Source organism: Hibiscus syriacus, unplaced genomic scaffold (genome assembly GCF_006381635.1).
Source record: "Hibiscus syriacus cultivar Baekdansim isolate YM2019G1 unplaced genomic scaffold, ASM638163v2 tig00110328_pilon, whole genome shotgun sequence".
NCBI classification, from domain to species: Eukaryota; Viridiplantae; Streptophyta; class Magnoliopsida; order Malvales; family Malvaceae; genus Hibiscus; species Hibiscus syriacus.
The window spans coordinates 3,878,185-3,950,273 of NW_024062685.1; the positions used below are offsets into that span (position 1 = coordinate 3,878,185).

The 72,089-nt window shown below is 34.7% G+C and overlaps 4 protein-coding genes across 6 annotated transcripts; 3 read left to right on the forward strand and 1 right to left on the reverse strand.

Annotated features, from left to right (window-relative positions):
• Positions 1-13,211: 13,211 nt before the first annotated feature.
• On the forward strand, positions 13,212-15,550 carry LOC120118292. The gene is made up of 2 exons (XM_039138372.1): positions 13,212-14,219; positions 15,155-15,550. Exons 1-2 carry the CDS (start codon positions 13,212-13,214, stop codon positions 15,548-15,550), a joined length of 1,404 nt encoding a protein of 467 aa, XP_038994303.1.
• Positions 15,551-45,127: 29,577 nt separating this feature from the next.
• Positions 45,128-46,352, forward strand: LOC120118500. Its single transcript, XM_039138529.1, has one exon. It carries the CDS (start codon positions 45,134-45,136, stop codon positions 46,034-46,036), a length of 903 nt encoding a protein of 300 aa, XP_038994460.1. The 5' UTR covers positions 45,128-45,133; the 3' UTR covers positions 46,037-46,352.
• A 7,631-nt stretch (positions 46,353-53,983) lies between these two features.
• Positions 53,984-57,120, reverse strand: LOC120118499 (phosphatidylinositol 4-phosphate 5-kinase 1-like). Of its 3 annotated transcripts, none has more exons than XM_039138528.1 (8): positions 56,133-57,120; positions 55,864-56,096; positions 55,596-55,763; positions 55,291-55,451; positions 54,998-55,108; positions 54,708-54,900; positions 54,469-54,599; positions 53,984-54,326 (listed from the first exon to the last, which is right to left on the reverse strand). In XM_039138528.1, exons 1-4 carry the CDS (start codon positions 56,967-56,969, stop codon positions 55,298-55,300), a joined length of 1,392 nt encoding a protein of 463 aa, XP_038994459.1. In that variant the 5' UTR covers positions 56,970-57,120; the 3' UTR covers positions 53,984-54,326; positions 54,469-54,599; positions 54,708-54,900; positions 54,998-55,108; positions 55,291-55,297. The 3 variants fall into 3 exon arrangements, with proteins under 3 accessions (XP_038994459.1, XP_038994457.1, XP_038994458.1); XM_039138526.1 differs by having other exon boundaries at positions 53,984-54,372; XM_039138527.1 differs by having other exon boundaries at positions 53,984-54,372; positions 54,465-54,599.
• Positions 57,121-69,716: 12,596 nt separating this feature from the next.
• Positions 69,717-71,435, forward strand: LOC120118293 (probable serine incorporator). Its single transcript, XM_039138373.1, has 4 exons — positions 69,717-69,732; positions 70,351-70,590; positions 70,806-70,917; positions 71,000-71,435. The coding sequence occupies exons 1-4, from the start codon at positions 69,717-69,719 to the stop codon at positions 71,433-71,435; spliced, it is 804 nt and encodes a 267-aa protein (XP_038994304.1).
• The last annotated feature ends 654 nt before the right edge of the window (positions 71,436-72,089 follow it).

The following is a 72,089-nucleotide window of genomic DNA, read 5'->3' on the forward strand; positions in this document are numbered from 1 at the left end:
AAGAAAGAAAACTCTGGATAATTCTATCCTTTCCCACGTGGTTCCTTTACTTATAAAAGGAATATAAAAATCTTACTTGTCAATTTACCATTTTACCCATTAATTCATTTAATAATTACTAAATAACCTTCATCATATTTCCAATAAATCATTGAACTATTCAATTATCCTCCTTTAATCACCAATTTCTGGAACTTTACAATTTGGTCACTAACTCGGTTACCTCGAATTTTCACTGAACAAATCAATAAGAACATATCTTCTATTGTTCTCATGTTACCTCATTTCTTAATCTTTCCTTCCTTTATTTCTTCAACAACCTTTTTCTTTCTTTCTTTTATACATTTATCTACTGTCACTGATCATATAAACAGTAACTAGTAACTTTAATCCCTTTCTGTCTTTTCTCTAATTCCATTATACATTTTCCTTTGACCATTTCTACGACTTCATATAACATCACTAATCATGTAGACAGTAACATCCATTTTCATCACTTAACCTCGTAAATCCCTCTTTAATTGTCTTATAACAATAACCAACTCATTTTCCAACATCATTTGACCGAGAACACAATATTAGATCTTCATTAAATATAATTAACATACACTTTTAAAGAATCTTTTCACATCACCTTGCACACTTTTCTTACTTCTATATCAAAATTATCATATACACTTCCATATAACCTTTATCGTATATGATCCTTTAACTCATCCCTTTTATTTCTTTATTCCATTATTCCTTTATTTATTCCTTATACCCAAATCATATCTTTCCTTTCATGTTCACATACTCTTGTCTTATCACCTATACTCATCTCTATGTACCAATCTTCATGGCATCCTCATAACTTTGATAACCCATTTACTTATACAAAACTTCATTCTTTATCATTTCTTATACTTGTATTTTCCTTCCTTAAGGTTCCATGCAAATACTTATCTTATTTTCTACATCATAGCTATCTGATCAGAATACACAACTATATTCAGTTTCACATCATAATTGATTAACTCAACTCTATCTTTTCCTCCAATTTTATAACTCTATCACCTTTACTCTGACAGCTAGTCAATAACATCTGTCCAATCTAGGGCTCAAGCCCTAGTCAACCAATCATATACATTCTTTCCAATCGAAATTATCTCAAAATTAGTTTATTTAACTTATCAATTTCACCTCTATTCTCATACATCCTGTAATTTCTGTTGCTCAAACTCAATATTCTGACTTCCTTTGTCTTATAATCTGATCATCGATATACTCATTCTTAAACTCTTCTTATCAATACTCAACTTTACTCAAATATGCAAATCCTTACTTCCTTTTCCTTTACTATACCACATTACTATGATCCAAATATACAACTGTATCCAAATCCATTTTATATTTGGTTATCATATCCTGACAATATCTTATAATCTTATAATTTCAGTACATTTTTATCACATACTCTGGTTAGCCAACGCTAACTCTTTCCATTTTAACAGCAAACCCTTATCGTAAACATACTTTTATTTATGCTCAATACTATCACTTCATTTCAAACTCATCAGCTCTGACTTTATACATCTTATACGCTTATCACTGATGCACTTATCCTTGAGTTCTTCTATAAGTACTCACCACGTCATTCGGTCTTTTTAACGTTCTTATGGTGACACTTGTTCACCATATTCTATCTTATCCACATACTAAAAAAACTAATCCATATTGCTTTTACGATTCAAAACAATAAAGATCTTCTTTCATTATTCTAATATGATTTCAACTTTCTGAAATCAACCTTTAATCTTATAAGACATTTTCTGAGGTTTCCGCTCTTCATCCTGTCTTGCCAGGGCAGGTGAATTGCTATCACCATCAGATTTTTCAACTATCTATTTACTTTACTTTGACAATTTCTATAATCAATTCCTACTACATCATATAAATCTTATTCTATTAGCAAGACAACATACTCCTTACACTATCATATCAGAAATTTTCACTTTTAGTTGGCATGTCCACTTTTTTCAAAACCTCATTGGACTTTGGTTTAAGCCTAGAATCGGCTAAACCTTAGCTCTAATACCATTAAATATAACACCCCTAACCCGTATCCGACCCGGATCCGAGTACGAAGTGTCACATTGACTTTTCAAAACCTTTACTTGTATAAAATAGTGAGTAATTTAAAATTTATTATTACATATAACTTATTCAAAACAATTACCGAACTATTCAGAGCTTATACAATGTATTATTTTGAATACATGCCAACTAGAACTTTATATATTATAATACATATTATTCACCTTTCTTCTTATCTGACCTTTGGTAAGGAGAACTGACTTGTCTTGCTCCACCTTGCTCTTTACTCTTCTCACTTCGGTAACCTATGTTTGAAACAATCACACGCTAAGTCTATGACTTAGTGAGGCATTAAACACATTAAAATAATTCTAACTACTTAATCATGCATGAACATATCATATCATGTCATGCTATTACATAAAATAATATATCATTTCAATTAATAGAATGTACACATCATTCATCATATCAATCATATAATACAATTCATATCACAAAAGCATATACTTTACATGTAATATATTTTTATTGTTATCACTTTGTTAGCCCATGTACATCTGTGAGAACTATAGATATGTGAGTCTATTGAGGTTATGCACTATGCTGTCACCACAGCTCGTATGGGGTCCCACTAAGGGCTACGAATTTTGTCCCGAATGACCTATGTATTGTATTTGTCCCGAATGACCACTCCTTAAGAACCATATACATATTTCAATGGATCACATAAGTGTCTCACAAGACCCTGTAAATGTTCAAAAGAATACATATATATCCCGAAAGACCACGTAGAACCCTCAACTCTTAACATGCCAACTATAGTTCTATCTCTCTTAACACATAACATGGGCATTTTCACTTATATCATTTCACATATACATTTTCATATCACATGTTCATATAAGCTCATAGCTTCTTTCACATATACATGTAGACATATAGCTTCTTTTCATATAATTCACATGTTCACATATAACACCTATGACTATATTCATGCATAAATAATAATCATATCACTCATATTAATATTCATAAAATCATGTAATCAAATGTTGGAAGTAGACTCATCGCGAGTCTTTTCCACACACATCATATACTAAAGCATATGCACTTACCTTGGCCTCACTAAGTTTTAATCCATTTTTATGCTTTCATCTCTTTCAATCGAATCTTAACTTGATAATCATTCTGGAATTTGTTCGTGCTCAATATCTATATGATCATACATTGATACATATAAGTATTCAATTGATATACGGTAATCTATAATTTCTTAGATCAAAAGAAAGGTTTATTTCTATTTCCCCTTGAAGTGCATCGATGCATCCTACCGTGTATCGATACATCCATTAACGTGTGCATCGATGCACTCCTTATGTATCGATGCATTAATTGCATTCGATGTTTCCATTTTTAAGAGGTGCATCGATGCACTTCCTGTGCATCGATAAACACTGAACAATTTCTGGAGATTTACCCTTGATACATCGATGCACATTATTGAATGTGCATCGATGCACATAGCCCATAATTCATTTTTAAGCTCGAAAATCTACGCAAATCAACTCAAATGCTTCATCTTTCATCCCCTTTCATGTTCTCAACTCATATACACATACTTAAACCAATTTATATCCATATAAACCATCTTTAACTTCAAAATGCTATTCTTCATATTTAACTCAAGAATTAAACCAAATTTTCAATATGTTTTAATTCTAATTCTATGGCTTCTAACTTCTTAATTAGACCCTTGACAAGTAAAATTTAACTTTCAACTCTAGTTATGAACTCTATTTAAGATAACTTAAGCTTTACTTAAGCTTAGTTATCATATAATAATCAAAACACAACCTTAAAATCAACAATTAATCCATAAACAAAGAAACTCACCTTTGAGCTTGGAGATACGGGATGAGGAAGAAGAAGAAAAAAAACTCTGGATAATTCTCTCCTTTCTCACGTGGTTCCTTTTCTTATAAAATGAATATAAAAATCTTACTTGTAATTTACCATTTTACCCTTTAATTCATTCAATAATTACTAAATAACCTTCATCATATTTCCAATAAATCATTGAACTATTCAATTATCCTACTTTAATCACCAATTTCTGAAACTTTACAATTTGGTCACTAACCCGGTATTGAGAATGTTACAAATCTCCCCTCCTTTAAAGAAAATTTGTCCTCGAATTTTCACTGAACAAATCAATAAGAATATATCTTCTATTGTTCTCATGTTACCTCATTTCTTAATCTTTCCTTCCTTTATTTCTTCAACTACCTTTTTTTCCTTTATACATTTATCTATTGTCACTGATCATATAAACAGTAACTAGTAACTTTAATCCCTTTGTCTTTTCTCTCCTTCCATTATACATATTCCTTTGACCATTTCTACGACTTCATATAACATCACTAATCATGTAGACAGTAACATCCATTTTCATCACTTAACCTCGTAAATCCCTCTTTAATTATCTTATAACAATAACCAACTCGTTTTCCAACATCATTTGACCGAGAACACAACATTAGATCTTCTTTAAATATAATTAACATACACTTTTAAAGAATCTTTTCACATCACCTTGCACACTTTTCTTACATCTATATCAAAATTGTCATCTACACTTCCATATAACCTTTATCGTATTTGATCATTTAACTCATCCCTTTTATTTATTTATTCCATTATTCCTTTATTTATTCCTTATACCCAAATCATATCTTTCCTTTCATGTTCACATACTCTTATCTTATCACCTATACTCATCTCTATGTACCAATCTTCATGGCATCCTCATAACTTTGATAACCCATTTACTTATACAAAACTTCATTCTTTATCTTTTCTTATACTTGTATTTTCCTTCCTTAAGGTTCCATGCAAATACTTATCTTCTTTTCTAAATCATAGCTATCTGATCAGAATACACAACTATATTCAGTTTCACATCATAATTGATTAACTCAACTCTATCTTTTCCTCTAATTTTATAACTCTATCATCTTTACTCTGACAGCTAGTCAATAACATCTGTCCAATCTAGGGCTCAAGCCCTAGTCAACCAATCATATACATTCTTTCCAATCGAAATTATCTCAAAATTAGTTTATTTAACTTATCAATTTCACCTCTATTCTCATACATCCTGTAATTTCCGTTACTCAAACTCAACATTCTGACCTTTGTCTTATAATCTGATCATGATATACTCATTTTTAAACTTTTCTTATCAATCCTCAACTTTACTCAAATATGCAAATCCTTACTTCCTTTTCCTATACTATACCACATTACTATGATCCAAATATACAACTGTATCCAGATCCATTTCATATTTGGTTATCATATCCTGACAATATCTTATAATCTTATAATTCCAGTACATTTTATCACATACTCCGGTTAGCCAACGCTAACTCTTTCTATCTTAACTGCAAACCCTTATCATAAACATACTTTTATTTATGCTCAATACTATCACTTCGTTTCAAACTCATAAGCTCTAACTTTATACATCTTATACGCTTGTCACTAATGCACTTATCCTTGAGTTCTTCTATAAGTACTCACCACGTCATTCGTCTTTTTAACGTTCTTATGGTGACAGTTGTTCACCATATTCTATCTTATCCACATACTAACAAAACTAATCCATATCGCTTTTCCGATTCTAAACAATAAAGATATTTTTTCACTATTCTAATATGATTTCAACTTTCTGAAATCAACCTTTAATCTTATAAGAAATTTTCTGAGGTTTTCGCTCTTCATCCTGCCTGGCCAGGGCAGGTGAATTGCTATCACCATCAATTTATCAGCTATCGATTTACTTTACTTTGACAATTTCTATAATCAATTCCTACTACATCATACAAATCTTATTCTATTAGCAAGACATCATACTCTTACATTATTAGATCAGAAATTTTCACTTTTAGTTGGCATGTACACTTTTTTAAACCTCATTGGACTTTGGTTTAAGCCTAGAATCGGCTAAACCTTAGCTCTGATACCATTAAATGTAACACCCCCAACCCGTATCTGACTCGGATCTGAGTCCGAAGTGTCACATTGACTTTTCAAAACCTTTACTTGTATAAAATAGTGAGTAATTTAAAATTTATTATTACATATAACTTATTCAAAACCTTTACCGAACTATTCAGAGCTTATACAATGTATTATTTTGAATACATGTCAACTAGAACTTTATATATTCAAATACATATTATTCACCTTTCTTCTGATCTGACCTTTGGTAAGGAGAACTGACATGTCTTGCTCCACATTGCTCTTTACTCTTCTCACTTCGGTAACCTACGTGTGAAACAATCACACGCTAAGTCTATGACTTACTGAGGCATTAAACACATTAAAATAATTCTAACTACTTAATCATGCATGAACATATCATATCATATCATATCATGTCATGCTATTACACAAAATAATATATCATTTCATTTAATCGAATGTACACATCATTCATCATATCAATCATATAATATAATTCATATCACAAAAGCATATACTTTACATGTAATATATTTATTGTTATCTCTTTATTAGCTCATGTACATCTATGAGAACTGTAGATATGTGAGTCTATTGAGGTTGTGCACTATGCTGTCACCACAGCTCATATGGGGTCCAACTAAGGGATATGAATTTTGTCCCGAAGGACCTATGTATTGTATTTGTCCCGAATGACCACTCCTTAAGAACCATATACATATTTCAATGGATCATATATGTGTCTCACAAGACCCTGTAAATGTTCCAAAGAATACATATATGTCCTGAAGGACCACGTAGAACCCTCGATTCTTAGCATGTCAATTATACCTCTAGCTCTCTTTACACATAACATGGGCATTTTCACTTATATCATTTCACATATACATTTTCATATCACCTGTTCATATAAGCTCATAGCTTCTTTCACATATACATGTAGACATATAGATTCTTTTCATCTAATTCATATCAATTTTCATATAATTCGCATCTTCACATAAAACACCTATGACTATATTCATGCATAAATAATAATCATATCACCCATATTAATATCCATAAAATCATATAATCAAATGTTGGAAGTAGACTCATCGCGAGTCTTTTCCACACACATCATATACTAATGCATATGCACTCACCTTGGCCTCACTAAGTTTTAATCCACTTTTATGCTTTCATCTCTTTCGATCGAATCTTAACTTGATAATCGTTCTGGAACTTGGTCGATCTCGATATCTATATGGTCATACATTGATACATATCAGTATTCAATTGATATACGCTAATCTATCAATTCTTAGACCAAAAGAAAGGTTTATTTCTATTTTTCCCTTGAAGTGCATCGATGCATCCCTTAACGTGTGCATCGATGCACTCCTTATGCATCGATGCATTAATTGCATTCGATGTTTCCATTTTTAAGAGGTGCATCGATGCACTTCCTGTGCATCGATACACACTGAACAATTTCTGGAGATTTACCCTTGATGCATCGGTGCACATTATTGAATGTGCATCGATGCACATAGCCCAAATTCATTTTTAAGCTAAAAAATCTACGCAAATCAACTCAAATACTTCATCTTTCATCCTTTTTCATGTTCTCAACTCATATACACATGCTTAAACCAATTTATATCCATATAAACCATCTTTAACTTTAAAATTCTATTCCTCATATGTAACTCAAGAATTAAACCAACTTTGCAATTTGTTTTAATTCCAATTCTATGGCTTCTAACTTCTTAATTAGACCCTTGACAAGTCAAATTTAACTTCCAACTCTAGTTATGAACTATATTTCAAAATTTCACCCAAGAACCTCAAATCTTTAATCCCTCCTAACTCCATCATACTTTGATTTTAAGATAACTTAAGCTTTACTTAAGCTTAGTTATCATCTAATAATCAAAACACAACCTTAAAATCAACAATTAATCCATAAATAAAGAAACTCACCTTTGAGCTTGGAGATACGGGATGAGGAATAAGAAGAAAGAAAACTCCGGATAATTCTCTCCTTTCCCACGCGGTTCCTTTTCTTATAAAATGAATATAAAAATCTTACTTGTCAATTTACCTTTTTACCCTTTAATTCATTCAATAATTACTAAATAACTTCATCATATTTCCAATAAATCATTGAACTATTCAATTATCCTACTTTAATCACCAATTTCTGAAAGTTTACAATTTGGTCACTACCTGGTATTGAGAATGTTACAAATCTCCCCTCCTTTAAAGAAAATTTGTCCTTGAATTTTCACTGAACAAATCAATAAGAATATATCTTCTATTGTTCTCATGTTACCTCATTTCTTAATCTTTCCTTCCTTAATTTCTTCAACTACCTTTTTTTTCCTTTATACATTTATCTATTGTCACTGATCATATAAACAATAACTAGTAACTTTAATCCCTTTGTCTTTTCTCTCCTTCCATTATACATTTTGCTTTGACCATTTCTACGACTTCATATAACATCACTAATCATATAGACAGTAACATCCATTTTCATCACTTAACCTCGTAAATCCCTCTTTAATTATCTTATAACAATAACCAACTCATTTTCCAACATTATTTGACCGAGAACACAACATTAGATATTCTTTAAATATAATTAACATACACTTTTAAAGAATCTTTTCACATCACCTTGCACATTTTCCTTACTTCTATATCAAAATGCCATCTACACTTCCATATAACCTTTATCGTATTTGATCCTTTAACTCATCCCTTTTATTTATTTATTCCATTATTCCTTTATTTATTCCTTATACCCAAATCATATATTTCCTTTCATGTTCACATACTCTTATCTTATCACCTATACTCATCTCTATGTACCAATCTTCATGGCATCCTCATAACTTTGATAACCCATTTACTTATACAAAACTTCATTCTTTATCTTTTTTTTATACTTGTATTTTCCTTCCTTAAAGTTCCATGCAAATACTTATCTTCTTTTCTACATCATAGCTATCTGATCAGAATACATAACTATATTCAGTTTCACATCATAATTGATACACTCAACTCTATCTTTTCCTCTAATTTTATAACTCTATCACCTTTACTCTGACAGCTAGTCAATAACATCTGTCCATTCTAGGGCACAAGCCCTAGTCAACCAATCATATACATTCTTTCCAATCGAAATTATCTCAAAATTAGTTTATTTAACTTATCAATTTCACCTCTATTCTCATACATCCTGTAATTTCCGTTGCTCAAACTCAACATTCTGACTTCCTTTGTCTTATAATATGATCATCGATATACTCATTTTTAAACTCTTCTTATCAATCCTCAACTTTACTCAAATATGCAAATCCTTACTTCCTTTTCCTTTACTATACCACATTACTATGATCCAAATATACAACTGTATCCAGATCCATTTCATATTTGGTTATCATATCCTGACAATATCTTATAATCTTATAATTCCAGTACATTTTTATCACATACTCCGGTTAGCCAACGCTAACTCTTTCCATCTTAACTGCAAACCCTTATCATAAACATACTCTTGTTTATGCTCAATACTATCACTTCATTTCAAACTCATAAGCTCTAACTTTATACATCTTATACGCTTGTCACTAATGCACTTATCCTTGAGTTCTTCTATAAGTACTCACCACGTCATTCGATCTTTTTAACGTTTTTATGGTGACATTTATTCACCATATTCTATTTTATCCACATACTAACAAAACTAATCCATATCGCTTAACCGATTCAAAACAATAAAGATCTTCTTTCACTATTCTAATATGATTTTAACTTTCTGAAATCAACCTTTAATCTTATAAGACATTTTCTGAGGTTTTCACTTTCATCCTGCCTGGCCAGGGCAGGTGAATTGCTATCACTATCAGATTTGTCAGCTATCGATTTACTTTACTTTGACAATTTTTATAATCAAATCCAACTGCATCATACAAATCTTATTCTATTAGTAAGACAACATACTCCTTACACTATCAGATCAGAAATTTTCACTTTTAGTTGGCATGTACACTTTTTTTAAACCTCATTGGACTTTGGTTTAAGCCTAGAATCGGCTAAACCTTAGCTCTGATACCATTAAATGTAACACCCCCAACCCGTATCCGACCTAGATCCGAGTCCGAAGTGTCACATTGACTTTTCAAACCTTTACTTGTATAAAATAGTGAGTAATTTAAAATTTATTATTACATATAACTTATTCAAAACCTTTACCGAACTATTCAGAGCTTATACAATGTATTATTTTGAATACATGTCAACTAGAACTTTATATATTCAAATACATATTATTCACCTTTCTTCTGATCTGACCTTTGGTAAGGAGAACTGACATGTCTTGCTCCACATTGCTCTTTACTCTTCTCACTTCGGTAACCTACGTGTGAAACAATCACACGCTAAGTTTATGACTTACTGAGGCATTAAACACATTAAAATAATTCTAACTACTTAATCATGGATCAACATATCATATCATATCATGTCATGCTATTACACAAAATAATATATCATTTCATTTAATCGAATGTACACATCATTCATCATATCAATCATATAATACAATTCATATCACAAAAGCATATACTTTACATGTAATATATTTTTATTGTTATCTCTTTGTTAGCCCATGTACATCTGTGAGAACTGTAGATATGTGAGTCTATTGAGGTTGTGCACTATGCTGTCACCACATCTCGTATGGGGTCCCACTAGGGGCTATGAATTTTGTCCCGAAGGACCTATGTACTATATTTGTCCCTAATGACCACTCCTTAATAACCATATACATATTTCAATGGATAACATATGTGTCTCACAAGACCCTGTAAATATTCCAAAGAATACATATATGTCCCGAAGGACCACGTAGAACCCTCGACTCTTAGCATGCCAACTATACCTCTAGCTCTCTTTACACATAACATGGGCATTTTCACTTATATCATTTCGCATATACATTTTCATATCACCTGTTCATATAAGCTCATAGCTTCTTTCACATATACATGTAGACATATAGCTTCTTTTCATATAATTCATATCACTTTTCATATAATTCACATGTTCACATATAACACCTATGATTATATTTATGCATCAATAATAATCATATCACCCATATTAATATCCATAAAATCATGTAATCAAATGTTGTAAGTAGACTCATCGCGAGTCTTTTCCACACACATCATATACTAATGCATATACACTCACCTTGGCCTCACTAAGTTTTGATCCACTTTTATGCTTTCATCTCTTTCGATCGAATCTTAACTTGATAATCGTTCTGGAACTTGTTCGTGCTCGATATCTATATGATCATACATTGATACATATCAATATTCAATTGATATACGCTAATCTATCATTTCTTAGACCAAAAGAAAGGTTTATTTCTATTTCCCCTTGAAGTGCATCGATGCATCCTAACGTGTATCGATACATCCCTTAACGTGTGCATCGATGCACTCCTTATGCATCGATGTATTAATTACATTCAATGTTTCCATTTTTAAGAGGTGTATCGATGCACTTCCTGTGCATCGATACACACTGAACAATTTCTGGAGATTTACCCTTGATGCATCGGTGCACATTGAATGTGCATCGATGCACATAGCCCAGAATTCATTTTTAAGCCCGAAAATCTACTCAAATCAACTCAAATGCTTCATCTTTCAACCCCTTTCATGTTCTCAACTCATATACACATGCTTAAACCAATTTATATCCATATAAACCATCTTTAACTTCAAAATTTTATTCCTCATATGTAACTCAAGAATTAAACCAACTTTGCAATATGTTTTAATTCTAATTTTATGGTTTCTAACTTCTTATTTAGACCCTTGACAAGTCAAATTTAACTTCCAACTCTAGTTATGAACTCTATTTCAAAATTTCACCCAAGAACCTCAAATCTTTAATCCCTCATAATTCTATCATACTTTGATTTTAAGATAACTTAAGCTTTCCTTAAGCTTAGTTATCATCTAATAATCAAAACCCAGCCTTAAAATCAACAATTAATCCATAAACAAAGAAACTCACCTTTAAGCTTGGAGATATGGGAGGAGAAAGAAGAAGAAAGAAAACTCTGGATAATTCTCTCATTTCCCATGTGGTTCATTTTCTTATAAAATGAATATAAAAATTTTACCTATCAATTTACCATTTTACCCTTTACTTCATTCAATAATTACTAAATAACCTTCATCATATTTCCAATAAATCATTGAACTATTTAATTATCAAACTTTAATCACCAATTTCTGAAACTTTACAATTTGGTCACTAACCCGATATTGAGGAAAAACTATTGGAAAATCAAGCTCAAACAAAGTAAACACCAGGCCAATATTCTTGCTAAAGAAAATGAGGCATTAGAGCAAAGACTATTGGAAAATCAAGCTATAAACCAGAGACAAAAAAGCAAGATAGAAAGATTGGAAATTGCATTGCGAAGTCAAGAAAGTAACTCGGAAGCTAAGAATCTAAGGAAGCAAGTGAATGAGCTGGAAACCAAAGTCTAAGATATTCAGAGAAAGGCGAATCAACTCCCTATTGTCTCGTACGAAGAAATTTTGCAATGACGTTATCGTTGGGAACGTGCTTAATGGAAAGTCAAATAAAGAGACGACCTCATTGCAAAATATCTGGAGCAAGTTCAGGGAGTGGCACAATATTTAGTGGACTTGGCATATGAAGCTACCACTTTGAGTGAAGAATTAGAACCAGGAACCGAAGAAGCTCATAAAGTCATTGAGTTACTTGAACATATACAGCAGTTAGGAGAAGTTGTTCAGATGTATTTGTAATTTATACTATGTTTTAAAGCTTTGTAATAAACTTTGTTTTAATATAAAAGCTATTCTGAAGAAATCATCTTGATATCAACACCTTGCATTTACATATTGAGCATGAACATTTTGACATTATATTTTTCATCCATATTCATTAAAAAAGTTTTCTTTTCTTTTTTGAAGAAAACTGGACCCCCCTAAGCATCCATATAATACCAGAAAAAGGGCAATGGACGATAAGATCGCTCAAATTGAAAGGAATCAACTGAGATGCAAGAGAGTTTCAAGAAAATTCATGAAGAAATGCATGAACAGTTGATGAAATCCCAGAGTGAGATGATGGAAACATTTGTAAGTATGTTACAAATGAGAAGCATGGATCAAATAAATGCCCCAGCTGTTGGTACTTTCACTGAAGAGCCTTTATATCCTCTAGGCTTTACACCAAAAGCATATCATCTAAAATCTAAAATAATTGAGCCTTTATACCCTCCGGATCATACATCCTCTCATGTTAAGGCCCAGTCCGGAGCATTTACTCAACCAGGAAGGGTAAACATAAATTTACCTAGTGTTTCTATAAACCAACAACAAGTCAAGAATGTTCCAAATTTTGATCAAGAAGAGAATAAAGAGTCAAACAAACAATTGGAACAACTAATGGAAGAAGTTAGGGTAATAAAGGAATGCTCTAATTTATATGAAATCGAAACCAAGGAATTGAGTTTGGTACCTGATTTAGTATTACCACCCAAGTTCAAAATGCCAAACTTTGAAAAATTTGATGGTATGAAATGTCCTTCTACCCATATCACGATGTTTTGCAGGAAAATGGCGGGTTATATAGGGAATGATCAACTACTGATCCATTTTTTCCAAGAAAGCTTAACTGGTTTGGTCATCCAATGGTGTAACCAATTAAGTAGAACTCATATTAAATCCTGGAAAGATTTGGCTAAATCCTTTTTAGAACAATATAAGCATGTGAATGATATAAGGCCTAATCGAATGGTACTGCAGAACATGGAAAAGAAACTCAATGAAAGGTTTAGGTACATAGTTATGCAGGTACATCCACCCATGGAAGAAGAAGAAACAAATGTGCTCTTTGTGAACACTTTAAAAGTTCCTTTCTTTACTCACCTCATAGGGAATTCTTTTAAAAGCTTTGCTGACATAGTTACAACGGGTGAAATGATTGAAATGGCGATTAAGAGATGTAAGCTTGAAAGTGGTGAATCTAGTAAGAAGCCATTTATGAAAAAGAAAGAAAATGAGGTAAATAATGCAAGAAATATGAGTCCAATAATATCATAGTGTCTCGACCTTAGGATATTGGATCTTCAACACAAAACTTCACCAAACAAGGAACAAGGGAACCAAGGGTGGAAAGTGAGAAACTTCAGTTTGACCCAATTTCGATGACCTACAAAGAGTTATACCAGATGTTATATGACAAGCATATAATATCACCTTATCATGTATCTCCCATACAACCCGCATATCCTAAGTGGTACAATGATAATTTGCAATGTGAATATCATGTAGGAGCTCGTGGACATTCTATCAAAAACTACATCGCATTCAAAAAAATTGTTCAAAGCTTGAGAACCAAGAATATCATAAATTTTGGTGATAAAGAGCAACTAAATGTGGCTCAAAATTTGTTTCCAAATCATGCAGGAACAGAGATCAAATTAGGTATAGAGGAAAAAGGAAAGCAGTTGATAAAGCAAGTCAGTGAAGTAAAATCACCTATGTCTGGGTAGGGACTCAAATGATCAAAGTCGGTTTGCTAAAATTTGATCTGTCAGTAGAACAATTAAATTATGGAAATATATTTCATTATCATGGTTATGAAGGACATGTTATACAACAATGCTTAGATTTTTGGGTTTTGGTACCAAAAATGATGGATGAAAATGAAATGAAATTTTTCAAAGAAATATCAGAAGAATAAATTGATATTTGTGCCTCTGAGGGACCATCTGGAGAGGTTTATAACTCTAATCATCCTTTAATTATCATACCAAGAACTCTGGTACCAGATAAGAAAGCTCTAAAGGTGGTTATCACTTCACCATCCCTGTTTGCTTATAAAGATGACAAAAAGTTCCATGGAATTATGAATGCCAAATAAAGAAACAATGGGAGGAAATGAAGAAGTAGATGAAGTTGGACATTTTACCAGAAGTGGGAGATGTTATTCTAAGGAATCTGAGAAACAAGGTCCAGTTGATAAAGGGAAAAAGGTTGAGCTACAGTTTAAAGAGGATGAAAATGTCATCAATGAACCTATAATTGAAAATGAAGCTGTAGAATTTTTTAAGTTTCTCAAGCACAGTGAATACAATATTGTTGAACAGTTGCACAAATTGCTAGTTTGTATATCAGATTTAGCACTTTTATTAAGCTCTGAAGCACATCGTAATGATTTGCTAAAAGTGTTAAATCAAACTTTTGTACCAAAGGAATTGCCAGTAAACAAATTGGTTAGGCTGATTGCAAATATACAGGCTGATAATTTCCTTTCTTTTTTCGAAGATGAAATTCTTTCTGAGATGAATGGTAGCTCTAAAGCTCCGCATATTACAGTTAAATGCAAATGACAGTTAAATGAAAATGACATATTTTTATCTCGAGTGTTAGTAGATAATGGATCGTCTTTAAATGTAATGCCAATAGTGACTCTGAAGAAATTACCAATTGATAGCACACTCATGAGAAGTAGTCAGAGTATTGTCCGAGCTTTTGATGGAACCAAGAATGAGGTATTAGGAAAAATCGATAGTCCCTTAACTATCGGTTCGGCTACATATGAGATAGAATTCCTTGTAATGGATATTATACCCACTTACAATTGTTTGTTGGGAAGACCCTAGATTCATCAAGCAGTGGCAGTTCCATCTACATTACACCAAAAGGTAAAATTTATAATTGATGGTAGGCTGATATGTCTTAATGCTGAAGAAGACATCATCGCTTCAGTCTCTACCACTGCTCCATATATTGAATTGGATGAAGAAGCTATTGAATGCTCTTTCAGATCCTTGGAATTTGTCAATGCAACATTTGTGGCTGAGGGGAAAAGGATGCCTAAACCCAAAATTTCCAATTGCACAAAAATGGGACTCATATTGACCTTAGGAAAAGGGGTAAAAATTGGAAAAGGATTAGGAAACTATTTGCAAGGGCCATTTAATCCATTTTTACCTATCTTCAAGAAGGATCGATTTGGTTTGGGATATCGACCGACAATAAAATATAGAGACAGAAGGGCATTAAAAAGAATCAAGAACTAAGAAAATCAAAGTTAGCTGGAGAAGATCTTACATGGGAACCGATGACCTTTCCACTATTGACTAATACTTTTATGTCTTGGGGACATACTTTTCAAAGGAATCAGCAGAGCGAAGGGATGGTTGTTGAAAATGCTTTGAAAGAAATGAGTATCAATGTCATATCAGATGATGAATCTGCAGAAAAAGAAGCTATGGGCATTTATCTTGCATCATTAGATTTTGAGTTAAATAATTGGATTGCGGAAGAATTACATGTAGTTTTCAAATCTTTTTCAGAGTAATACACTAAAACTTTGATTATTGCCTATACCCTAGGCAATAGTTTGATTTTGTGTAAAGGATTAAACTACGTGTTTTTCTTTTTCAATAAAAGATGCATTAGTTCTAAATGGCAATCATTTTTAAAATGTATTTTCATGATTATATGTATATACTCTTGTTTATTTTTCTTTCAGGAACTCAAAAATCAATGACATAGATGTTAATGATTTTGGCCCATAAATTGATTTTGAGCAACCTATGTGTCCTGAGGAAGTTGAGGGTTATGGTGAATGATATGATTTACCCTCCGAGCTGTTAAAAATGGTAGAAAAAGAGGATAAACAAATTTTTCCTTATAAGGAATCTATTGAGATATTAAATTTAGGGTCTAATGTGGAAAAGAATGAGGTGAAAATTAGAACACTTTATCTAATAAAGGGCGACATGATTTGATTAAATTACTGCAAGAGTATAAGGATGTATTTGCTTGGTCATACGAGGACATGCCAGGGTTAGATACAGAATTGGTAGTACATAAGTTACCAATAAAATCATAATGTAAGCCAGTGCAACAAAAGTTGAGAAGAATGAAACCCGAAATTCTACTCAAGATCAAAGAAGAAGTAAAAAGTAATTCGATGCTGGATTTCTTAAAGTAGCCAAGTACCCTGAATGGGTAGCAAATATTGTCCCTATAACAAAAAATGATGGTAAAGTCCGTATGTGTGTTGATTATCGAGATCTTAATAGGGCCAGTCCAAAGGATAATTTTCCTTTACCACACATAGACACATTGGTGGGAAATATTGCTAAGAATTCTTTATTCTCATTTATGGATAGTTTCTTTGGCTATAATCAAATCAGAATGTACCCTGATGATATGAAAAAAACAAAGTTTGTCACCTTATGAGGAACGTTTTGTTACAAAGTGATGCCATTTGGATTAAAGAATGCAGGGGCAACTTATCAAAGGGTTATGGTAACATTATTTCATGACATGATACAAAAAGAAATAGAAGTTTATGTCGATTATATGATTGTTAAAGCCAAGTCCGAACAAGAACATGTTGAGAATTTGAGGAAGCTTTTCCAGAGATTAAGCGAATGTCAGTTAAAGCTCAACCCAAGTAAGTGTACATTTGGGGTGATATCTGGTAAACTTTTGGGATTGTTGTAAGCCAAAAAGGAATTGAAATAGACCCAAATAAATTCAAGGCTATTCAATAATTGTCACCCCCATAAACACAAATAAAGGTTTGAGGATTTTTAGGAAGGCTTAATTATATAGCTCGATTTATTTCGCAGTTAATTAAGAAATATGATCCTATTTTTCGCCTCCTTAGGAAGAATGATTTTGGGACATGGAATAAAGAATGTCAAGAAGCCTTTGAGACAGTTAAGAAATATCTATCAAGTACTCCAATTTTGGTACCACCTATCCAGATAAACCTTTAATCCTTTATTTGTCTGTTTGGGTAAATTCTATTGGATGCGTATTAGGACAGCATGACCAAACTGAGAAGAAAGAAAGAGCTGTTTATTATCTCTCTAAGAAGTTCACTGAATGTGAAACCATATATTCTTTAATTGAGAAATTATGTTGTGCTCTGGTATAGACCACTCGAAAGCTTAGACAATATATGTTATATCATACTACATGGCTTATATCCATATTTGATGCTTTGAAATATCTAATAAATGTTCCTGCATTATCTGGAAGATTAGCTCGTTGGCAAATTTTGTTGTCAGAATTCGACATCCAATATGTCAGTCGAAAAGCAGTAAAACGGAGTGCAATAGGGAGTTCATTGTGAATAGAACTTTTCAAGAATATGAGCCAATAAATTTTGATTTTCCTTATGAGGATTTGATAGAAATTTCTGTAAGATAATCAGTTACATCCAATGAAGAATATTGGGAGTTGACTTTTGATGGTGCTTCAAATGCATTAAGGCATGGAATTGGGGCAATTTTAGTCTCACTAAACGGAAAACATTATTTGTTTACCATCGACTTAATTTTGACTACACAAACAATACAACTGAGTATGAGTCATGTATTTTGGGTCTTAAACCTGTCATTGAATGTAAAGTAAAAATGCTTAGGGTTTATGGGGATTCAGCTCTAGTAATTTACCAAATCAAAGGAGAATGGAGACAAAAGATTTCAAGCTTGTAAAATATCATAAATTGTTTCTCAAACTCATCAAAGAATTTGAAGAAGTGACTTTTGATTACATCCCCAGAGAAGAAAATCAAATGGAAGATGTCTTGGCAACTTTGGCAGCCGCATATAAGGTAAATAAACATGCAAATATGATGCCTATTGAAATACAGGCTTATGAATATCCAGCTCATTGTCTTAACATTGAAGAAGAAGAAGAAGAAGAGAAACCTTGGTACTATGATATATTGCAATATATCAAATTTCAAAGTTATCCTGAACAAGCAACTGAAAATGATAAGAGAATATCCGAAGAATGGCATCAGGGTATGTACTCGATGGGGAAGTCTTGTACAAAAAGAGCCGGATCAGGTCCTATTAATATGTGTGGATACCAAAGAAGCTAAATCAATTCTTGAAGAAGTACACAAGGGATTATGTGATAATCATGCTAATAGGCATACAATGGTTAGACAAATTATGAGATTTGGATACTATTGGTCAACTATGGAAATTGACTGCATTAATTATGCTCGAAAGTGTCACACGTGTCAAATCTATGGAGACAGAAAGCATATTCCTCCTCATCCATTGCATGTAATGACAGCTCCTTGGCCATTCTCTATGTGGGGTATAGATGTTATTGGACAAATTTTTTCCAAAAGCCTCAAATGGTCATCGCTTTATTTTGGTAGCAATAGACTATTTTACCAAATGGGTAGAAACAGCTTCTTATGCGAACATTACTCTGTCCACAGTCTGTAAATTCTTCAAAAAAGAGATCATTTGTGGATATAGTCTGCCAGAGAGAATTATTACTGACAATGCTTTGAATCTGAACAACAAAATAATGAAATCAGTCTGTGAACAATTCCAGATAAAACATCATAATTCCACCATCTATCGCCCAAAAATGAATGGAGCGGTCGAGGCAGCTAATAAGAATATCAAGAGGCTTATAGAAAAGATGATTTAAACATATAAGGATTGGCACAAGAAACTACCATTTGCTCTGTTAGCCTATCAAACTTCAGTACAAACATCGACTGGGGCAACTCCTTTTTCATTAACCTATAGGATGGAAGCAGTCTTACCAATTGAGGTAGAAATTCCTTCATTGCGGGTTCTATCAGAAGTAAAGCTAGACGAGGTAGACTAGGTACAAACCATATATGACCAATTAAATTTGATCGAAGAAAAAATAATGAAAGCAATTTGTCATGGCCAGATGTACCAAAAGAGGATGATACCAGCGCATGATAAGAAAGTTCGCCTCCGAGAATTTTACGAAGGGGATCTTGCTCAGAAGGATTTACCTTTTCAAAATGATCACCGAGGAAAGTGGATACCAAATTGGGAATGACCTTATATTGTAAAAAAGGTTTTTTCTGGATGAGCTTTAGTCCTTACTGAAATGGATGGACCGGAATTACCATACCTAGTAAATTCGGATGCAGTTAAAAGATATTTTGCATAAAGGGAAGAAGGATTTGAGGAACTCCATACCTTCATCATAATTTCGAGATCCTTTTGAAATAAGCTACACTTAAATCACTTTGCAGTGTGCCAGTTCAAAAGCATTTATGTTGTTTGTGTTTGAAGATACCTACTTTTTCTTTTACAAATAAAAGTTTTCCATGTAAATTCTTTGCATGAATAAAAATATTTTTCTTTTTGCAAAGCATCTTGATTTGGAATTTTAAAACATTTAGTTTAATTTGAAATACATAAAATCATGGTGTATTATTGTACAAAAAGTCTTTGAAGAATACTAATATTCTGAGGCTGGCAATAATTTTAACATATGACATGAAACATTGAAGCATAGGAGGTTTCAGATACTTGATGATGATCTAAAATATTTGTTATCAATTGAATGGTTGTCATTTGTATTGGTAGAATTCAAGAAGAACAAAGACAAGTTTAGTTTCAACCAAAAAGGATCAAGATGGTTGGTTGAGATAAAATGATTATGATTGTTGCACCCATGATAAGCTTGAGTTAAAAATAGACAACAAAAAAGGGGGCCATTGTTCAAAGAAAAGAAGATACTTTTTAAAATTTTGTCATTGCACACATTTTAGGTATAAATAGGGTCATGACATTCATAAATGCATGATAGCAAACACAATGTAACATTTGCAGGTTTTTTGAAAAGAAAGCCAAAAGTTCAAATCCTGAGATTGGAATAATCAACTCAAAATCCCTAAAAAGAGGGATATCTAAAGATTGCATGAGTCTAATATCCACGGAAGAGTAGTGGAAGCATATCAACCTTGAGTCTGCTCTTCACGGAAGAGTAGTGAAACATTTTTTTTCCAAGTCAATCTAATCTCCACGGAAGAGTAGTGGAAGCAGATTATTTCCATGCAAATTCAGCCGTCCCAAAAGAGTAGTGAAGCAAAGCAAATCAAGCCTTCACAAAAGAGTAGTGAAGCAATGCAAATTCAGCCTTCACAAAAAGAGTAGTGAAGCAAGATCAGATAAAAATTTCAATCTCCACGGAAGAGTAGTGGATGAATTTTTATGAAATAAAAAGCCACTCGACGAAAACTTCTTGTCTTTTTATCTTTGCTTTATCCTCGTTAACACAAAAATAAGCAAAGAGGGGCAGCTGTCGACATTAGTTTTCGTTCGAGTGATGTTTATTTTATATATACGTTATAAATATTATAATAAATATTATTATAATTAATTATTACAATTTTACAGGCCCAAATGCATATTAAGACTGGAGGTCCAATTATAATTCAAAGGTCCAAATGCAAAATAAGTTACAACCTGAAGCCCAATTACAACATATCCCAACAGACCCAGACTCGATTCAGGCCCAAATTCGACCCGAATAGCCCAGTAGGCTTAAGGAGCAGACCCAAGTTTGATTTAGGGTTTCACACATATTACAGCACCGCAAGCTTCCTCAATCGTTCAATCCAGATGAAGATGGAAGGCCCAGATCTTTCATCAGTTAGGGTTTTACCCTAGCAATAGCTGTCGTTCCTCCACAGCTGCTCGAACATAGAGAGATCTAACAATCCACAAGGCACCAGCAAAACCCTAGGGTACTCATTGTAACCCTAGGGCTATTCCGGCGCCGCCATAGAGGTGATGATGTCCTCGCCGCCGAACGCTCGAACCAACAGTTGCCATGTCCTCACCGGATTTGCAAGATCTGAGTGCATTAAATGCACTCAGCCTCTTCACCGGATATCTCACCACCACTAGGGTGAGTCATCATCGTATCTCCGATGACTCACCATGGAACAGTCTTTAACCGGTCCAAAGGGAGCATCGAAACCCCTTATAAATAGGGATTCACCTACAAAGGAAACAATAACGAGCAAGCAAGCCAAGGCAGCAACACAAACCATAGAAATAGAGAGAGAGGGAAGCCTTACAGTCGTCGGAAATCTCAAGCGCCACCGGAGAAGCCAAGTTTCGAAGGTATATTTCCTTAGATCTACTGCGATTTAGAGTGTTTTGGGAAAAAAGGATGTTGGATTCGTGTTTAGGAGAAAAGGGGGAGTGATTTGGTGTAATTAGTTGATATCGATCACCGTGGGTGGTGGTCGACGGTGGTGGTTAACGACGACGATCAGTTGCAGGCCGAGGACAAATTCCCTCTGGTGTGGGAATTTTAGAAAGATGTGAGAGATTTTTTCTCTAAAGAGAGAGAAGCAGAGGAAGAAAATGAGGTTTTCAGCCTAATTAGGCCTATTTATATCCCTCCTCGAACGGCATAGTTTTGGGGAGGGACTAGTGCGTAAATACGGGTATGGATAAATAGTTCTTGATGTCCCTGTAATTTTGTAAACATTCAATTCAGACCTTAAAGCATGTTTTTGTATATTTTAATTTAAGTTTTCAGTTTTATTAAGTATTATTTTAGTCATTACCATGTATATAGATATATTTAAGCTAAGTATCACATTTAGTCCCTAAATATTAATAAATTTATAATTATATCATGTATTATTAAATTAGGGTAAATTACATAATTATATTATTATTTAGAATTAGGATTAATAAATTTTACTATTATGTATTTTAATCACTATTTACTATTATATTATAATTATAATATTGATATTTTTTATTAAGATAATTCTATAATATAATTATGATATAATATAATAATATAATCAGTAATATTTATGTTAAATATTATTTAGTAATTAACTAAATTAAATTATTTGTGAATTTAAATTTAAAGAGCAAATTTATAATTTATTGCAAAGACACTAATTAATAAATACGGGTACCAATTTTGGGTGTTTTTGGGTGCTAATCCTTCCCTATATGTAACCGACTCCCGAACTCATTTTTCTGGTAAGCAGACCCGAGTTGTATTATTTTAATATTATTCTTAGGAATATTATTAGAATAATATAACACTTTGGTGACCAATCTCACCAAATCAAAAGATTGGTGGCGACTCTACAATTTGGTGTTTTATCTGATTCAAGGAGGATAAGCACTTACTTTTTCGAGACTAGTTATACCGTTTGGGGTGTACTATTTGCACTCTCCATCGCCGGGCAGAGAAACATCTCGACAGCTTGCTCGCATACCCATCAAGACTATAACCGTTTTGTGGATCCCGTATACCTACTATCATAAGTGTTTAAGGTATACAAATTTGAGTTCCCCCATAGGTAATGACAAAAACCCTAATAGGGTTCAGAATTGGGTTTCGATTGTACCAAATCTGACTTTATTGAGGGAGTGTGGTCGTCCAAAATCCACTCGAATTCATTGTGATATGGATATTCGAGAAACATATATACACGATAAAAAATGTGGGCATTGTAGAAACTCAGGACACACTAGAAGAACATGTCCACTTTTTTTGTCATCAAGTAACCATTGATGAGGAACTGATGTAGTTGTTGTTTATCAAATAATAATTCTTGTAGTTTAATTTACATTTACTTAAAGTTAATGTCATTTGATAACCACTGATGACGATTAAAAAACAATATAAGAAAACGGGATTCGACGTTGGCGTTATATGTGATTATAATAAAAGATATAATAAGTGACAAACTTAAGAAAGTTATCGAACACAATTATTAAATTTATCCAACTAATAGCAATTTGGTATTGAATATAATTTTAAATACAACAAACTTACAATAAGTATTAAAGGGTAAATAATAAAAAAATACAATAATTGATATTAAATAGTAATTAACAAAATTAACAAAAAGTCCAACAAAATTAACAAAATAAATTAAGTATTAAATTATAAATAAAAAAATTACAATAAAGAAAGTCCAATAAACAAGTAAATACAAATATAATAAAATATAAAAATCTATCGATGTCTGCGGTGCGAATGTGTTCCACAGGGCGGTGGTTGTTTGTATCGAGAAGGATTTCTTTGTATAATTGGTTTTGACTTCTCACTGTCATCACCATCATCGTCATCGTTGTCGTTGTCGTCAGGAAGATACATTTTGTTGATGAGGAACTGATGACGATATAGCACCTCCATAGAATAAAGACCCTGGAGGTGTATGACTGACTAACCCATCGCTCATAGAAAACTGGGAAAACTCATAAAACACAGACATCGATGAATGAGAAAACTGTACAGGAAGTGTCTGTGCGGCGGCCATCGGTGATGAGGTTGCACCCGCCAAATAACCAGCATATGAACCCTAAGTCGGATCTGCAAACATAGACCCATAATATCTTCCGATCATATAACTCTGTGACGGTGACGGCGGAGATATTTGGTAAGAGAAAGGCGGTGGCGACATCAGATATGGTTGTGGGGTGTACGTCGCTGCAGACGGTGGTTGCTGTGAAGGTTCCGGTGGTGCAGTTGACGACAAACCGGAAGCACCTGCTCTCTGCCCACGAGTCGTGGGATAATGGGGTTGTGACGGTGCATATCTCTGTCGACGTCGATGAATGCTCTGTCCTCTTACATCCTCGGAAAGCATAAATGGTTTCCCATTGCTGTTGAACCACTCATAATAACCATCTGCAACCGTCCAGTCGTCAACATAAATGGGTTCCCTATGAGGAAAGCACCAATATCAATCCTCCCATATAATGACCCACTCATAATGCTTCACCAGCCAATTTGTATCCGTTTTATCGCGTCGATATGTGTTATGCAACTGGTCCATATTGCGAGGTAGTTCCGGAATTGGTTGTACAAAACCAAATTGTCGGAGCACGTGATCAGTGGGGTGCCACTCGACAATCGCATAACAGATCAGAGGGACCACCGCCGTCCAAACATCTAATGGGCCCCTCAACTCAGGTAGGATTCACATCCTCATATCATCATTATAATAAGGTGCCCATTCAAACTAAAACAAATATATGTAATTCTTATCAAAATAATAATCTAATTATTATACTATAGTACAAAATCAATTTTCAAACATTAAAATACATACCTCTGTGCCAGCCTTCTGATCGATTAGTAGCCTGATTATTTCTAATTCATCAGGTAGATCCCGATGATTTTTTTTGTAAATAGACCACCTATTCAAGGAAATAATTTTTATTATACACTGGATAAAATGATTAATATACGAAATCAGTTTTTTAATTACCTCAATAGTAGCGGAATACGAAGGGGTTCTTCACAATAGGACATAAAAAGGGCAAGCGACCAAGACTGCAGCAGAAGGAGACATCCGTCGATAGCATTTTTCCTGTAGTCAGACGCTCGACATATCTCCCTATACAAGAAAGTCAAAACTGTCGAGCCCCAACTCAGTGATCCGGCCAGATGAAAATCGCCAAGATGTCACAACCACATACAGTGAACTTGGTTGTGTGATTTGTCCGCCATCAGCAACCCTAGTATCAGTTGCAATATGCATGCCCGTGCATACTTTTTAACTTCATCCTCTAAGGCGTCCTCACTCAAATTCTGAAAATTTGCATCTAACCAATTTAACGGTATCTGACTACCGTTAAAATTTTGTGGGACACCTCCTAGATACTCCTGGCACAAAGTATTTCAGTTACCGTATGCCATCCCTGAAATCAAATCTCCATCCACCAAAAGCCCCAGGTGCATGGAAACATCCTCAAGTTTAATCATACACTCTCCGCACGGAAGATGAAATGTGTCAGTCTCTGGCCTCCACCGCTCCACTAATGCAGAAATCAGGTTTGGTTCTATCCTACAATGGCCTTCATATCTAGCTATATGACCGAATCCAGCCTCGACTAAATATAGCCAGACACAGGTAGGTATCGTTAACTTAAGGTTCCTGATAAATGATTTAATATATGGTCGCTCTCTTAAAATATTAATAATTATAAAAATTAATTTATAAACTAATAATCATGCATTAAATAAATAATTTGTTACTAATAATTTAAATTAAATTAAAATGTAAAAATGTTATCGTATCAACAAAATGTCGAGATATATGATTTCTATCCAAACGAAGCAGACCGCCTTCATTTTATAACTACAAAAAAATTAATTAAATAAAATATTAAAAATTAAATAGTTAAATAAAATACTAACAAAATATTAAATATAATAATATATACCTTAAAAACTATGAAATAATTTAAGAGTATTTGAGAGAAGTTGAGAGGATTTGGTGTGATGAAAATGGTTAAGGAATGAGGTATTTATAGGGTGGGATGGGGGTGTGAACGGGCGGGTGGTTGCCGAAATTAAAGCGAAGGTGCGGCCCATGCACCGCGTCTTCTTAACGCGTGTCAGAATTAAAGCAAAGGCATGGCTCATGCACCGCTCCTTACCCAGCTTGTCTCCATGTCAGCATAAGGCGCGGTGCATGAGCCACGTCTTACCCCACGTGATGCCACATCAGCGTAAGGTGCGGTGCATGGGTCGCGCATTCCTGCAAAGGGTGTTAGTTCAAAAAATAAAGATGAAAGGGTGTCTGATAGGAAAATAAAGAGGAAAAGGGTGATTTTTGGGAAAAATTCGCCTGAATTTTGAACTCGACTTTTCTATGACAAATTTTGGCTTATGTACGGTGTCTACGTTTGCTATTTTATGTTGGGTCGGTCCCCACTCAATTTTCATTCTTTTAAAACACTGTTAAACCTTTTTATTATTTTTTAAAATGCTTTGAATTATGCTCCATTTAGAATTTATCTAATTCAAGTTCAATTTAAGTTGAAAAATATTATGATGAATTGAAGTTGATAATTAACCTCTTAATTCTTGAAAGTAGGAGGATGAAACTCGAAATTAGACCAGAAAAGTAGGAGCATGATATGTATGAGATTTTGAAAAGGAGCTATCTGAGAATCATTTTTCTTTCCCTAGCAAATGGAATAAAAGTCATTCCTCCACCTCCTGGTGCTGATACTGCATGTTTTGGGGGTAAAAGTTTATCAGTAACGTACGTACCACATCACTTAACATTAATTTATATGCAAAATTAGTTATAATGTTCACTTCATTAAACATTGATCCATATCTCATGTTTTTGTCACTCGAGATGCTATGCTTATTTCTATGTTACCCAAATTCAGATTTAGACGTAAGTCTCGGTTTGTGTGTGTTTATTTTTAAAGTTATTTTATGTGTTGAAAAATTTTGGATGACCGTATCTTTATATCCACATATAAATTGAATTGAAGTAGATTGTAACATCTTTATCTGACTTGAAAGTTCGATTGAATAAGTGATGTCATAATTCGAAACGAAATGCAGAATCCATCTTTTATTAACTAGGATTTATATTTTAGTGAAAATGTGTCAATTTGATCATAAGACAATTATTGGAAATATTTGAGTAATATTTACAAATAATTATCAAATTAAGAAAAAAATAATATTTGGTTCAAAGTAGTGGATTGGGTTTAAAAACCCGGACATGGGTTCAATACTCTTAGGGCGTGTTTGGTTCGGGGAATGTGGGATTACCGGGGGAATGAAATCTACATTCTCCCGTTTGGTTGGCCGGTAATCTCGTTCCCGGTAATGTTTTATTACCAATAGTGGATTTCTTGGGGTATATTATCGGGAATGTCATTACCCCTTCCCTTGGGTATTGTTGGATTACCGTCGTTTTTTATTAAAATGCCCTTAAATTTTTTTTTTCAAAAATATCATTCTTCAGTCATAAAAATTCTACGAAGGTTAAATTACAAATTTATCCTTAAACTATTTTAAATTTACAAAAAAGTCTATAATTAAAATTTTATATGAAGTTCAAGGGTTAAAATAAAATTTTGCCCTTTCATTAAACCTTTTTATATTTTCAATTTTGTAAAAAAAGTATATGAATTTTATGAATTTAAATTTTTTAAAGAAAATATATAAATATCTTATAGTAATATTATAGTATAATTCAACTTGTTAAAAAACAAATATATAATAAGGACAATTTGGTCAAATATACATTCCAATAATCTTTTATTCCTTTAACCAAACACGATAATCTTACATTCTTGTAAACCAACCAAATACAAAATACAATATTCCCAGTAATCCTATTTCATAGTAATCTTTTATTCCTACTGGTAATCTTACATTCCGTGAACCAAACGCACACTTAAGTTTCTATTGAAATTTAGCTTCGAAAACTATTCTATTGACTTTGAAACCAATATCTGAAAATACCCTAAATACACTTTTTAAAACATTTGAAACTTATCCAAATAATGCCTAAATCATAATAGACAAACCTTTATCTTATTTAAACATGAAAAACAATTAAAATCAGGCTTAAACATATTTTTTTTTATTTAAGCTAAGTTGTTTATAAAGTAGTTTCTGTTCTAAATACTTTTAATTGTTCAACAATGAACACTCAATCACCTTGCTATAGTCGCTTGTGTTCAAACCTATGACCTCTAGGAACAACAATGATTCTTTTAACCACCAAGATAAGTTGATTCGCGCAAGCTGAAACATAAATTTTAAATTGTGATAATTAACTTTATTTAAAATTTCTTTGGAAGCATTTTCAAATTAGCTTCATTCAGAACACTTCTTTTGCATATCAAAATGTATATGCAAAATCTCATACCAAATAACTTTTCAAAATAAAAGGTGATATATTTAGCACTAAATCAAAACATGGCATACATCTAATTTCAATGCTAAAAAATTATAAAATTTTACTTTACAAACTATTTTTACATATAACAAAAAGACCTAAACAAAACATAATCTATGTAAATGCCACTACTTGAAGAGTAAAAAAATATACATGTTTAGTGACTATTTTTATAAAGAGAATCAAAAGTTTAATAATAATTTTATAATTTTTAAAAATTTGAAAATCAAAAAGATTATTTCAACATAGTTTAGTGACTATTTGTGCATTTTAGCCAATCTTAAATGGCGTAGAAGTATCGGCATAGTGGCGTTGAAGTCAACTGATCTGTTACATTTATAAAAAAATATAAAGGACAGGTAAAACAAGATTCCGCTCCTCTCTCCACAGCACCAGTAGCGGCGGCGGCGGAAAGGGAACCGCCTCTTTCCTACTCAAAAGCAGTCTAATTCCTCCTGAGAAGACCAGCTTCATTTCTCTCCCTCCCGCGAAAACCTTTTTTTGTCGAAAGATTTCAAATCGTCGGTAACATATCCAGGTACGCTAGCTTCATGTTTCCCTTTTGATTGTCCCGCATTCATTTCATTTCATTATCGATTTCGTATTTTCAGTTTCGATTTTATTGTTTCCGGGGATGATGCTTAGGCCTTTTTAATATATGCTCTCTGTGCTGCTATCTAAATATATATAATGCGATTCGATTAGCTTTTCTCGTCTCCCCCCCCCCCCCAATTTAATTTTGTCCGGTTAGCAATTAGCCTTACATGTAATATTTCTTTTTGCATTAAGGAGAAAATGGTGATGCTTAATTGGTGTTATATATAAATTATGAATGCTATTGAGTAATGGTTGTTAGAGGAGGGTTATAAACAATATATATCTTTCAAAAAATTTAGAGTTTCACTTTAGCTTTTTAATGGGTAATAATGAGAAATTATCTTTTTGCATATGGGTGCATTATGTACTCTACATTGATTATAGATCTTGCTGTTACTTGAACCTGTATACAGTTCAGTTTTTAGATATCAAGAATCTTACCATTGGAAAGAATAGCATGAGTTCAATTCTTTTACTAGTCAATATTCCTTTTAATACTTTTAAATGTTTATTGGTGTCTGATTTTTCAGCATTGAATACAATTCTTTATTGCCTTTTAAATGAGAAATTTTTGGTATGCTGGCCTTTGTTTGTTTGGACTAGGGTGTGAGAGCCAGATACATGTATGTTTAATTATTTTTATAAAGTTTTTCCATGTATTTGGAGGGTCATATCCCTGTACTCATGAATTATGTCTGAATATGTATCAAAGATATTAGATGCCGGAGATAGGCGCTTCAAAAGAAATGAAGAGTTAAAGCATTGTGGATGTTAAGTGTCTTCTAAGAATATGCACCCATTCCTGATTCTGCCGATAAGCTCTCCTTCCCTTGTGACATATCTACTTGGAGAAAATAACCTCAGTGACCAAAAATCCCATATAATATACGATTTTAACCAACTTTTTCCGGATTTGCCAAAATGACCAACAAAATCGCAATGCGATCGCTAATTCGCAACGCGATCTCCATTATCGCAAATTCGCGTTGCATTTTCGCAATGCGATAGTTGAAAATCGCGTTGCGATGGTCTACAGTATCGTTGCGATTTTCCCAATTCGCAATGCGAATAAGTAAATCGCAACGCGAATTGGGAAATTCGCAATGCGAATAAGTAAATCGCAACGCGAATTGGGAAAATCGCAATGCGATACTGACTATCGCAATGCGATAATAAAAAATCGCAACGAGATACTTACTTTCGCAACGCGATACTGACTTTCGCAACGCGATTTACTTAGCGCCATTCGTATTAACGCGTATTTTTTTTTTTCAAATTCCAAACACGTATTTTTTCTTAATAAATCGGAAAATGAACCGTCCACAGTAATCGCACGCAACTCATAACCTCAAACCCAAAAACACAACACTCAGTCCCATCTCCATCTCTCACTCTCTACGGCGAAATCCGTCCCCATCTCCGAAGATTTCCGTCCCCATCGCCGGCGAAATCCCTCACAACCATTCACAGTCAAAAATCCCTCACAATCATTCAGAAATGGAAAATCAACCTCCGAGGGTTAGTTTTTTTTATTTTTATTTTGAAATTTTTGCATTATTTTAGGTTTTTCATATTGAGATTGATGATAAGTTTACTGGTAATTTCAATAATAGATTAACCATTTCACTTAGATTTCTTATTAAATTCATTCGATTGCTGCCAATACTGCTAAACTGTTTAGCCTGTGAAGTTAGTATTTGTTTTTGTTTTGTCTTTTGGTTGAAGTAATGCAGAAGAATAATAGTTTCGAGAATGAGAATCGCAACGCGGAAATGACTATCGCAACGAGATAATCGCAACGCGAAATAAAAATCGCAACGCGAAACCAAAATCGCATTGCGATTTTCATTTCGCATTGCGATTTTCATTTCGCATTGCGATTTTCATTTCGCGTTGCGATTTTCATTTCGCGTTGCGATTTTAATTTCGCGGTTGCGATTTTCATTTCGCGTTGCGATTGTCTGGTCGCGATAGTCATTTCGCGTTGTGATTCTCTCGTTGCGATAGTCATTTCCGCGTTGCGATTCTCATTATCTCGTTGCGATTTTCATTTCAACCAAAAGACAGAAACAGTGTTGCAAATTTTAGTTTCAAGAATAAACTATATTTATGTTTATTGTTTTGTTTTTGGTATATCTTGACAGTGTAATTTTTGGTATATCTAACTTGGTATGTTTATTGTTTTTTTGTAGAAATTTTTTTCGGCTTCATTGACATTAAGGAATAAAGTTAGCCTAGCCACTACAATTGCTTCGAAGCTTGCACCTGCACAAAGAAAATTGTTTGAAGAAACCTGCTTCGGGCCATGGCTGAGAGTACAGCATCCGGGTGGAGATGCTAGTTTGACCCATTTGTGGCTTCAGACCATGACTAACGATCTATCTGACAGTATACAACGTGGTGAGGAAGAGATATGGTTTCATTTTCCACCGGCGTATACTTGTTTTGGGCGGAAGGAGTTCTGCTTAATCACTGGTCTACGATTCGGACATGATGATGTAGGCCGGTACACTCGTCATATCACACGCCCATCATGGTTATCCAGGGTTTTTCCTGATGAGTCAATAGAGAAGCCGAACTTACACGTCGACGACATGAAGAAATTGTTTAATAAGAAAGATGGTTTTACTCGGATGAATGACGTCGATGTTGTCCGAGTATGCCTTCTACTACTTTTGTATGCCGGCTTTCTAGGCAGAGAGGCCAGACAACCTATTCCTCAGGAGCTAATATTATTGGTAGAGGGCCTAAATGCATGGAATCTGTTTCCGTGGGGTTCGTATATATGGAAAGCTACCTGGACTAAGTTGTCGTCTGCCTTTGATGACCGCAAAAGTTTGCGGGGCGATGGGTCGAAATACACTTTGTCAGGCTTTGTTTGGGCCTTTAAGGTAAGAATTTCTATATAATGTTTTCAAAATTATAATTAATTATTTAACAATTACTAATGTTTGTTATTATATTGTTTGTAGATTTGGATATTCGAGGCTTTCCCCAGCATGCGGACATATGCATTAAAATCTTCAGATGATATTCCTAGGGCTATTTCCTGGAAGAGGAAACGTATGTTGGATTGGGAAGACTTAATATCATATGCGACAATAAATAATGTAAGTTAACACAAATACTATCATATATAAACAAGTTATTAATAGTAGACGTTTAACTTTGTTTTAGTTTTTATATTATTAGAAGGCCAACACTCCATTAATGAGACTGACACCCACGGAGGCTGAGCTTGCCACTGATTGGTGGCAAGCTAGTCAGCGTTTTTTTGATGACACGAATGATGAGCAGCCTCCACTTCCTCCACTTCGAGAGCCATCACCTCACCCAGAGCCATCACCTGATCGACCCGACTATACACCTCTACAACGAGAGCCATCACCTATCCCGTCACATCACGAGTCTCTTCTCCACCATCACCTCATGATAGGCGACCGACAAAGATGCCACGACTTCTATCTCCTGTTCTCCACCTCCACGGGATGAGTCAAGGGAGTTACGTGATGAGGTCAATGCCTTGCGTGATGAGATCGGTACTCTACGCGATAACGATGGTGCATGGCGTGTGAGGTGTCTACTTTACGTGGTGAGGTTGCCGCTCTACGTGAGATGGTAGTATCGTTGCAGAATGAGGTTCATACTCTACGCAACGAGGTAAGTTTAAGATTTTCCATATTTAACTTGATGATAAATTTACTCGTAATTTCACTTAAATTAACCATTTCACTTAGATTGCTTGGTAAATTTATTCGGTTGCTGCCAAAACTGCTAAACTTTTTACTTTAACACTGTGAAGTTAGTATTGTCTTTGTTTTTTTTTGGTTGAAAGTTTGAAATATATTATCTTTGTTTTCACTGTTTAAATATCATGTCTGTTTATTTACTGATATTTGTATTTTTATTTAGCGGACCGATAAGGTGGATGCTTTACGTCAGGTTTTTCTTGCACGACAGAGTTCACGCATCAGACGGCGTGCACGTGCTATTAAGTCTCCGTATACCCCAATAGTGCGAAGACACTGCAAGAAGAAGCTCGACTCGCCTATCATCCCTCAAGAGTCCACTCCTATCGTTGAAGAGGCCCCTATCATTCCTCGAGAGTCCCCTCCCACCGTTCAAGAGGCCACTGTCATCGTTGAAGAGGTCCCTCCCACCATTCAAGAGCCCGATTCACATGGCGTCATATGTAGGATTCTTGAGAAACCCTTGACGTGCCGGACATGATGGATTCAAGTTGGCTCTCGTATGAGTTACCGGCCAGTACCATACCGGTATCTGAAGAGGAGAGGAAACAACTACCGGACACAATTCTGGATAACACCCTTTGGGCTAAGACCACAGTTGATTTTTATCCACACGAGCGAAGCCAGGGGTGTTTCACTGACATATGCAAGCTCAATGATGATATCTATTTGTTGCTTGATCGGTCTTGGTGGGGCGTATTATTAGGGGTCGAAGACAATGGCTATTTCGATGGAGGGGTAAGTCTTATATTTTTCTTATATTTTCATTTGATTAATTTGTTTAAAATTAATGTAATTCACTAATATATGTATTTTTTTGTAAAACAGCATATCGATGCGTGGGTGTCACGTCTACTAATAATTAGGAAACTTAAGGAAAATAAAAGAAATACACGGTATACAATAATGCCGACGGCTTTTAACGCAGTTCACTTGAAGAATCAACGAGATGAATCATTTGCGTTGGGCAATGGACAAGCTAAACTTTATCCTGCATGGTGGGAGGTCGATAAGGTTAGTGTTTATTTTAGATTGAGTTTAAAGTATTCATAAATAAGTGCGCAAATGAATGAATTATTACTTATGATTGCAGGTGTTTATCCCTGTTTTGGAACGTAACCATTGGCTTCTCGTCGAGCTTCAGATCCCATCCCTTAAGGCAATAGTATATGACAGCATGATAAATTACATATCATTGGCTGATTTAAGAGATATTATTAAGGGATGGAGCTCTTATTTGGCTAAATACTTGGATGCGATAAATTATTGGACTCGTTCTGGAAACAAGAAACCAAAGAAGCTCAATATTACAGTTAGCAGAGACGAGACCGCACCACAACAAACGAAAGGACCCAGAGGGGATTGTGGTCCTCTCGTATGCTTGGCGTTGGACCGTTTGATCACAGGAAGTATAAAGTATCTACCTCCCACCGATATAGATAGAGCTGCAGTAGGCTTGTGGTTTCGACATTATATGGCTAGATCGATATACGAGACGCTGCCTACCTGCATCCGCGTTATAAAAATATCCATAAACAATTGGTATGTTTATAGGCTTGTGGTTTGAAAATGTTTGGTTAAGTACCTAGAATTCAATAATTTGCTGTTTGTAGGTTTTAGATGTGTAGAAAGTGTTGTTTGAGCAAATGTTTGGTTTATGCAGGTTAATCTCAGAAGTGAGCTGCGTGAAAATGATGTATGGCTGCAAAAGTTGATTCAATAGTAGAAGTGTTATTTTCTCTAATAATTATTGCTTATTTTTTGATTGTTTAATTGATTTGTAAATGTGATTTGTAAAAGTTGATTTGTTTAATTGATGTTAACATAATTCTTATTTGTGCTTGTTTAATTGATTGAAATGTAATGGTTGATTTTGTTGATTTCAATATGCATTATGTTGAAGGCAAAAAGTACTATCGCAATGCGAAATGAAAATCGCAACGAGAGAATCGCAACGCGAAAATGAAAATCGCAACGCGAAATTAAATTCGCGTTGCGATTTTCATTTCGCATTGCGATTCCCTCGTTGCGATTTTCATTTCGCATTGCGATTCTCTCGTTGCGATTTTCATTTCGCATTGCGATTTTGTCATTTCCGCGTTGCGATGGACATTAAGATGATTGCCTATTAAGTGATAATAACTGGAACAGATCATAGCAATTTTCAAACTCAAGTTACTAATACATGCCTAACTGAAAATGTTAACAGTTCACACAAAATCTACATAATACAACGTTTGCATTTAAAAATCACCTAAGTTAACAGACCCAAAAGGTGAAGCCAGTTGTGATTGGGATTTTAAAGATGATTGCGATTTTGATTGCCTTTTTCTTGACACCATATGAGATTTGGATTTTGATGATGATCCATATTTTGGTAGAGGAAAAGATGATTGTGATGGCACTGGTGATCCACATGTCAACCTTGTATGACCACTTTCCTTGCACCGACTACATGTCGATCTCTCTTCTCTTCACCTTAGACGGTATACGATCGTGACTTTTTGGTCGGCCAGGTAGCCTTCTGTCCATGGTTGGTGGCAAAACTGTTTGTAAGTCATCTGGTATGTCCCACTCAGAAGGATGTGAAATAGGGTAGACAATCTCGGCATAAGTATGTCGATATACTTCTGTAGTGTAGCAATCCATAGCGTATGTGCTTGAATCATCTTGGTTTAGATGAAGAGCAACTTTTAACATGGTCACATGGATAACCAGATGTTTGCCATTTCATACAACTACACGTCCTTGCATTTAGATCGACAAGCCCATTTAAGTTATTATCCAGTACTTCAAACAAAGTGTTTGAACATGGTTCAACTCTCCATGACGTTGACTTCACAACACGTTTCGTTATCTTTTTTCAGTCCATGGTGTAACACGATGTTCCAATGTTCCTGTAAATTTAAATAAATAATACTTAGTAAAATATATCCCAATGTTCCTGTAAATTCAAAGAAATAATACCTGCATGGTTTCTTTTCTTGTAGTACCACTGTTGAATAGAGGCACGAAAAAACTCCATTAACATAGTAATGGGTAATTTCGGGAATGACGACTCAGAGCGTTAATTGATTCTGCACTATTAGACGTCATGAAATATCTTGCTCCAAGTTGATGTACTCTTGACCATCTTTCAAACCCGACATCTTCTAGTGTTTGAGCACACTGAGGCAAAACACGTCTTAAACAGTTTATATGCTTTATTGAAATCCACTTCCCGATAAGCCTTTACAGCCTTCCAGTATGTCCATTTGTGCTTTTTATACCAGCAGACCTTGATTTTAGATTTCTATACAAATGAACACCACAAAGTCCATGAAAAGCATCTGGGAAACACCTTCTAACAGCGTTGTCAATTGAGTTTGCCCTATCGGATATGATTGTCAGATTGCTAATAGGACCTATGCAATCCCTAAGATGCCCCATAAACCATGTCCATGAATCAGAGGTTTCAGATTTGCCAACCCCGTAAGCTATTGGCAATATCCCATGTTTAGCATCCATGGCTACTGCTAATAAGTTTACTCCAAGGTATCGACCTTTCAAATGTGCTCAACTATAATAACTGGGCGCATGCAAGTAATAAACGAACGAATCTACAAAATAATATACACAAGAAATATAATCATTTAAATTTTAAATATGTAACTAACAGAAATGAGTCAACAGAATTATATTTTACTAACCGCAGCACCAATGGCGATAAACAGCAACTCAAAGCGTCCATCTCTATCTGTTTTGATATGAGTTACCGACCCAGGATTTTCAGCTTTAAATTATGACAATAAGCCGGGCAGTTGGCAAATGATGCTTCTGGCGACCCCCTCAACAATTCCAAGGCATACATTGGCTCTCCAAGCTTGAGAATATGATATACTAATCTTGAAACCGAGCATTCATGTCAGTCATAATTCATGTCCCCGATATACCCTACCATTCAAAAACATTAACTCAGCCAGAAAACCACCCACACTTTTTTGTTTGCCTGTCTATGGTGAGGAAAAACTTGGGTTCTTGAACATGTATGTTATCAATAAAGGTCCTAACTTGAAAAATTGCGCAATCTTTTATCCTCTTTGCAATCATACGCCACGTACAGTTTTTGTCAATCGTACACCTTGTTTCGAAACGATCTTTGCTTGATTTGCTAACTTTTAGTTGATAGCCATCTTCCACACATTTCGTACAAAGCTATCTTCAAGTCTTCCTTTGTATCAAAACAATCATCTTTCTTGATACGAATAACTTTTGTGTAATAATCAATGCTTTCTTTGCCAACTCTTCTTCCGGTAACTGAAGTAATTCTGGCATATTCCAGTTATACTCCCGTGGCATTTTCTTTTCTTCGGGACTTTTTCTTCTTCTTTTTCTTCTTCAGGATTATATGAATTACAGAATGGATGTTCAACATGTTCATTCACAGTCGTAACTTCCTCCTCATTATCATCAACAACATCTTCCTCGACAACGGGTGTTTCATCATCAAAATTCGGGTATTGACCAATATCAAAATCATTACACGCAGGGTCTGTTTCTTCTTCTGAAACATCATCAAAATTCGTGTATTGACCAATATCAAAGTCCGGGTATTGACCAAGATCAAATTTGAATACTGATAGTACTCACAATTTTTTCTCTTGGCTTATCATCGTCTAATTGGTCAATACGAAAACCGGAATTTGGTGCTGAAAGTTGATTTGGATTTGGATTAGAGAAAGGCTGTGGGTTTTGAGACCCACTTAGTTGATTACTACCCCGCTACTGACCCAACAACTACTCTTAGGTTCAACAACATACATGTAACATCATCACTTGAAACATTAATGTAAGCAATGAATCGTTCAACATCTTCATTGTCGGTTAACAAATAAACTTTACCATTTCTCTGATAAGATAACCTAAATCCACTTAGGGGCTCTAAATTCAATTTTTTTGAAACACGTAACATTAGGGTTTCATAAGTTAACTTCTTTAATGACAGTTTTAGTTGAAGATTCATGGGTAAAGGCATATATTGTAAAACACCATGAACATCCTCCCATGACCCTCCAAAACACAAATCTATCCAAACATGATCAACATTATGATTTCATGGTTGTAACTAAACAAACGAGATGTGAAACTAAGACCTGTGCCGGATGGGGAAGGATGTCGTTGGATATTGGAACGGATGTCGCCGGAGAGAGTGATAGATGGAGATGGAATGAGTTGCGATTTAGGGATTTAGGTTATGAGTTGTTGCTGCTGCGTATATATACATACACAAAAAATTTGGCTTGCGAAACTAAAACCTGTTGCGAACTTGAAACTCGCATTGCGATTCTATTATCTCGTTGCGAAAGTCAGAATCGCGTTGCGAAAGGCAATCATTTGACCATCGCAATGCGAACTGCAAATCGCAACGATAGAATCGCAATTCGAAATGAAAAGGCAACGAGGATTAACATGCATAAACTTTTAACAATTATTATTGAATTCTAGGTACTTAACCAAACTTTTCAAACAAAAGGAGTATATATGTTAACAAAACTTGCATTATGTGTATTTTATGTGTGCACTTTAACATTTTCAGTTAGGCATGTATTAGTAACTTGAGTTTGAACATTGCTATGATGTTCAGTTGTTCATCACTTATTAGACATTCATTTGACTATCGCAATGCGAAAATGGTTATCGCAACGAGAAAATCGCAATGCGAAATTCATTCGCATTGCGATTTTCTCGTTGCGATAGCCATTTCGCGTTGCGATAGTCTGTTTTGCCTTCAACATAAAGCAGATTGAAAATCAACAAATCAACTATTACATTTCAACACAAATTATGTACACATCAATTAAACAAATCAACATTTACAAATCATCTTTTACAAATCAATTAAACAATCAAAAATAATAATAATTCTTATTTCTTCATCAATTATGAATCAAGAATCAACAACTTTGTGACCCCGTAATCCATTTCACGCAGCTCACTTAAGGTTAACCTGCAGAACCAAACATTTGCTCAAACAAGACTTCCTACACATCTAAAACCTACAAACAGCAAAATTATTGAATTCTAGGTACTTAACCAAACATTTTCAAACCAAAGGAGTATATATGTTAACAAACTTGCATTTGACTTACCAATAACAATTGACACTTTCATAACGCGGATGCAGGTAGGCAGCGTCTCGAATATATTGCTCTAGCCATATAATGCCGAAACCACAAGCCTACTGCAGCTCTATCTCTATCGGTGGGAGGTAAAAACTCTGTGCTTCCGTCGTCAAACCGCCAAGCAAAGGCATACGAGAGGACCACAATCCCCTCTGGCTCCCGGCGATTGTTGTGGCGCGGTCTCGTCTGACAACTGTGACATTGAACTTCTTTGGCTTCTTGTGTCCAGAATGACTCCAATACTTAATCCCATCCAAGAATTTAGCCAAATGAGAGCTCCATCCCTTGAAAATATCTCTCAAATCAGACAGTGATATGTAATTGATCATGCTGTCATACACTATTATTCAGGGATGGGAGCTGAAGTTGGACGAGAAGCCAGTGACGACGTTCCAAAACAGGGATAAACACTTGCGATCATAAGTAATAATTCATTTATTTGCGCACTTATTATTTATTAACACCTTTAAAAAAATTTAAAAAATAAACACTAACCGTATCGACCTCCCACCATGCAGGATAAAGTTTAGCTTGTCCATTGCCCAACAAAAATGATTCATCTCGTTGATTCTTCAAGTGAACTGCATGAAAAGCCGTCGGCATTATTGTATATAGCGAATTTTTTTTATTTTTCCTAAGCTTCCTTATTATTATACGTAACACCCATGCATCGATATGCTGTTTTACAAAAAATACATATATTAGTGAATTACATTAATTTTTAAACAAATTAATCAAAATCATATATAGACAAATATAGTCTTACCTCCCCATCCAAATAGCCACTGTCTTCAACCCCTAATAGCACACCCCACCAAGACCGATCAAGCAACAAAAACATTCAATCGTTGAGTTTGTTGATGTCAGTGTAACCCTTGGCTCCGCTCATGTAGATAAAATCAACTGCGGTCTTAGCCCAAAGGGTATTATCCACATTGTTTCTGGTAGTTGTCTCCTCTCCACTTCAGATACCGGAAGGGTACTAGCCGGTAACTCATACGAGAGCCAACTCATCCATTGTCCGGAACGGTGGGGGTTTCTCAATACTTCGATATATTACCCCATGTGAATCGGTCTGGAATGGGGGAGGGACCTCTTCAACGATGACAGTGGCCTCTTGAACGGTGGGGGGAATCTTGAGGGAGAATAGGGGCCTCTTGAACGATTGGAGGGGACTCTTGAGGGATGACCGGTGAGTCGGGCTTCTTCTTGCGGAGTCTTCGCACCATTGGGTGAACGGAGACGTAATAGCACGTCCACGCCGTCTGATGCGAACTCCGTCGTGCAAGGAAAACCCGACGTAAAGCATCCACCTTATCGGGCCGCTAAAAAAATTAATACATAAATCAGTAAATAACAGACATGATATTAAACAAAGACAATATGTTTCAAACTAGCATTGTATTCACCTAAATCATTATTCTATCATAGTTCACAAAATGCTCAGATAACATTCCAGAAGTAAGCACTTATATAAACATTTAAAATGACAACATATATAAACATTCCAGAAGAAGAATAGTTACTTTCGCAACACGAAACTTAAATCGCAACGCGAAATGACTATCGCAACGCGGAATGGCTATCGCAATGCGAAATGAAAATCGCAACGACAAATCGCAACGCGAAATGAAATCGCAACGACAAAATCGCAACGACAAAATCGCAACGACAAAATCGCAACGCGAAACACAAATCGCATTGCGATTTCATTTCGCGTTGCGATTTCATTTCGCGTTGCGATTTTGTCGTTGCGATTTTCATTTCGCATTGCGATAGCCATTTCCGCGTTGCGATAGTCATTTTCGTGTTGCGAAAGTAACTATTCTTCTTCTGCAAATTGAAACTTGAATGGATTGCATTACTTCAACCAAAGATAAAAACAAAACCAAAAACAATACTAACAAAAACAGATTGGCAGCAACCGAATGAATTACGAGTATGAAAATCTTAAACTTACCTCGTTGCGTAGAGTATGAACCTCATTCTGCAACGATGCTACCATCTCACGTAGAGCGGATACCACCGCGTAATGTAGACACCTCAACACGCCATGCACCATCGTCTTTGCGTAAAGTACCGACCTCCTCACGCAAGGCATTGACCTCATCACGTAACTCCCCTAACTCATCCCGTGAGGTGGAGGTGGAGAACAGGGATATAAACGTCGTGACATCTTGCCGGGTCGCTATCTTGCGGTGATGGTGGAGAGAGAGCTCGATGATGTGAAAGAATAGGTGATGGCTGTCGTTGTGGAGGTGTATAGCCGGGTCGATCAGATGATGGCTCTAGGTGAGGTGATAGCTCTGGGCGAGGTGATGGCTCCCGAAGTGGAGGCTGCTCATCAACCGTTCCATCAAAAAACGCTTACTAGCTTGCCACCAATCAGTGGCAAGCTCAGCTTCCGTGGGTGTCAGCCTCTGTAGAGGAGTGTTGGCCTCCTAACAATATAAAAGCTTAAACAAAGTTAAGTGTACTAGTAATAACTTGTTTATAAACATATGGTAGTATTTATGTTAACTTACATTATTTATTGTCGTATACCGTAGTACAATTTCCATTGCAAGGTTCGTTTCCTCTTCCAGGAAATAGCCCTGGGAATATTATTTGAAGTTTTATTGCATATGTCTTCATGGCGGAAAGGCCTCAAATATCCAAATCTACAAAAATATATAACAAACATTAGTAATTGTTAAATAATTACTTATAATTTGGAAAAATTATATAAAAATTCTTACCTTAAAGGCCCAAATAAAGCCTATCAAAGTGTATTGGAACCATCGCCATGCAAACTTTTCGATCATCCAAGGCAGACGATAACTTTCCATGTAGCTTTCCATAAATACGAGCCCCACGGAAACAGGTTCCACGCATTTAGGTCTTCTACCAATTTGATTAGATCATTTGGAATAGGTTGTCTGGCCTCTCTGCCTAAAAAGCCGGCATGCAAAAGAATTAGAAGGCATACTGGGCAACGTCGACGTCATCCATCCGAGTAAAACCATCTTTATTATTCAAAAATCTGTCAGGTCTTTTACGTAGACTCGGCCTCTCCAGCTCAGGAAAAACCCGGGATAGCCAGATGGGCGGTAATGTGTCTAGTGTACCGACCTACATCATCGTGTCCGAAGCGTAGACCGGTGATTAAGCAAAACTCCTCCCGCCCAAAACACGTATACGCCGGTGGAAAATCAAACCATATCTCTTCATCACGACGTTGTATAGTCTCTGGTAGATCTCTAGTCATGGTTTGAAGAAAACAGGTGTGTCAACATCGCATCTCCACCGGGATGTGTACTTTCAGCCATGGCCGAAGCATGTATCCTCATACATTTTTCTTTGTGCAGTGAAAGCTTCGACGCAATTGTTTTGGCCAGGCTGACTTTATTTCTCAAGGTCAATTGAGCCGATAAAAGTTCTACAAAAACAATATACTAAATTAGATATACCAAAAACTACACTGTGAAGATATACCAAAAACAATAAATAAACATAAATAGTAGTAGTTTATTCTTCAAACTTAAATATGCAACACTGTGAATTTCGTATTTGTCTTTTTTTTGGTTGAAGTAATGCAATTCATTCAAGTTTCAATTTGCAGAAGAAGAATAGTTTCTGAAAATGAAAATCGCAACACGAAAATGACTATCGCAACGAGAGAATCGCAACGCGAAACTAAATCGCGTTGCGATTTGCATTTCGCGTTGCGCGATTCTTGGTTGATTAATAAGCAATCTAAGTGAAATGGTTAATCTATATTGAAATTACCAGTAACCTATCATCAATTTCAATATGAAAACCTAATAATAATGCAAAAATTTCAAAAAGAAAATAATAAAAAAACTAACCCTCGTTGGTTGATTTGATTTTCCATTTCTGATTGTGAGGGTGGCTCTGAGAGATTTAGATAGATGGATTTCGCCGGAGATGGGGACGGATTTCGTCGGAGATGGGTGAGAGAGTGAGAGATGGAGATGGGATGAGTTGTGATTTTAGGTTTTAGGTTATGAGTTGCGATCGGGATATACTGTGGACAGTTCAGTGTTCCAATATATTTATATTCATGTTTGGAATTTAAAAATAAAATACTTGGCCAGGATCTAATGGCGCTTTGAAAATCGCATTGCGATTATGTATTATCGCGTTGCGAAGTCAGTATCGCGTTGCGAAAGTAGTATCTCGTTGCGAATTTTTTATTATCGCATTGCGATAGTCAGTATCGCATTGCGATTTTCTCAATTCGCGTTGCGATTTACTTATTCGCATTGCGAATTTCCCAATTCGCGTTGCGATTTACTTATTCGCATTGCGAATTGGGAAAATCGCAACGATACTGTAGACCATCGCAACGCGATTTTCAACTATCGCATTGCAAAAATGCAACGCGAATTTGCGATAATGGAGATCGCGTTGCGAATTAGCGATCGCATTGCGATTTTGTTGGTCATTTTGGCAAATCCAGAAAAAGTTGGTTAAAATCGTATATTATATGGGATTTTTGGTCACTGAGGTTATTTTCTCTATCTACTTGTCTTAGGGTTTATCCTTTTTGTACCCAAAACAAAACATAATTAATTTTTATTTAACGCTTTTGAAGCCTATGCATTAAATAGATGCACTGCATTTGGATTAAGCCAGTAATTTCCCATTTGTAATGCATGAAAATTTTAATAGGCTCGCCCATCAGAAATATCAAACGCTGAATTCTTTTTGTCGTTATTGAAAGTGCTAGGCATATGTTAATATTGCTTGTGTTTTATAAAAACTTATATTATTACAACTAAGATATCTCTTTGTCTCTCTCCCCTGCTTTAGGTTTAGATTGCGAATGGCTAAAGTTAACAAAGTCCAAAAGTCTGTTTCTCTTCATAAAAGAGTGAATCCTTATCTATTGCCCTCTTATCCTAAGAAGGCCGGCAAAAATTACCAGTAAACCTATCATCAATTTCAATATGAAAAACCTAATAATAATGCAAAAATTTCAAAAAGAAAATAATTAAAAAAACAACCCTCGTTGGTTGATTTGGTTGATTTTCCATTTCTGATTGTGAGGGTGGCTTGAGAGATTTGATAGATGGATTTCGCCGGAGATGGGGACGGATTTCGTCGGAGATGGGTGAGAGAGTGAGAGATGGAGATGGGACTGAGTTGTGATTTTAGGTTTTAGGTTATGAGTTGCGATTACGGGATATACTGTGGACAGTTCAGTGTTCCAATATTTATATTCATGTTTGGAATTTAAAAATAAAATACTTGCGTTGCGAAAGTCAGTATCGCGTTGCGAAAGTAAGTATCTCGTTGCGATTTTTTATTATCGCATTGCGATAGTCAGTATCGCATTGCGATTTTCTCAATTCGCGTTGCGATTTACTTATTCGCATTGCGAATTTCCCAATTCGCGTTGCGATTTACTTATTCGCATTGCGAATTGGAAAATCGCAACGATACTGTAGACCATCGCAACGCGATTTTCAACTATCGCATTGCAAAATGCAACGCGAATTGCGATAATGGAGATCGCGTTGCGAATTAGCGATCGCATTGCGATTTTGTTGGTCTTTTGGCAAATCCAGAAAAAGTTGGTTAAAATCGTATATTATATGGGATTTTTGGTCACTGAGGTTATTTTCTATCTACTTGTCTTAGGGTTTATCCTTTTTGTACCCAAAACAAAACATAATTAATTTTTATTTAACGCTTTTGAAGCCTATGCATTAAATAGATGCACTGCATTTGGATTAAGCCAGTAATTTCCCATTTGTAATGCATGAAAATTAATGGCTCGCCCATCAGAAATATCAAACGCTGAATTCTTTTTGTCGTTATTGAAAGTGCTAGGCATATGTTAATATTGCTTGTGTTTTATAAAAACTTATATTATTACAACTAAGATATCTCTTTGTCTCTCTCCCCTGCTTTAGGTTTAGATTGCGAATGGCTAAAGTTAACAAAGTCCAAAAGTCTGTTTCTCTTCATAAAAGAGTGAATCCTTATCTATTGCCCTCTTATCCTAAGAAGGCCGGCAAAGGTTCTCTAAAGGAAAAATGTTTGAAAGCTTTGGGGAAGAAAGATTGGGAAGCTGCAAAATGTTCAGTTTGTTTGGAGTTCCCGCACAATGCTGTTCTCCTCCTTTGCTCGTCTTACGATAAGGGTTGCCGCCCTTACATGTGTGCGACTAGCAAGCGCTTTTCCAACTGTCTCAGGCAATACAAGAAAGCCTACACTAAAGTTGCTTCAATTGACTCGATGGATAATTCAAGTATTATTTCAGTTGAGGGGAAGCCCATTGAAAAGATGGAAGTTTCAGAGCTTCTCTGCCCACTCTGTCGGGGACAAGTTAAGGGCTGGACAGTGGTAGAACCTGTAAGGAAATATCTCAACCGGAAAAAAAGGGCATGTATGCAGGACAAGTGCTCTTTTGTTGGAACTTACAAAGAGCTTAAGAAACATGTCAGAGAAATGCACCCGCTAGCGCGACCTCGAGAAGTGGATTCTGTACTTAAAGAAAAATGGAAAAAGCTGGAAAACGAGAGAGAGTGGAATGATGTGATCAGTACAATTATGTCGTCAACACCGGGAGCAATGGTGTTAGGGGATTATGTGATTGATCCGGGGGATCATGGTATCTACAGAGATGAATATGATTCAGATGACTCTTTTGATGACCCTTTTGATGATTTTATTCATCTAGATTCATCTGTTGCCTTACGCGGTAGGTTCATGGACTGTGACCTATTTAACGATGATGGCTTTGGGATGCGACATGCTTTCCGTGTTGTTTCCCCAGTAACCCGCACTTGGCCTACTCGCTTGTTGGGAACAGTGGGAATAAGGTGACCCCTTAGGGTCCGAGGACGTAATAGAAGACGATAATTTATGCGCCTGCCAATCACATGGTGGATTGGTGGAATTTATACCTTCGTATCAGGTAAAATGAACAGATTTAGGAGAGTCCGACATCGGTAATCATACGTTCAGTTGTGTAGGCAAACCAAAGGTATTTTAGCTTTCAGTTCCCTCTGTCATATGTAGCTGGTATCATTTCTTCATTATGCAGAGTTGTCATTTGACAGCATCAGACATTAGAACATTCTTTTGAATTCTTTGCTTTAAACACTGGCTGGCAATATTTGCTCATGCTGCACTTGGTGTCCCCTATATTCTCCATGTTATGGAAAGAGTGGATAATCATTTGATACACTTCAGGTTTGACGTTCAGCTCGATTTTGATGGAATTCCTCTTTTAAACATTGAACTTGATTCCGGATAATGATCAAAGCACTCAAAGTCGTTCGATTAGGCTTGTTCACTCGATAAAAAAAATAAGTCAGTTTTATGTGCAATTTCAAGTCTGACCATTTGTGCTTGAGCCTAAATTTCAGTTTGAATTGAAATGACAATGCTGACTAATAATAAAAACAATAAAATGGGCTCTTTTCGACCCAGGTTTATGAAATAAAATAGGTTAGGTGACTGTAATTTACAGTTGCAAGCAACGATGGTATGCTTGGTATCAGTAATTTGCCCCCAAAAATCAATAAATTCCATTTACGACAGCCCCTAAATGTTCATACATATTGTAATCCGCTTCATAATTGCTTTCAAGATTTACAAGCCATCCAAAGAAAAAAAGAAGAAAAAAACAGTACCAGTCCCTTTCACTTCCCTGTTTTCCCACTTTGCTTACTGTTTGTCCCTTGATGGATACCGATGTCATTCAACCCAACCCGTGTAGTTTGATAATGTATCACAGGAAGTATATATATTAAGAAAAGAGTTGATTTTGATACGAGTAGATGGAAATATAATTGCCGAAATGAAATGTCAAAAATAAACAGGGGGAAGACATGGTCCCTGTCTAGACAACCCTAATGTCTGCTAATGATTAAGCCCTTTTCCCTCGACAAAGACCGACACACCATTTATGGATTTGAAGCATTATGAGGCTCTTTAGTGTTTCACCAATCTCATTCATTTATGATTTTTCAATCAAAACTTCGTATAAAGTTAATTGTGTAGAAAGGTGTTGGCATAACAAAAATAGCCAATAGGATATAGACAAATGTCAGCATATGAATCAATAATAATCTCACCCCAAAAAAGAGGAGAAAATTCCATAAACTATTCCCCATCTCTCTCTATAATCAATTATAAGCTGTACACTTTCTCATTCCTATCCGCTGCATGTCTTCACAGTTCACATTCCTTGGTCACCCAAGAAAACTAAATATATCACCAGAATCCAAATTTATCTACCTCCTTGCAATGTACAATGGCCCTTCCCCTTCATCCTCTTGATCATGGTGGCGGGCCGACCATCCATATTTACCCATCAGCACTTCCAGAAAACACTTTGCCGATCGTCAAACTTCAGCCAGCAGTGAATGGCTTGTTTCAGTGTCTTCCACATCAGGGGCATTGTAATTTCCCAGTAACAGCACTTCTTCAATGGTGCAGTCGAGATCAAAAGTGTCATTTCCTCTGATATAAAGACAGCCCAGATATTTTAAATCCTTTTTGCCTTCTCATGATGCTCCTCTCTACCTGTCTTCGATGAAAATTCTTCCAATAAAATCTTGAAACCTTTTTGAGTAGTGTTTTGGACCAACAACTGATATCGAAGTAGGACCTGGTTGTAGGGATTTGTATGCATGCTTTAATTCTTGTTGATATCGTAATCTTGTAAGATATCGATAATGCCGAAGTATAAGACTACTTCATAAACATCACCACTATGCGAAAAGTGACCAGCTCCACCCTGCGTACTTCTCGCCATTCGCTTCTCTCTTTCCGACATGTTTTTTTTTTTGATAATTTTAATTTTATTACCCAACGTGCATAATTCTACTACATAAAAAACCTCATCAATGGGATAATGAACAACCTACTTGCAACAAAATTTAATGGTCTACACCCCAACTATTACAAAGGTAAGTATTGAGACTATCTAATCTATTTATATTCCTTCCTCTTAATTGAATACATACAATCTCCTTAATTGAACTCAATCTCCTTAATTGAACTCAATATTTCGTTCTCGCTTCTTTTGCTTCCTCGGTATAATCTTCTATTTCTTTCCTCCCATAGGAAATAGATTAAAGGACACCAAGCAAGTTTCAAAATAGTAGTGAGGAGGGACTTACCTTTCCAAGCACCACTGACCCAGTCTATCATGCTCACCCAAGGTAAAGTAGGGGTGCTTAAGCCGGAGAGATTAAGAATAGCCTTCCATAAGGAAACTACCATATAGCATTCACTAAACAGGTGGTCCCTAGTCTCCGTAGCTTCATTGCAGATTATGCATGAACCATCGGTAACGATTCCCATTCTTCGGAGCCTCTCCCTAGTTGGGAGTATATCCAGAAGTGCCATCCATGTTATCATGCTATGCTTGAGGACGTGTAGAGGAAACCATATCAATTTGTGCCATGAGACTTTATCTCCTTTTACCCGTAGTTCTTTCCATAAATCTTTTGTCTTCGTAGCTCCTGTAGATAAAACAGGGATTGCAGCTGCCCTTAGTTTAAGTAAGCATCTGATACACCAGCTAGAATTTGCTATATCATCCACTAACAGAAAGTCTGCACCTTTAAAAACGTAGCTTTTGATCCAAGCTACCCACAATGATCCCTCTCCCGCAAGGATGTTCCTGATGAGTTGAATCATACATGCTTTGTTCCAAGTTTTAATATCTTTTAATTCGAGTCCTCCTTTAGATTTCGCTAGGCAGATTTTATGCCAACTGACTCCTGTGGCAGCTTTATCAGTACATTTCCAGAAAAATCTAGTGCAAAGTTGTTCAATCTTGTTAACGATAGCCTGAGGCAGAATTAACTGCCTGCACCAGAAGTTTGCAATACTGAAGAGAACAACTCTGATAAGTTCTAATCTGCCGACGTAGCTCAAGTGCTTTCCCGACCAGTGATGTAGCTTTGATTTGATCTTTTCAATAAGAACTACACAGTCCTTTTCAGTGAGTTTCCTTGTGGCTAAAGGAACCCCTAAGTATCTCACTGGAAAACAGCCATGTTTGAATCCCGTGGATTGTAAAATATGCTCAAGATTTCTGAAAGTGACTCCAGCAGTATAAAGTTCACATTTAGCAGTATTAAGTTTGAGACCAGACATTTCGTAGAATTGGTCAAGGACACTAATGACTCCAGAAACAGATTCAATATTTCCTTTACAAAAGAAATGTTAGTGAGGCCAATCTTCTTACATTTTGGATGGTATCCGAGCAAGCCTTTACTAGCAGCCATGTTTAGGATTCTAGATAGCACATTCATTGCAAGAACGAATAAGATAGGAGAAAGAGGGTCACCTTGTCTTATTCCCCTTGCACCCTTGAAAAAGCCAATCAAGCTTCCATTGAAAGAGATGAAGTATCTTGCTTCTTTAAAGTAGGTTTCAATCCAACCAATGAAAGTATTAGGAAGTTGTAAAGCCTTAAGCATAGGAGAAATGAAACCCCAGTGTAGAGTGTCAAAAGACTTCTGTAAGTCAACTTTTAAGGCACATCTAGGAGATATAACTTTCCTTCCATAACCTCTCACCAGTTCTTGAGCAATGAGGGTGTTGTCAACAATATTTCTTCCTTCTACAAAAGCCGATTGGTTGAGAGATATTATCCCTAGAAGTAAGGTAGGCAACCTTTTGACTAAGATCTTTGTAATTGTCTTGTAAATAATAGAGCAACAGGAAATTGGCCGAAAATCTCTAACCTTATTGGGATTAGGAACTTTTGGAATCAAAGCAATGGTTGTAGCATTGAATGATGGAAGGATTAAAGTCTCTTGAAAGAAGTATTTAATAGCATTTAAAACGTCTTTTCCAACCACTGACCATGATTTTTTGAAAAAGTATGGCGTGAATCCATCAGGACCAAGTGCTTTGTCATTTCCTTAGTTGAAAATTGCTTCTTGAATATCTTCATTGGTTACTTCCTTTACAAGGTTAGAAGAAACATCTAAAGGCAAATTAAATTGCATCAGATCCTTCAAAAGATTAGGCGTACAATTTTTAACCCCGGAGTCCGCTGTACCTAAAAGGCTGGAGTAAAATTCAATCACTTCGGAAGCTATTTCATCAAAATATTCAAGCCTTTTACCTTGGTCATTAACAAGAATTCGTATGGTGTCTCTTTTGTTTTTACCTGAAATAATATAATGGAAGTATTTTGTGCATTTGTCGCCTTCTTTTAACCATTTCACTTTGGCCTTTTGTTTTAAGTACATGCCCTCTGCTTCTTCAAGAGATAAAAGCTCATTATGTAACATCAACTCTTTTTCGATAGTGTCCTCTCCTCGTAGAGTAGATAGTTGAAGTTGTTCAAGTTCGCTTTTCTTTTGACGTACTCGAGCAGAAATATCACTGTAACATTCTTAGTTTATGGTTTTGAGGCATGGTTTTAGACGTTTAAGCTTGAGGAAAAGAACCTTCATCGGATTTCCTTGAATAGATGGTTGTCATGACTGTCGAACTTATTTAAGAAATTAGGATGAAGAGTCCAGAAGTTGAAAAATTTGAATGGTTTAGGTCGATTAGCTTGAGCCTCCCTGTTGATCTAAACCAGAGCCATACAGTGATCAAATGCGTCAGGTGCAAGAAATTCCACAAATGAGTTATGGAAAGTATTTACCCATGTGGGATTGATAAGCACCATATCAAGCTTCTTTGCAAGAAAATATTGTTGTTGCTCCATGTGAAGAAAGGATGGTCTTGAAGATGAAGATCATGAGTGACATCTTGGAAGTCCTTCATGTCTGGAGTTAATATTGGACCCGTAAGCTAGTAATCTGAACTTTCCTTCGAATACAAGATAACGTTGTAGTCTCCTCATAATATCCAAGGTAATAATCCGAAATATGTTTCCAAGTCGCGTAGATGTTGCCAGAGTTGTCTTCTAGTTACACCATCATTACTGGCATAGATAGATGTAATAATGAGGATAACACCCTTAAAAGTGCATCTGATAATAATTGACTGAGTTGTAGCTTGACAAAAGGAGATGTTTAAACTTTGTTTCCAAAGGATCCAGATCCTCCCATTTGAAGCAAATTCATAATTTGAACAGGTATACCATTCCGTAAATTTGGAATTGAATATTTCCGATGAATTCTCCAATTTGACACGGGTCTCGAGTAAATAGAGGATGTCAACTTTATTTTGAATAAGCCTTTACAGGAATTTTCCTTGTTTTAGAGGATTGTTTAATCATCTAATATTCCATAAGCTAATAATCATAGAGAAGGGCTCATTGCACCCCCATAACCACAACATGTTGGACTTTTTGCGTTGTCTGGGTGAATTTTCTCTTTGGATTTGAGGTCAATAACCAAACCTGTTACACCTAGAGATGCCGACCAAATTTTCCCATCTTGATTTTCTATTATTGGAGGATTTTCGTCTATTATATTAAGGACATCAAATCTGCTTTTGACTTAGCTGATCTTCCTCTGCCCCGTTTTTTAATTGAATAGTTGGCAGCAATTAATTCTACGGTTGGTACAGCTGGTTCGGTAATGGATAGCTCTTTTTTAATAATTGAATCGGTGAGTGCGGTTGATCCTGAGGTATTTGATGTTGGTATTGTTGAATGGAAACTTTTCTTGGTTGGGCAATTTCTTGGAGCTGCCCCGAATTTTTATTCAATGCAAAGAATTGTCGATAATCTTTGGAAAAAGACACTGCAAGGAGCTCATGTCAAGGTCAGTCTAGTTGGAAGCAACCTCTACATTTTTTTCTTTCAATTCCGACTCGGCTAGAGATTGGGTTCTAGAAAACGGTCCCTGACACATTCTAAACAAACCTTTGATCCTCAGAAAATGGGAACCAAACCTAAAAAGGCTCGATTTTGATTTATCGAGAATCCCAATCTGGGTCTATTTTTATAATATACCTCTAGAAATTTTCTCAAGAGCAGGATTAAGTTATATTGCCAGTGTTATAGGAATCCCATTATCCATGGATTCAATTACTGCCTCCAAATCAAGACTCGAATTTGCAAAAATTTGCGTTGAAATTGGGGTGAATAAGGAAATCCCCAAGGTTGTGGATGTTATCCTTATAAATGGGAAAACAACATCAATTACTGTTGAAATTCCATGGTTACCACCCTGCTATAGAAAATGCAAAATCTTCGGACGTAACGAGAAAGGATGCTATGAACAATCTCTTACTACCTCAAGTTTGGAGAAAAAAATGAGAACATAATACTACCTTACAAGCCGAAACTGCTAGTGGGATAGAATTACTGCATGAACCGGGGTTAGACGATGCCAAAGTCGAGGACGTGAAGCAAAAGGAAATTGAAAAACAACTTGATCGAATGGAAACAATTTCCGATCCTAAAAGCACTGTTGCAAATATTATTCATTTAGATGTTTCTTCATCAAAGCAATGCGCCAAATTAGCTGACCAAACGACCGCACTCACCGATCCAATAATTGAAAAAGTCATACCCACTACCGAACCAGCTGTTTCATCAATGTAAGGAGCCAAAGTAGCTGACCAATCAACCTCACTCACCGATTCAATTATTGAAAAAGAGCTACCCACTACCGAACCAGCTGTACCAACCGTGGAATTAATTGTTGCCAACCATTTAATTCAAAAACAAAGCAGAGGAAGGTCAGCTAAGTCAAAACAGCTTTCACTGGATCCAAAAACAGATTTGATGTCCTTAATATAATAGACGAAAATCCTCTAATAATAGAAAATCAAGATGGGAAAATTCGGTTGGCATCTCTAAGTGTAGCAGGTTTGGTTAATGACCTCAAATCCAAAAAGAAAATTCACCTAGACAACGCAAAAAGTCCAACATGTTATGGTTATGGGGTGCAATGGGCCTCCTCTATGATTATTAGCTTCTGGAATATTAGATGATTAAACAATCCTCTAAAACAAGGAAAAGTCCTACAAAAGCCTATTCAAAATAAAGTTGACATCTTCTGTTTACTCGAGACCCGTGTCAAATTGGAGAATTCAACGGAAATACTCAATTCCAAATTTACGGAATGGTATACCTGTTCAAATTATGAATTTGTTTCAAATGGGAGGATCTAGATCCTTTGGAAAAAAGGTTTAGACATCTCCCTTTGTCAAGCTGCAGATCAGTCAATTACTATCAGATGCACTTTTAAGAGTGTTCCCCTCATTATTACAGCTATCTATGTCAGTAATGATGGTGTAACTAGAAGACAACTCTGGCAACATCTACGCGACTTGAAAACATATTTTGGATCATTACCTTGGATATTAGAAGGAGACTACAACGTTATCTTGCATTCGAAGGAAAGTTCAGATTACGAGCTTAAGGGTCCAATATTAACTCCAGACATTAAGGACTTCCAAGATGTCACTCATGATCTTCATCTTCAAGATCATCCTTTCTTCGGTCCTTTTCACAAAAACAAAATTAAATACCAAATCTGAATAAGCATTTTTTCATCCTCTAATCAAATATCTAGAGATTTTTCACAACAAAATTACACCTCACACAAAAAAATATCAGTAATGGAAAGTTGGAATTTCATTCTAACATGCTCAGTCAAATTCGCGTATTACTCGAACTTAGGTGTGAAAGTCGGAAAAAGGTATATAGTTGACACAAGTATGTTCAAATTTTTGGTATATAGTTGACACAAGTATGTACAAATTTTTTCTTACTCCCCCACCCCTAATATCTCTATACCCATGTCCTGATATAGTTGACACAAGTATGTACAATCGGAGTAACATAGCAAATTCGATTCACAAAACAAGACTGTAGGACATACAATTTTACACCAAGAAGGAAAATCTACAAATGGTATGCCTTATAGCCAGGGATCAAAATCATTATGAGAACAAGACATTTTAAAAAGTACTACTAAGATAAAGTTTAGAAGCTTTGATTGCGTTTGCCATAATTCATGATCAAAATAGGTTGCATGTCGGCAAATTCCATCACAGCAGAAAAAGACATACCTGACCATAGACTTCAGAGCATGATAGTTACAACACACACAATCAACAGTTAACCAATACATTTAAAATCTAAGCTCCTTTGAACCATAAAAATAGGGACAACCAAAATTACCTGCCAGATAAAACCCTATCCATGTCTTGTAGCTCTGCTTCAAGGAACCTACAGCCCCACATATACTTTTCATTTTGATACGAATCCTTATTACCTGCATAATCACGCATAGTCAAAGTTGTATTCTTATTTCAGCATATATTCTCCATTCAAATTTTGCACAAAATAAAATGATTGTCTCCTTACTTACCAGTGCGCAAGAGAAACGATGATAATCCCATTTTATCACCTCTATTATCATCACGGAAGTGTAGTCCAACCAAAAGACTCTAATCCATAATTCTCTCAGCCTCCAAGAACTCACAATCTTGATCGATTTGCCTGTGCAACCATTTATTACACAAAAATATTGATAAATAGGCGAAGGATGAGGAGGAAAGCAATGGGCTGCAAAAAAAAAGGGGGGGTTAAAAATGTAAAATATTGTACTTCATGAGTTCCTCAAACCAATTTCTTTGGAGGTGAAACATGAAATTGAGATCCAGGTCTTTAAGGGTTGTTGTTTCATCGATTTCCTCTTTGGCTTATCGGTTGAGCGGCCATGGGAGGATCCTTTAAGGTCAAACCGTCTATGGATTCGATACTCAGAACAGAACAAATTACCCATCACAATGAACCGGGTCTGGAATTTAACAATGATAATCATAATCTTTTAGCAAGTGGGATAGATGGTTAAATGAACAACGAAACCTTCTTTTCTATTTAAGTCAAACACATACCTTCTGACGACCAACTGGTTTGACACAGTGCACGCCATAAAATTTTGTTACGAGGGAGTTTTCATACCGACAAACATGTTGGTAATAACTCGGAAGCATCCTTATAAGAACCTGACATCATTAATAGAACTATAGATTCAGTCCAAACATCCTGATGCTATATATGTTTAATTTAACTAAGAGTAATGTCAAAGAAAGAGAAACGAGCAATATTTCCAACTCTTAACTGTCAAACGAGAAATTTATGCATCAAAACACGTAACAATTTAAAGTTAAATGAGTTGGCAACTAACTTTGACTTCACTTTACTGTTTTTATCAAGAATCTGTCATCTTGAGTAAGGTAAAAGAAGCTTCCACTCTTCCCCGGAGAAGAAAGCTCTCTAAGGGCATCATTGCCGCAAATAGCTAGCATGTAATCAGCAGGATCAACTTGGAATAGCTCCCTCAAATGTCTGAGACACACAAACGGGAAACCAAAAACAAGTGAAATATGACCAATAGCAAAAGGTTTACTGATAATAGAATTAAAGGAAACTGTTATGCAATCAAGCAAGCTCATTGCTAAGAATATATATTAAAAAGCACAAGGATCATACCGAAACACAACCGGACAATAATCCTTCCACCGGAACTTGGCGGATTGATGAGGCAGAGTAAGCTTCGATCCTTCACTCGGAAACCTCATCGAAAACTTCTCTTTTGGATCAAAATCTGTCTGCTTCAAATCCCGCAACATCATCGATGCATGTTTCCCAACAGAATACCTACAACAAAATATTCAACAAAAGTAAATTGAACCCTCAAATCCAAATATCAAACACAAAGACACACCCACACCAGAAAGGAAATCAAACAATATTGCACCTGATACCCAATTGCAAATTAAGCATTAAATCATAATTCTTATGGCCTTTAGAAATCAGTTGGCCTGGTTTCTTGATTTCCCCACTAAAACAACAAGGATTTCTTCTAAACTCCCTAAACCCATTTCTGTAAATCATCGAGGCTTCAGCATTATCGATTATATCGCAAGTAATGTCTCCTTCTTCACCATCACTTTCCCATATGCAAATCCTCGGGAAATTAATGATTCTTTCCCCTATGCAAATCCTCGGGAAATTAATGATTCTTACCCCTAAGCTTCCCCTTCCATCACAATGCTCTTTCCAGTCGTTCCCATTACGTAATGTTCCGTTTAACTGTTGAACTTTCTTCATGTTATCTTCGTTCCAAGGTATGATATAACGGCTTCCGTCTGGCCAGGAGAAAACTCCTCCCCCTTTGGGGACTCCGTTTTCCCATTTCCCTTCAAACCGGTTTTTGTTCGACCAAATCAATGTTCCACGACTGGAGATTACGCCGTTTTTCCATTCCCCGATGTACTCGTTCCCGTTACTCCAAACATTACGCCCGTATCCGTCTTGTAGGTCTTTCTTCCACGAACCTTCATAGTAATCCCCATTGGCGTAACCTTTAAGACCGTACCCATGTGTCCGATTGGAGATCCAAGACCCACAATACGAGTCATCGTCGGATCCGATAAACGTCCCGTTTCCTTCCATCCGACCCGACTTGAAATCCCCTTCATAAGTGGCTCCCGACGGCCACGAGAACTTCCCTTTCCCGGAAGCTTTCCCTCGCCGCCACTCGCCTTCATACATGCACCCATCTTTCCAAAGGTACTTTCCCGATCCATGAGGCGCGTTACCGGAGAAGCCACCTGTGTAAATATCTCCGTTGGGGAGAACCTTCCCAATAGCAGCATCCGCACCCGCGGATGTAGCAGTTTTGAGAGTCACGAGCCGGATCCGGTGGTTGTAAGACATAGGGGGAGTAACAGCAACCACGAGGCGATCTCTCTCGTCGTCCGATTTTTTCTTCTTGGTGTTGCAAACGACGTCGCTCTGATAATTTAACAGTGTCTGAATCTCTCTTCCCTTCCAACTCTTTGTCTTACCTTTTTCTACCATGCGAATCTCTTGGTTTCTTTCTTCGACTTACTGCATTTTTTAAACTGAATGAAAACATAAAAGAACCCGAAAAGACGCCGACTGAGAGAAGAACATTTTCCGTCGACAAATTTCTTCTTTTTTGTTGGTGGTTTTGTGAAAACGTTCTTTGGCTTTGGAGATGGAATCCTGCAAAACAGAGACGCGAACATGAACGCAAAGGAGATCGCAAAAAATAAGGATAAACTCACTTGTTAGTCACTAAACCACTGCCGGTTATCTATTTTAATCACTAATATTATACTTTTTACTTATTTTAATGAGGATCTAAAATTTTAATGAATATTTTTTATAAAAAGTTGAGTGTGCAATTTTTCTTTCTTTTTTTCTTTCTCTTAACACATTAAATTAATTATTATAAATTTTTGAAGGATAAAATATAACATTCCTCACTAAATTTTATTTTTTTCTCTAATTTTGTTCACTATATTTTTATTTTTTTCTAATTTACTCACTGAACTTTTTAATTACTTTAATTTTGATCATTTTAAATTATTTTATTATTATTTTCATATGATGTGCTATTTTTATTACTCTTTAATATAAAAATAATTTTATTATTATTTCGAAGGTCGACGGTGGTCGACAATAGGTGGTGACTGTTTTAAGTCTTTTTAAATTTAATAATAATAAAATATTATTTTATTATTTATTTTAAATTATTTTTATATTAAATAATAATAATAAATGTCATTCATATAAAAATAATAATAAAATAATTTAAAGTTATCAAAACAGATCAATTTAAAAGTTCAGTGAGTAAATTAGAAAAATATAAAATATAATAAATAAAATTCAATGAAAAATATTGTAATTTACCTTTTTCCAAAATAATAATGCATTTTTTCTCTTAGGGACCTAATACATCCACCCTATTCAACATAAATGATAATATAATATGATTTCGTAAAAAATTAATCTCAAATTTTACATACTCTATCAATTAGACCTAAATCAAAATAATATCAAATATTTATACTGAATTTTAAATTTTACATTCTCTCTCACACTCCTTTTCTCTTCTTTGGTTTCTTCTCCTTACTTATTCTTAATCCTCACACAATTAAAATCAATTATTTTTTTCTTGATTTGTAAACGAGTCTAGTCGAATTTGATTCGATTTCAAAAGTATAAAATTGAGTTTGAGTAGACTCATGAACTTAAAATTATTAAGTTCAACTCGAATTTAAAATCAAAATTTGAAGTTCAACTTGCACGAAAAAACTTGAATTTGATTTTTCAAACTTATGTCGTACTTGAGCTTGATTTCAAGCTGGAATCTAAACTTTAAGTACATGAAAATATTATATTATATTTTTTAAATAACCTATAAATGCTAATAATTTAATTTGAAAAAAAAATTAAAAATGTAATATATTATTTTTTTCGAGTCAGTCACGAGTTTTTTTAGTTATTCATGAACTTTTAAATCAAATATCAAATAGCTCATTTCGATTCATGAAGAAATTGATTCAAGTTTAGTTCGAATCGAGTTCATTCAATTCAAATATTAATTGAACTTTGACCACATCAAACTTGAATAACTCATAATCTATCTCATCTCATTTATAACCCTACCCGTAAACAAATCATCATAATATATTTGATAATTCAAAACACTAAGTAAAATAAACTACATAATTTAATTTAAAATTTCAAACACTTATTGTTTTGAAAATAAACCTTTGTGTCGGGATTTTCGAGGCTCTATCAATCACCTGAATAAGTTGTCAAGAAGGGGTGAATTTGTAATACTCCCAACCCGTATTCGACCCGGATACGAATCCGATGTGTCACATTGACTTTTCAAAATCATTTTCTTTCATAAGTTACTTGAAAACACAATTTTATATTAAAATAAATATGAATAATTTACATAATTACAATAAAAAGGTTTACAAAAATTGATCAGAGCATATACCATTTCAACTTATAATTACAAGCCATCAATATTTCCTATAACAAAAGAACCTACTATTTATATTGCTCCTGATCTGATTATGGTAAAGATATGCAGTCCCAACTTCTTATCCTTGCTCCTCGGGCTTCTTTAATCCTACGTGTGAAACACTCACACGTTAAGTCACAGACTTAGTGAGGCATATAAAATGTATAATGCAAACTTTAAACACTTAATAGCACATGAACATTTTATACAATAATATCATAAAAACCATATAACATTTCATATAACAAGATGCTTACATGCACATATACCATCATTATCATCATCAATATTATTATCGTCATCCATATTATTATCATTAATCCCTTTAATGATATAATCTTGTGCTTAACATTTGTAAACATCATATAATACATTTCACAAAGCAAAACACATAACATCACATACAGTTTATTTATGTTCTCTCTTTTAATAACTCATGGTACACTTCTGAGAACTTAATATATGTGAGTGCATGGAGGTTGTGCACAAATGTTGTCATCATAGCTCATATAAATTATACCAAAGTGCCACATAAAATGTCCCGAAGAACCACATAAAATGTCCCGAAGAACCACATAGATGTCCCGAAGGACCGCGTATAATTGTCCTGAAGGACCGCGTAGAATTGTCCCGAATGACCATATAAAATTATCCCAAATGACCGCGTAGAACCCTCGACTCTTGGCATGCCAATTATACCCTGAGCTCTTATAACACATACTTATGGGCTTTACGGTTTACACATTTTACATTTTCAATTATTCACATAGTTATGTATCACATAGATTACATCACATGTTCACCTAGTCACATAGATCATCACATAGACATGTACTCACATAGCTCATAGTCACATAGCTTATATCATTTCTCATATAATCTCATAAGTCAGTGTTATTGCTTATCTCACTTTTTCATTTACCCACATGGGTCAATTATATCAATTCACATATATGACCATGCAGACATGTTTTCACATAGATATAATTCATATAACTTATACCTTGTTATCATATGTTCTCATATAGCATTATCACATAAGATAACATGTAACACATAGTTCATGAATAACAATGCATATAACACATAAATATGTATCCATATACACATAGAAACCATATAAACAATATGCTTATATTCCTAGAATCATGCAATCAAAACATTGGAAGTAGACTCATCGCAAGTCTCTTTTCCATAAACACCATATACATATTAATATGCACTCACCTTAGCCTCACTTAGTCAAAGTTAAACACTTAGCACCTTAGATCGGACTTACAACTTTGAATCATCTGGATCTTGCTTTCGATCAATCTCTACACAAATATACGATCTAAATAAATATCAAATAATACTATAAATCAATCACCAATAACTTGAGTTAAACGAAACACTTAATTCACTTTTTCACCTTGAATAATATCAGTACCCAAGATACAATACCAATATTTCTACACTATGGTATCGATACTATACTTCAATAGCGATACCCACTTTCAATTTTGGAATTGCATCTTCATAATGGTACTGATACTTGCTCACTGGTATCGATACCCCTTGGTATCGATACTACTCTTTTTATATCGATACTAATTAAAGGATTTCATACAATTTACCTTATGCTATCGATACTGCTCATCCATTATCGATACTCAGACCCCCCGATGTCACCTATTGTTTACTTTGAAGTATCGATATTGTTCATCCAATACTGATACACCTTGCCCAGAACTTACTTATTTAACCCGAAAATCAACCAAACTCAGCTAAATTTCTCATTTAACTCTTCTTTAAAGCATTTAAACTCAACTACACTTATTCAAATCAACTTATCTTACTTTAACTCCTCTTAACATCCAATATCTAACAAGAACACTGAAACCCAAAAATCATACCAAATATTCAACATATCTTAAATCCATATTTAATACTTCAGAGTCCTTATTTCAGCTTATGACAAGTCAAATATGACTTCAAAATTCATTTACAAACTCCCTCTCAATAATTCACTTAAAACCCCTTATATTCAATCTCCCCTAATTTATCCATCTTTTAGTTTTACATAACATTAAGCTTTCCTTAATTTTATGTATCACTCAGAGACCAAAACCCAAACTTAAAATTCCTAATATAACCAATTACAAGAATTCTTACCTTTAACCAAGCACTCATGGTGGAAGAAAAACAAGAAAAGAATAGACTTCCAGATTTTCCTTTCATTCTCCCCTACTACACGTGGATATATATAACATCACTGTAAGTTTTTAATTAATTTCCTTACCAAATGACCATTATACCCTTTTCACTTTCACACTTTACTATTAAATCCAACACCAAGATACTCTAATTAACTCTTGAACTTTCCATATTTTCTAAAATTAAATCACAAAGTTTCAAAAACTTATATTTTAGTCATTAACCTTGTTTTGGGGATGTTACAAATCTCTCCATTAAGAAAATTCATCCTCGAATTTTCACTACACAAAGAAATTAGGATACTATCTACATATATTTTCTAATATTCCCATATTGCTTCCTATACTTTAATTTTTCATGTTTATCGTTAATAAACTTGTCTTTTCACTCTTTCAATTTTATACCTATATGGCCATGATTCACAACTATAAACAAATCCACACCATACTTGATTAGTTTAGCTTGACATTTTCTTCCAATCTTTTAATTCGATTTCACTTACCTTCATATAACCTTGATAGTTGTCACTACCTACACAGAACCTTGTTCTAAATTATTTCTTATTAATTAACCATTCTTATCTCCTTATATGTTTTTCAGAATATGCTTCTCGTACCTCAAACGAATTCAACACAACTTATTCACCCTAGAACCACGCTCTAATGGTTTAATAACTATCACATCATTACTTGTTACTTCTAATCAGAATTTTCAATTCTCTATCTAATTTGCTACGAATGTACAAATATGTTGATCTGTGATCTACTAAATCCAAAATTATTTTACCACATAATTGAAAAATACATGCAATGATATCTAGATCATCGTGATCTTTGTCAATCCTTAAATTGTAAACTCGGGCAGTTGAATGCATCTCATGTTGAGTGGATGACTTAGACTGATTTTTCATTGCCCTCTGCCTCTACCTCTCTGAGATACCGTAGCAGATTGCCCAATTAGTGCAGTCTCATCTGTCATAAATGGACAATCTCAAATAAAATGTCTGATGTCACCACATCTAAAGCAGGCTCCGGAGACCACTCTACATACTTCAGAATGATTTTTTCCACAATACAGACATTGCCTTGATTGACTTAAATTTGATCTTTTAACAGAAGAATCAACTGATTTTGACTTAATATGAGGTTGAAAATCAGAATCATTACTTCTCTTTGATGGTGATGAACTAGATTAAGCACCATCTCTCTTAATCATCTGATATTTTTGTTCTACATACCTCTCATTCTAAGATCTCTCTAAAGTTTTAGCATAATTAACCACTTCTTGAAACGAGGACAGGTTTAAAGCTAACAAAAACTCTTTTAATCTAGGGTGCAAGACCTCCACAAACCAATCGCATGCATCCTTTTTAGTTGGATTAGTTTAGTAGAAAATCTACTTAGCTTATTAAACTCACATTCATACTCATACACAATGTAGTTCCCCTGCTTCAAGTTCAAGAATTCTTGCTTCATTTTCCTAATAAACTGATCACTGATATACTTATTCTTGAACTCTTATAGAAACAACAACCACGTCACTTGACATCTTTATGGTGACATTTGTCCATCATACCCTAGCTTTCCCACGAAGCAACAAAACTACTCCATCTAACTTTTCCACTTCAGAACAATAGAGACCCTCTAACATTATCTTCACGTCATTTAACCAAAGGTCTACAGCAACCTCCACTTCACCCTTAAACTCGGGTGCTCCTAACCCTTTTAACTCTTTTGTTACATTCATTCTAGGAGTTAAGGGAGTAGGAGGTTGAAAACGTGTCAGAATAGCGTTCAACGTTATGAAAACACCCTTATTCTCGAACATGCACTCCCTGAGGTACCCGCTCTTCACCCTGTCTGGTCAGGGCAGGTGAATTACTACTAACTTCAGGTTTATTATCTCCTGCTTCACTTCGGGAGCTCTCATGGTCAGATATCTAATAAAATAATAACATTTAATTCTATTAACAAAACAACATACTCATCACATATCATATCATAAATTTTTCACTTTTTTGTTGGCATATATACTTTTTAAAATACTTTTGACTTCGGTTTAAGCCTAAAATCGGTTAAACCATAGCTCTGATACCATTAAATGTAATACTCCCAACCCGTATCCGACCGGATATGAATCCTATGTGTTACATTTACTTTTCAAAAATCATTTACTTTCATAAGTTACTTGAAAACATAATTTATATTAAAATAAATCCGAATAATTTACATAATTACAATAAATAAAGGTTTACAAAAACCGATCAGAGCATATACCATTTCAACTTATAATTACATGCCAACAATATTTTCTATAATAAAAGAACCTACTATTTATATTGCTCCGGATCCGATTCTGGTAAAGATATGCAGTCCCAACTTCTTATCCTTGCTCCTCCGGCTTCTTTAATCCTACGTGTGAAACACTTATACATATAAAATGTATAATGGTACATGAACATTTCATACAATAATATCATACAAAACCATATAACATTTCATATAACAAAATGCTTACATGCACATATACCATCATTATCATCATTATCGTCATCCATATTATTATCATTAATCCCTTTAATGATATAATCTTGTGCTTAACATTTGTAAACATCATATAATACATTTCACAAAGCAAAACACATAACATCACATACAGCTTATTTACGTTATCTTTTTTAATAGCCCATGGTACACTTCTGAGAACTTAAGGTATGTGAGTGCATTGAGGTCGTGCACAAATGATGTCACCACAACTCATAAAAATTACACCAAAGTGCCACGTAGAATATCCCGAAGGACCACATAGATGTCCCGAAAGACTACGTAGAAATGTCCCAAATGACCACGTAGAATTGTCTCGAAGGACCACATAGATTTATCCCAAAGGACCGCGTAGAATCCTCGACTCTTGGAATGCCAATTATACCCTGAACTCTCATAACACATACTTATTGGCTTTACGGTTTACACATTTCACATTTGCAATTATTCACATAGTTCTGTATCACATAGATTATATTACATGTTCACATAGTCACATAGACATGTACTCACATAGCTCATAGTCACATAGCTTATATCATTTCTCATAAAATCCCATAAGTCAGTGTTATTGCTTATCTCACTTTTTCATTTACCCACATGGGTCAATTATATCAATTCACATATATGACCATGCAGACATGTTTTCACATAGATATAATTCATATAACTTATACCTTGTTATCATATATTCTCATATATCATTATCACATAAGATAACATGTAACACATAGTTCATGAATAACAATACATATAACACATAAACATGTATCCATGTACAAATAGAAACCATATAAACAATATGTTTGTATTCCTATAATCATGTAATCAAAATATTGGAAATAGACTCATCACAAGTCTCATTTCCATAAACACCATATACATATTAATATGAACTCACCTTAGCCTCACTTAGTCAAAGCTAAACAATTAGCACCTTAGATCGATCTTACAATTTTGAATCGTCCAGACTTGCTTTCGATCAATCTCTACTCAAATATATGATCTAAATAAATATCAGAATTCATAATACTATAAATCAATCACCAATAACTTGATTTAAACGAAACACTTAATTCATTATTTCACCTTGAATAGTATCGGTACCCAAGATACAGTACCGATACTTCTACACTATGGTATCGATACTATAATTCATATCTATACCCACTTTCGATTCTGGAATTTTATCTTCATAATGGTATAGATACTACTTTTTCGATATCGATACTAATTAAAGGATTTTATACACTTTACCTTATGGTATCGATACTCAGACCCCGATCTCACCTATTTTTTACTTTGAAGTATCGATATTGTTCATCCAATACTGATACACCTTGCCCAAAACTTACTTATTTAACCCGAAAATCAACCAAACTCAGCTAAATTTCTCATTTAACTCTTCTTTAAAACCTTTAAACTCAACTACACTTATTCAAATCAACTTATCTTACTTTAACTCATCTTAACATCTAATATCTAACTAGAACACTGAAACCTAAAAATCATACCAAATATTCAACATGTCTTAAATCCATATCGTATACTTTAGATTCCTTATTTCAGCTTATGACAAGTCAAATATGACTTTAAAATTCATTTACAAACTCTCTCTCAGTAATTCACTTAAAAACCCCTTATATTCAATCTCCCCTAATTTATCTATCTTTTAGTTTTACACAACATTAAGTTTTCCTTAAGCTTGTGTATCACTCAAAGACCAAAACCCAAACTTAAAATTCATGAAATAAACAACTAAAATAATTCTTACCTTTAACCAAGAACTCACGGTGGAAGAATGTTGAACTATGTTTCGATATAACAATTTAAGGCAAAATGGTTTTTGGACTTGAATTGAATTTACAAAATGTATTTGGACTTAATTGAATTTATTCAAAATTTACAAAAAATAATTCAAAGTTCTTTTAATTTAAAATTGAGCACAAAAATGTTTTTATGAATAGTAATTTACTATTTGATCAGTAAATTACTATTGGAACAGTAAATCACTGTTTGAACAGTACCCGAGGCTCAAAAATTCCAGTATGTAAAAGGGGAACCGATTCCCCCCAAGGGGGTACCGATTCCCTCACTGTTCATCAGCCCAACGGTCATAATATTTGAATATTATGAAGGGGATCGATTCCCTATGAAGGGGTACCGATTCCCCCCATTTTGGGCAGTCTATTTTTGCAGAAAAATCATTCCCAAACGGCTCCAAAACATCCCTAACTGCTAGATATGACTTCAAACACATTCCAAGCTATAAATACAAGCTAAGGACACTTGAAGAAATAAGAGAACAACTATCCAAGCAATCAAACACAAGAGAAGAATTTTTCATTCTTATTTCATCTTTCTCTTGTATATATTTTGTTCTTGTGAGCTCAATCTCGTAAACACCTACCTTAGAGAGGTTTTCTTGTTTACATTTCTTATCCTTTTGTAAAGGGGAAAGGTTCTAGCTTAGCCCGTGTAAAAGCTAGGGAAAGGTTCTAGTTTAGCCCGGAAAAACTAGGGAGTTTGTAAGGTTACTCTTTATCCTCAAAAGAAAGAACAAATTAGTGAATTTGTTGGAAAATCCTTGGTGAGGAGCTAAGGTAGTGGACGTAGACTTTGATTGAGAAAGTCGAACCACTATAAATCGCTGTCCAATTCTCTATCTTTCAATCTCCTTACTCCCTAAACACAAAACCATTCCGACCCCTCTTTGCAAACCGTTCTGGTTGTCGTTTCGAGCTTCCGAAAATCCTAACAAAGAAGAAGAAGAAAAGACTAGACTTCCAGATTTTTCTTTCCTTTCCCCTACTATACGTGGATATATATAACACCACTATAAGTTTTTAATTAATTTCCTTACCAAATAACCATTATGCCCTTTCCACTTCCACACTTTGCTATTAAATCTAACACCAAGATACTCCAATTAAGTCCTTGAACTTTCTAAATTTTCTGAAATTAAATCACAAAGTTTCAAAAACTTATATTTTAGTCACTAGCCTTGTTTTGGGGATGCTATAGAATTTATCAATTATAAATTTTGAGTATGGGGATAAATGGTAGGAAAATTTATAAAACGATTAATAGTGGTTTGACTTATCAACCAAAGTCTACATCCACTACCTTAATTGTACACTAAGGATTTTTTTAAAATTCATTAATTTGTTATTTCTTTTTTCTAGGCTCAAGAGTAACTTTTTAAAAATCCCTAGTTTTCAATAGTTAAACTAGAACCAAAATCCCTTTTACAAAAAGATAAAAAATTGTAAACAAGAAACCATCTCAAGGTAAGTGTTTACACAATTATGTTCCATCTCAAGGTAGGTCAATTATGTTCACTAAAAACTCTATGCACAAGAGAAAAGGAAAAAATAATATTGATAGAGTTATTCTTTTGACATAGATTGCTTGGATAGGTGTTGTAACCTTCTTCAAGTGTCCTCAACTTGTTTTTTGTTTTACGTTGGAATGAGTTTGTAGCAATTACTAGTCGTTGGGAATGTTTTGGAGCCGTTAGGGATTGAAAATCTGCAAAATAAAACTGCCTAGACTAGGGAGTATCGATATTCGGGCTAGGAGTACCAATACTTCCCTAATAACTTTTAAATAAAATAGTCGTTAGATGACCACTGGATTGGGAAAATATCGATACTAGGGTGTATCAGTATTGTTGTAATAGTATCAATACGAGTATTGGTACTATTTTTGCTTACTGGAATCCGAGCACACTTGAAACCAATATGTAATATTGGCTTTGTCATATGAGTATCAATAATCCTCTTCTCTTTGTTATCGATATTGCAATAACAATATTGGTATTGTTCATGAGATATCGATATTGTACGAACAATATTGGTACTGTTTATCTAGAAAAACTATTTTGTATTCAAATTCAAGTTTTATGGACTTTGAATTATTTTTGAAAACTCTGAATAAATTCGATCAAGTCTAAAAATAGTTTTCCTTAAATTTGTTATATCAAAATATGTTCAACACCTTGCCAGCATATAAGACCTAAACAAAACTTTAATAGTTGATGATGACAAGTTTTTTTTAAAGATTAATCATTTCACTAAATTATTTTCAATCTTTTAAGATTGATAATAATTTAGTGAAATGATAATAAAAAATTATTATTAATATTCAATTAAAATATCACTTTGATTCTTATTTTTTAAAATATTTTAATTTTTAATGTTTTGTTTTTGGATAAAAACATTAACATGTGACTAAATAGTCACTTTAATCTTTTTTAGAACACTTTGACTCTCAACATTTAATTCTAGATGAAAATGTTTCAATTTTAGAGTGTTGGATGTTTATTGACTAATGTTTTCTATCAAGAAAGTGATAGTTTTATCCTAAAATAAAACGTTGGTGCTAAATACTTCAAAAAATAGAGATCAAAGTGATTATTTAATCTAATGTTATGATTAGTTTTTTATATTATACCTTTTGACTATTAACTATTAAAATTAATATATACAGTGACATAAATATGTATAATAATAATTTAGTCATCAAAATTTATATTATCTATTAATTTAGTTATAATATAAAATAATTTCATATTTTTTAATATTTAAAAATCTTATCAATTTAATCTTTATTTTAATTTTAAAATAGTTTAATAATTTAAAATTCAATTCTCTGATTTTCTAAATGTACTTAACCGTATGGTTAGTGGTTTAATTGAAATAATTTTAATAATTTAGTGATCTAATTGATAAAAATTTTAGTTTTGTGATGAAAATATATCCATTCATATAATTTAGTGACTATATGGAAAGTTTACCTACTTTGCATTTCTAATCTTACTGACAATCCAGCTTTTAACGCTTTCAAGGTTGGAACTATCGGCATGAGCTGGCAAAGCAGTGGGACCCACATGAATCAGAATGTTCAATTCTTACGACGTCACTTCGGGAAGTACGACGTGCGAGCCATCTCACGTACTTTAACGCCACATCACACGGGAGACCTTGACGAACCAATTTAGCCTAACCAAGCATTTCAAACTTTTAATCCGACAATTAATGAAGTATTAGTCCGCAACTTGCTTATTTGAAATATTTCAAAAAATAGTGAAAATAATATAAATGATGTCAAATAAAAGTTGGTCATTTTTGTATCACATATTTATTATCAATAGTCATATGTGAACCTCTAACATCGTATACGATTATATTTAGGGTGCATTTGGATGAAGTATTTTAGGATTCCTAGCAGAAATATTTTTTTCCTGATTAAGGATACCATGTTTAGTTGGGTATTATTTCCCAAATGAAGGTAATATTTCTTTCCCAATAGTAAATATTCCTGAGAATGTTATTCCCCACACCCGTTAAGTATTCTTCTAATCTCGTGTGCTAAGGGCTAAAATACCATTCTTTTTCCCATTTACCTCTGCGATATCTTCTTCTCCCGAACGTGTATTGTTTGAATTACAGTCCTGTATTGGCATGCCATAATTGAAAGTCACAAAACTCAAAACATTACATGAAGACAAACGGCTTTGACGTAGCCTTTGGAGTCTGACCGAGAAAGCAATTCTGATTCCTCTTTTGGTTGGGTTTGTATTTCGATTGTTTTCCCCCCTACATTCTTCGTGCGCCCAATCAATCATCGTTTTCTCCTACCCTTCTCCCCTCTAATTTCTCAGGTAAGAAGCAATTACTTACTTTTAATATTAATATGGAACGCTTTTTTTAGTGTTATTCCGATTCAATCATCAACAACTTGGGTCCGTACATAATTCAATTGTTTATTTAATTTTAATTTTGTTCTGTTATTTATTGTTCGTTAGAGTTGTGGGGGTTTGGCGGCTTGATCTATTTCTTGTGGTTGAAGAATATGTGGGTTGCTTCATGCCTTGCATCGTGTTGTGCGGAGTGCGCCTGCGATGCGTGTCGCACGGTGGTTTCGGGGATTAGCCGGAGGTCTGCAAGGATCGCCTATTGTGGACTATTTGCCCTTTCTATTGTTTCATGGATACCCCGTGAGGTTGTCGCTCCTGTCATGGAGAACATGCCTTGTAAGCTTCGTTCAATTTTTCCTGTTTTATTTTATTCTGGTTATTGCTAATTTTGTTTGATTTCTTTGTATTATTAATTATTCGGAGCATGCTTTGTTGATTTCAAGATTCCAACAATATTTTGGTTACCTGTTGCACTGAGCGAGAATGCTGCTGCAAAATAGTAAATAATATCCAAGCAAAAGTGGGCGGAGAAGTTAAATTCTTTTATCTTTTTTTCCATTAGCTTAGTCTTTCACGGGGCTAAATGCAAACATGCTCTCTTAATGTTTCAGGTCTTTTATCAAATTTGAAGAATGTTTCGATTTCCATGTGAATCTGAACATTTACTACATTACCATGTTTATTGCTTTGAGTGTAGTTTATTGAATCAAAATGGTTTCCTGGATGAATGTGAGATTGTTCTTTTATACATTTTTCTTTGATTGCTGGATAGCTGGTATTAGTTTGTCATGGACCATGATGTTCCGTATTAGTTTGTCATTAATTATCGACATAGGACCCATTTCATGTGTAATGTTTTGCATGTTTCTCGAGGAAGAAAAGTGAATGTGTTGTCTGTGTCTTGCATATACCTAGTTTGCTGATTTAGCTTAGTTAATATTGTTATTTATACAGGGATCAATCAGTTTCACAAAACACCCAACAGGGAATGCTTTGAAACAGATGCGGTGCTCAGGGTCAGCTTGGGTAATTTTTTGTTTTTCACCATCCTTTCATTTTTAATGATTGGTGTGAAAAAACATAAAGATCCTCGTGATGGATTGCACCATGGTGGATGGATGATGAAAATTTTCTGCTGGTTCATTTTAGTTATTTTGATGTTTTTTGTTCCTAATGAGATTATCAACTTTTATGGTAAGTTACACTGATTTTGTATCAATCCACTAAATTAAGAATGTCATTATTTTCATTTTCACAAAAACAAATCATTATTTTGAAAGTCTTTACATGCTATAGCCTATAGGTGACGATTTCTGACAGAGCATTCACAAATAATTAAAGGAAATGATAAATTATCTAAAGTCACTTCTGATTTTACTTCATCTGAAACTTAAATGTTGTATTTGCAGAGATGATTTCAAAGTTCGGCTCAAGATTGTTTCTTTTGGTTCAAGTTGTTCTTCTACTTGACTTCGTTCATGGATGGAATGACAAATGGGTTGGATACGATGAGCAGTTCTGGTTAGTTTTTCTTTTTGATGTTTTTATGATATTTCTTCACTGTATTCTTCTGATTCACGACCTGCTTGTTTTATATGTATAGGTACATTGCTCTGTTTGTTGTTTCACTTGTTTGCTATTTGGCGACATTTGACTTTTCGAGACCTCTTTTCCACTGGTTCACTCCATCTGGTTCACTCGTGGTATTTATAAATCACTATGTTTTGGTTGTTTCTATTGCTACGCATCATGTTCTTGTTCTTGTATCGTCGATACGAACATTCAGTGTAGAGTTCAGTAACTGTAACCCCTTCTGTTTCTGGTTTCCCCTGATAAGTGGAACCAAGGAAACCCCTTCTGTTTCTAGATTGCATTTCAATAAATCAAGGAATGATACCATAAGGGGCAGAAAACCATCAATGGTTATGGTGCCATTCGCATTTTCAAATTTGCAAAAGCTTTTCCGGTACATGTTCATGTTGGATACATGTATGTGTCGAACTCAATGCTATTTGGATGATGCTCTCAACCAATTTTGAATGTAACATAATTATCATGTGGGTTGCTAAAATTTTAAGGTCGTAATTCAACCGATTGAACCAGTTCAATCGAGAATCGGCTGGTATAGGGTTCATCTGTCTAAAATTGGAAATTTGAAGAATTGTTGTGAGCAACTTCAAAACCAAAACCAAACATTGAAATAGGAAAAACCTGATGAACAAGTTCTTTTTAGGTTCTCTGTTAATAGGGTCTTTAATTCGATCAATCGAACCAATTCAAATGAGAGTCGGTGATCTAGTGGTTACAAAATTGGAAATCCGAAGAACTGTACTTAAAAACCAAAAATTGAAATAAAAAAGACAGATAAACAAGTTATTTTATGGCTTTTGAATTTCTTTTTAGGTTCCTTGTTAATATGGTGTTTAATCGAACCAATTCAATTGAGAATTGATTAATGTAGTGGTTGTAAATCATTCATAAATATAAACAAATATAAGAGCATACTTTATTAAAAATATTTGTCCAAAACGGTGAATGCCAAGAGTTTATATAATGAACTTTCCTGTTATCTTGAGTGATAATAGTAGAAGAAATAGAGAAAAGATGATAAAATAGAAAAGAAATATTTGAATTACAGATAATATGATTTTAGTGTTATATTTTATTACTTATTTGAATTATGTTTTTGTAAT

What these genes read in the sequence shown, in the direction of transcription:
- LOC120118292 (XM_039138372.1), top strand. Translation starts at nt 13,212, where the DNA reads ATGCAAGAGAGTTTCAAGAAAATTCATGAAGAAATGCATGAACAGTTG. An exon ending in TGAAAAAGAAAGAAAATGAG is followed by an intron (nt 14,220 to 15,154) that starts GTAAATAATGCA and finishes TGTTATTCTAAG; the next exon opens with GAATCTGAGAAACAAGGTCC.
- LOC120118500 (XM_039138529.1), top strand. Translation starts at nt 45,134, where the DNA reads ATGGCTAAAGTTAACAAAGTCCAAAAGTCTGTTTCTCTTCATAAAAGA.
- LOC120118499 (XM_039138528.1), bottom strand. Translation starts at nt 56,969, where the DNA reads ATGGTAGAAAAAGGTAAGACAAAGAGTTGGAAGGGAAGAGAGATTCAG. An exon ending in ATGGAAGGGGAAGCTTAGGG is followed by an intron (nt 56,097 to 56,132) that starts GTAAGAATCATT and finishes ATTTGCATAGGG; the next exon opens with GAAAGAATCATTAATTTCCC. An exon ending in TATTGTCCGGTTGTGTTTCG is followed by an intron (nt 55,452 to 55,595) that starts GTATGATCCTTG and finishes TGTGTGTCTCAG; the next exon opens with ACATTTGAGGGAGCTATTCC.
- LOC120118293 (XM_039138373.1), top strand. An exon ending in TGAGATTATCAACTTTTATG is followed by an intron (nt 70,591 to 70,805) that starts GTAAGTTACACT and finishes TTGTATTTGCAG; the next exon opens with AGATGATTTCAAAGTTCGGC. An exon ending in GGATACGATGAGCAGTTCTG is followed by an intron (nt 70,918 to 70,999) that starts GTTAGTTTTTCT and finishes TTATATGTATAG; the next exon opens with GTACATTGCTCTGTTTGTTG.